Raw genomic sequence first — 72089 nt, 5'->3', positions numbered from 1 at the left:
ATTACCTTCATCCCTTCCTGATTCGTTCCGACGCACATATTGAACCTATAGATCATCAAAGGTCTCCTCTCATTCCTTGTGTTCTTGTTCAGGAAATTGCGTTCTTTCAAAAAATACTGTATTAATACAACATCACATTAATAAAGAAGCCAATCGATTGGCCCAGCATTGAATTCAGTCTGTGAGTGGTAGTCCATTTGGATTGCTTTCTTAGCTAGCTCAATAATTGTGCAGTAATAGAATACTGACTGTAGGGGAGGCTACAGTAGATACAAATTGTGATTTTTCTGCTTTTATCTTACTCTAGGAGGACTATAACCAGCTGAGACCGTTCTCATACCCAAACACTGATGTGTTCTTGATCTGCTTCTCTGTGGTAAATCCTGCGTCTTACCACAATGTGCAAGAGGAGTGGGTGCCTGAACTGAAAGCATGTATGCCACATGTGCCTTATGTACTGATCGGGACTCAGGTAGGTTTCCTTTTTTGCATTTTGACAGAAGTGGAGGCCGTCCCTGAACCTAGAACCGCAGCTCTGTCAATTCAGAGTTAAAGGTCGACAACCCGGCCTTCCAATAGTTCTGTTTTTTATCAACTGAAATAATGAAGTTAAATCTTTTCTGGACAATCTGTGTCTCAGTGTTCACATTCATCACTTGGGCAGGAGATTTGGGACTCTTTGCTCTCGACAAGAGTACTATAGATTATGGTCTGGCACAAGACTCAAGTCCCTGGATTGAGTGCTAGCTGCTTTTGTGGATGCATATATGTGATTCTGCCTTTGGTTATTCAAAATCATTTGGCATGCACGTGGCCGGCACCTGGACCTGTTGGGGACCTACTTAGTCCCCAACCCACTACCCGCTGCCTCCTCTCGACCAGCTCTGGCCTCCTGCATGTCGCTCGTGCCCTCCGTTCCACCATCGGTGGCTACACTTTCAGCCACTACGCCCGGAAACTCTGGAACACTCTTCTTCTATCCCATCGCCTTGTCCCTTTGTTTCCCCATCTTCAGATTGTACCTGAAGACCATCCTCTTCGACCATACTTGTGGTCAGGGTTGTTGTGTTCCACCACTGTCAAGTGCTCTGGGACACTGCCCTGAATGAGGGGCACTATATAAATGCAAGTTGTTGTTCTTGTTGTTCTATAAACCCGTTAGTATATTATTGTTGACCAATATGCAAGCTAAAGTCCCAACCAATACTTTGGTTACCACCACTACAGCATTTCAAAATGGATTTGGAAAGTATAATAGCATCCCACCCCATGTGTTTTCAGATTGACCTAAGAGATGATCCCAAAACACTGGCGCGATTAATTCATATGAAGGAGAAACCTATCACATATGAGCAAGGAGTCAAGTTGGCAAAGGAGGTAATGTTTCTTCAGAGGTTTCAGTGTTAAACACATGTCTAAAGGGTTGCGAAATACTTACTCACTCGAGCACTTGCTTTATCTGGGACTGTCTTTATTTGAAATGTGTATTAATAATAGAGCCAGCTGGCAAACAGACAATATAGATAGAGAGTGGGGACTGTGGGAAACTTTTAGAGTTTCAGTCTATAAAAGATAGACTGGTGATGATATTGAACTAGTATTTTCATTATGCAGGTAAAGGATGGGACAAGGACACGGGTGCTGATTTTTTATAGACTAAAAAGAGTCCTGATCTGGATTTCCCAACTTGCACAGCATTTTCAATTAACCTTACAGTTGGCACACATTATTAACACACTGATCATCTGATAAATTTAGTTTGCAACCTGTCCTTGTAGAAAAACACATGACTACAATATGCATTATTGTCCTTCTGTGCAACTAGCTAATTCCGAATGTGTACTAAACCAGTGGATTTCTTCAGTTGAACTACATTCTAATTTTTTTGTGCTGGACTTTAAGCCAGGGGACTTGGAGGCTGTAATATATTGCAATATGTGCTAGAACCAATATGGGAGAACTCCCCATTATAACGCATTTCATTATAATAAGGGTTTGTTTAATATCGGGTGTGGACTCTGGTGTTTCCTTACCAAAATAAAATCCAAAATGCAAGCAGAAAGCCAGCTTGCTTCAAACCACCAGCGAGCTTCTTGTGTGCTATAAAGATGGCCATCAGGTCACCCCCAAGGTCACTTCCTGTACCTTGATCTTGTATATGCATCGTATTTTCATTTAACCGCTAGACGTTATTGCGTACGCGAGCACATAAAAGTCCCCCCCGCAAAAAAAGGAGCAATGTACACTTATTGATTGAAAGCAGAGACCAAGTTAAACATTTCAGAGAAACGGCCCAAATTTTTTTATGCTATTTTTTGAATTATTTTTTTTCTCTCTCCTCTTCCCGTCAGATTGGAGCGCAGTGTTATTTGGAATGCTCGGCGCTCACACAAAAAGGCTTAAAAGCCGTGTTCGACGAAGCAATCTTGACCGTTTTCAACCCCAAGAAGCGGAAAAGAGGCTGTCCCAAGTGTCGTGTGTGCTGTGCAATTATATGAGGCCAATCGAGAGGACAAAGGAGGACTGTTGCAAAAAAAAGATGAATTCCGATTGACTTACGAGAGAGAGAGAGAGAGAGAAGCTGACTGTGAAATTTTAAGCTGCTTCTTACTGGACATTTTTGGCAAGGAAAAATTGTTCCGTCAATTTAATGAAGAGACGGCGAATGGGTCCACAATAAGGAGTCAGCTGCAGCAGTGGACTTAACTTTAAACTATCCAACCTCACGAAAAGAAAGTCATCATAGTTTACTGCTAACTACTACTCTTTGTGTTTCAAATTGCCTCACCTGCATCTTTTGCCATGCCTTGCTGAAAAGCACTGAGCCAATGTTAAGGTGGTCTTATCATTACTGGCACCGGTGTGGTTAGAGGACGTCAGAGGAGGTGGAGAGGAACAGGTAAAGGTGCCAGACAGAACAGGCTTGAAGCACTGCAGTGGAGCTTTTCGTTCAGCTTTTTCGTGGCCTTATATACAGCTAAATACGAGCATCAATATTACCAGTTTGAAAAGCTCAGTGGCATCCGTTCGAGCAGTGCTTCCCTTCCTATGGTTAGATGTCTGACTACTCATTTCATGTGAGAATTGTCGTCGTGTAAGTCAATTTCAGTGCGAGCAGTTCTTTCAGAAGCACAGTTGTAGCCACCGCACAGTAAAACTGTTCCAAAGAGCAACGTGGAAGAAAAACACACCAGCACTACATTTCTGTTTGAAGGTCAGGCTTCGAAACAGGATGGTGAATGTCCTTGCTTTCATACCTCCGTAGCAAGCTAACAACCAGCTTTCATGCTCTGTGTAGCTGAGAAGCAATGAAAGTTAATGCCCGTTGATAGCTTGCATATCACTTGTGAACCATTCAGCTTATAGGCAAGTGTTAAGCAGCCTGAGGTGACGGGCAGCTTTTTATGTAGATATTAATTTTTTAAAGCAACTAATATAAGCTCCTTATATTTGACATAAGCAGGAAAATAACAAGTCTTAGGGACTTTTATTTTTTTAAATCATAAATCACTGTACATGACTATAGCCTGACCTGCACAGAAGGTGGATTCAGGGGCAAATACTGGACCCATAGTCTGTAAAATCACTACACCAAAGTTTATGTAGAATCACATAGAATTATACAGCACAGAAGGAGGCCATTCGGCCCTTTGTGTTTGTGCCAGCTCTTTGAAAAGAGCTATCCATTTCAATCCCACTCCACCCCTCTCTCCCCATAGCCCTGCAAACTTGTCCTCCCCAAATAATTATCTACTTCTCTCTTACATGTTGTAATCAAATTGGCTTCCACCACCCTTTCAGGCAATGCATTTCAGAAGTATCAAAAGTAACGAGGTATCCCTCTATGCAGGGCATAATCTTTGTATATGAATGCAAACCACCTTCGCCTAGCTTTTGGGTTAAATACAGTGAATGTGACTGACATTGGTATAATATACATGGCGCAGGAATACTGGAACAATGTGGAAGGAATATTTTCAGTCTAATGCGACTACTTGAATCGCAACACTATTTCAGTTGGCCGAGGTCATTTGCTGCTGCGATTCCAAAGCAAAACCTCGCCACATTGCAGTTGTATTGTTAAATCTTAAATAAAATGATGCATGGCTAGTTAGTATGATCCCAAGTTTTAAATTGCCAAAGCACTTGGGACTCAAAGCGCTTGCAAGTGAAATGCAACATCAGTCACAATAAGAGTTGAGATTGCACTGTGGGCTGGGAAAGTAATGCTATATTTCATACAGTAATGCAGGGGTTGTGGAGCCAATAAGCTTTAATATTATCAAGTCCTTTGAAATATTTACAGTGCCCCTCAAAGTTATACCACGCCTTATTGCAATTGGATGTGGATCCATATTCTTGGAACGCTTGCACAGAGATTGCCAGAAAGATTCCCAAGGGAATCGAAACCCAGATTTTAATACTTTTCAAAGCCGTTCCTATGAGCACCAGCTCAGACCGTGTGTTTGTAAAAGATGCTTCGTCTAGAATATCGGTTTTCTTCTTTAATAGGAAGAATGGCGACTACTGGTTTGGAGCATGTTTTTGTAAATGGAAACCACTCCACAGCACCCTCGCCAGGTATTTGCATCAAAGAAAAGTATACGAAGTAACCGAGAACCTGTGCTTAATAGCAGTCACTAATGCTGCCCACCCTTTACAGTGCTGTTGTGCTGGCTGTGTGCACTCTTGTGATATGAATACCTCCACACTGGCTCTGATTACTAGTGAACGTGAAATGTTTCTGCCCTTCACTCACTGGGTTATATGAGCTTCCAGTCATTGGGGTCAATACACAGTGCAGCAGCGAAGTCTCAGAGTGACTACGTTCATGGACTGAAACTTCAGTTGGCATTGATCTGTCTCGTCTCTGGTGAAGTTGGCCGCCAATGGGATGTGTCCCCCCCCCAATCCCATTATAATCGTGCCAAAGGCTACACACGTTAATTCCGATTGGAATTTCAGCCTGACATTTCTTCTGCTGTTTGTGGCTGCTGTAGAATATTCTCTGCAATAGAAACGTGCCATTGATCACAGCATCGGGTCCTAAGGCAGTCACTGAGGAAACTCATATTGTGATTCTGCAATATAAATGCATCCGTAAGATAACTAGCTCTATGTCACTTTGTTAACCTTTACTAACCAGCTCTTAGTTGTAAACTTCCAGATGTGTATCTTCACTTACACGTAGCCACCGTTGACTAGTTGGTGAGGGGAACGTTGAGCAGAAGCTTTCCCCAATGCACAATATATTCCGAAGCTACCTCGCATCTTGCCAGTTCCCATTAAACCATTGAAATGAGCGATGAGAACAAAAATGTTAAGCTGACTAGATTGCTTTCCCTTCCGTACCTCAAAACAAACAACAAACAAACAAAAACCCTAAAAGAATCAGAATGAGTTATTTTCCGTTCTATTCTCGTTGAAGTGTATCACTGCAAGTAGGATTGTAAGATAACATCCCCACATACCAAACAAAATCAGCTGTGCTTAACATTTGTTTTGTAAAATCATCCCCCCCCCCCCACCCCACTCAGCTTATTGTTCTTCAGGTCCCATACTAAACCTACCTCTTCGACAGCGCCTATGATCACATCCCCTCTCCCGCCCCCCACCCACCACCCACCCAACCACCACCAGATCTGCATCCAATCCCGTCATTGCAAAGCAGTTTGAGACAGTCTCCCTCATAAATGGCGCTATATAAATGGTAGTTATTCTGATAGATCAAGTTGACTTAAAAAATGTGACAGAATCTTATGCAAATTCAAGCCACCATAATGATGAACACACTAATGCCAAGAGATACAAGCACAAACCTGGAGTGGTGGGGGCGTTGGAGATGACAAAGCTACTGACTGTGTCTTTACTGAATAGAATGTCTGTGCTGGGTAAGATAAATTCAAAGACAGAGGGACAGTGGGAGGAGGATGAGGAAAGGAGAGGAATTATGATAAGAATAACATTCCTTACATTTGCTATTGCATCCTCACACAGGGAGGATGGCTCAAAGCTCGCGCTTCACAGGAATTACTGTAAAGTGTAGCGACTCTGTATTTTGTAGTTGAACAAATTAATAGTGCTGGGTGGAGGAGTGGGGAACTAAAGGTGAGAAGGATAAAGAATATGCAGTTTTCAAAAGTATAAACTTTAAGCTGAAAATGGCAAAAGTGAGTGGCACAAAATGCCCTGCAGAGGGTGGAGTGGAAGGATGCAGAGGTGTGAGATGACCGACTGAGGGTGGAGAGTGATGTTTGTTACGGCAGCCTATACAACACCCTAGAAAACTAAAAATCAACTTGCAGAATCTCAGCAAGTTAACGTTTCACCGAAGGTGGAGCTCAAACCCGAATGAGTTCAACCGCTGGTCTGCAACACAGGAGGAAAAAAAATCAAGTAGATTCTGGGAAAGCACAGAGACGAGTGAGTATCGACAACAAAAAAGGCCAAACACAAGCGAACCAAAAAGCACACTTATAGATCCGCCAAAACATTTGGAGAACTCAGCTCCTCGAGACTCGGTAAAGCACGAAGTTTGAAGAGTTTGGAAATGTGGGACAGTAGCGGTCTAAATGCACATTTTAAGCCCGAGCATGTACCATTTTTACTGACCACAATACTGCACTGTAGTGTTGCCTTCCAGTGTTCTACCAGCTTCAAGGAGAAACTGAAACAGGAAGCATATGGTTTCGATTATAACTGGTTGAAACTTACACTTTTATGCATCTGGGATCCTGATCCAACCACCGTATTGTATTTTCTTACCAGATTTAACCACTTGAATATTTCTTATTTTATTTGCCTTAGGTTAGCAATTATTTTTTTTGCAGAGACAATCCAGTAAGTTTATGTAAAGCCATTTTATTTGTTACTATATTTCACTATTAGTATTAATATAGTTTGGGTGAAACACGGTTGTTGGGAGTATAATTCCAGTTTTTATTTTGTGAGCAGAAATAGGGTCTTGACCCAGGAAATGAAAGTCAGGGGTTATTTTTATTACGTATGGAAACCGTTGGCTTAAATGTATATTTTCCTTTTTGAATATCTTCCCGGCTTCTCTAGATTTCTGTTGCGAGACTGAGACCGGTAGTGTAGGAACTAACTTGCAATTTCTCTTGAATGCAATCTAGAACTGACTGCTTTACAGAATTCATATACTGTATAATAGTACTGCATTCTAACTGACATTTTGGCTGGGAAGGGGGCTGGGGGTGGGGGTGGGAGGGTACAGATTAAATATCCATATAGACCAGCAATGAAAAGTTTATTTTAATAAATACTTAACAAGACACTTTAACTTATCGACTTAACAAAGTAAAATATGCATTGCAATTATTTCTCAGGAACCAGTGGGGTGGTTATGCTTTAAATAATTGGTTGGTGGATAGAATGTGAGGGGGTGAAATGCAAAGACATTAAATTCAATGATCCTAAAACACAAACTTGCGTGGTAAGAACTGTGAAAAACGTTAATATTTTTTTCATGGCAATACATCGGCAGTAGGTAAAGTTCATTCTAGTATCTTACACCATTGAAGAAAGCTTACAAGTGTTATGCTCTGCGCTTTTCTTAGTATGTATACCCTGCGTAATCTTTATTCTTTCTTTGATATACCATATTAAAAAAAAGACTGAGCAGTTGGTCTGTGCACTAACAATTGCTTTGAATGCTCAGCAACAGCTTTCGATTGCTATGGAATTTTTAACAAGCCTTGCTATGCAAAATAGATCAGGAGATCAAATGCGAATGATATTTTGGACAGCATGTTTTGAAGCAGCTCTATTCTACTGTAATATTTTTATTTTAATACGAAATGGCACGCTCTACGTCGCTGTCAATTTTTGAGGGACCCTATGAGTTTGTTTTGACTTTTTAAGAAAACTGAGATCTGTTAAAGGTCTTGGAAGTAAGACTAGAGATTAAAGTTTTAAAACACAATTAGAAAGATGTTCTGCTTCGGGGAGACCAGCACTCAGTTCAGTTCTGATAATTTGACAAGAGATGATTGATTTACTGATTTGTTTAATTTGAATTCTATAAATACTACCATGTATTATGTCCATTGAAGGAGGAATAACTCCTTCGAATTTGATTCCGATTAATACAATGGAGGTGGTCACCTCTTATTAAAACTCCAGTTTTAGTTGGAAATGAGGGATACTCTGGCATTTTTCATCTCCAACAGACCCAAAGTGACTGCCTACGTTTTAATGAATGTGGCACCTGATTTGTGAACTACTTCCTTTGAGTATAGAATGGGCAGGTTGTTCTTTGTAATGAATACCTTTCAAAACTGACACCGTATCGCTTTCCGTTTAGTTCAGTTCAGTTCCGTTTAGTTCAGCATTCTTCACTGCCAAAGAGGTAGTAAGTAGTGTGTGGGGATATAATGAACATTGATCTGTTGACTGAGAAAGTTATAGTGTGGAGAAACAGACAGAGGAATGAGAGTGATTGAATCTGGACTACAGTACAGATTAGTATTGAGAATTGCCCTGGACCTTTTTCTCAAGGAATAGAAAGAGAGAGTTGGATGGATTGGCTGACTTACTCCAGCCATTGTTTCTCAACTTGCACATTTGGTTTCTCCACCCGGAGTTTAGATTGCTTGGTCGGGGAAATACTACCCTATATTGCCTTGCAGAATTCTCTGTGCAGTACTATTCTGTCCGCCTGTCCTGTGCCTGGGTATGGGGGCGCTTTTGAGTTAAGTGAACGGGGGATAATTCAGGTCTCGAGTACGTTTGCCGCGCATTTTACGAGCAGGAAGAGCAATAATGATTAGCATTCAACGGGCAGGATAATCCTCGAGCACGTTCGAAGACCGGTTCGGGAAGGAGGGAAACCGTTCTGAATTGAGGCATTGCAAAAGCACACTCCAGGGTTACGTGGTATAATGTAAATGCACTCGGGATTCAACTGACATGGAAGCATGCACAGAAATGTTACCATAGAGGAGTCTATCTGAAGTGAACCATGTCGAGTTTTTTTTCCCTAAATTCCTTCGCCAAATGCAAGAATATTTCAATTCAGGGTATATCAACCTATTGCTTAAAACCAATAGAGATGCTGACAATCTATTATGTATGTCACTAGATATATGCTATCTAAAAGAGCTCACCATAAGCTAAATGTTTTTTTTTTGAATTTTCAGTGTCCCCTTTTTCATTTTGTCCACTAAGGTCGTTTGCCAATATTTCGCTTTAAACACATCGAGCGTTGATTTAATTTTCGCTCCGTGAAGAACTTATTACATCTTCCCACAAGATATAGTCGTATTATTTCAAGTTATTAGTTTAAAATATTGTCTTCATTATAAGTGCTTCCGTTTCAATCGGGGGAAGTGGGTGTAACGTGTATGTGTGTAAAGCAATCTCTGTAACCCTTCCAAACAACTACCCCAAAATAGTACCAAAATGGACAGGATAAAATAAGCGAATGTTAATCGCGATTCTTCATAACTTATTTTGTTAATTAAAAAACAAAAGTCCTGATGGTGAGAGAATCTCCTATCTGCAAAGCACAATAGACAGATGCACCAAATGGACACACAAATATGGTGCCCGCTAGATTTATTATTCAGTGAAGAAATGAATGAGTCCAGTCTGTTGTCCTGAGGCCAGTATAGGCATTGTACAGGAATGTACACACTTGGTTCATCTGTTTTGATCTCTTTTTACAGATATCATTGGAATAGCAAAACATTGAAAATGTTCCTCGTTTATTAGTTTTGTGTCTGAAATGTATAATTTAGCTCAGGTGGACTTTGTAGATATAAAGTACACCTTCATGTTGCTACCTTACACAAGGAAACAAACCGTGCCATATTGGTGATTAAACGATAGAATATTATTTACAAAGCCAGTTGATTGGAACAAATGCACAAGTATTAATATCCTCCCGACATGAAAAGCGCTATACAAATGTAATTTTGTTGTTCTTGTTATCAGATAAGCGCCGATATTTCAAGTTTTTATTTTCCCCACAGTTTCCTTTCTTCCGTTTTTGTGAAATTCAATTTGTTTCTCATCAAAAGGCATTGAAGCGAGGCTAATGCGATTTTTATATTTTACCAAATTGACGGTTGATTTGAAATGTAAAGAAACTTGCGGTAAATGTGCACTAAAATGGAAGTAAATTGGTCAAACAAGAATCACTAAATAAATCTTATCTTGACATCTATTCTTGCGGTATAGATTGTTGAATTGTGGTTTTGAGAGCACACCAGACTGTTAATGTAATATTAATTGCGTGCCTTCAGTGTATGTAAAAGCAATGAAGAAGCATAGATGAATAAATTCTCATGCACATCTTTCAAGCTAATAAATGGGAATGTACCACTTGCCTGACATCTGATCAAATGGTTCAACTACTGTACTGTATAAGTCTGAGATGTAAATCATGTGGTTTTTTTTAATATCTATGCAGTTTTTCGGTCACATTGTTCGATTTTATTTTTTAGAAAAAAAAGAAAAGAAAATTCCATCCAGTAAATTGTTTTTCACAGAAGCCGTTAACAGTGAAACAATATAGTAGGAACTGACTGCGCCATTTTACTAGGTGGAATTTTGTGCTCGGACAATTCACTGGTGTGACTTTTTGCTTAGTGTGCAAGTACATTATCTCTTTTAGTGCCTTAGTATTATATCCATATATTTGGTGTTCGCAGGTGTTAAAGGTTCAGAAGCAATAACTTGAAACCGGTAGAAATGCAAAATTTCACATAATTTAATATTTTAAAAAATATCAAACACTACTTGTAATTAGCATTAGATACTTTTTAATTCCAGATTTGCATTTAATTTCTATGACTTCCGGACTTCAGTAATTTTTTGCTGTATTATTACAATTGCTTTGTACTTTCAGTTTTTTTTTTTGTTTAATTCCCTTTATTGTGCATAGTTTATTTTGATGAAAGTAAAGGTTTATTGGAAATGTTTGGCTGGCTTTCGTTTCATTTTTTTTCGATGATCTCCAACTTGCTTACCGTTATGCTTTGGATAAGCTGCAGTTTTATTATTTGGGTCCCTCTCTGCAGTGGTTGGTCTAAGCTGAATTTTCACCCATCTTGCACATAACTAATTGCAAATCATTTATTGAAAACTCCATTGTTTACATACAGTACTGTTAGGCATATATTATATGTTTCTTCCTTTACAGTAGAATTTACAATTTAAGGTGCTTTTAGAAAGCCTGCCAAGGGAACAGCGAAACATCCGAACCTAAATTAATGGCAGAATTTTAAAATTGTGAACAACCTGTGTATAGCTTTTGAGACCCATTTCCTACTGAAAGAGACTTGATTCCGAAATCAACATTGTCTCTGCCAGAGTAAATCCCTTCATCGGTTTGCCACTATTCTAATTCAATTCTAGTTTATGAACTAGTTGTACGGGGATGTGTGTGTTTAATCAACCCGCACTTGGGTGCTATTTCCACTGTTCCACCATGTGTGCACCAGGCCTCAACACACAGCACAGCAAGTCAGTGTCACAAAGCTCACAGCAGGTTGTTGCAGTGATAAATCTCCAGCCAACAGAAAGTTTTAAAAAAAACAACTCATACAAAGGTGTTAATAAGGTGAACCATAGGAATCAATGGGGTATGGAATAGATTTTTGAGTGGCTTAGTCCAGCTTAAAGTCTGAGCTTTTCAGTTATGTTTAGACCCAAGGACACTAGGTATTTTGGTAATGAGCAGGACTAGAGCACAAACTTGATCAAATGGGATTTTCAGGCAATTATAAAGCTACGCAGGCAGCTGTAACTCTTGCTGTCTTGACGGTCTTAACTGGAGGAAATTTGTCCGTCCATGGTGGAGAAAGTGTTAATGAGGAACAAGCTGTTCTTCCAAGCGAGTATCGACCTCAGCTCCTGAAGTGGAACCGGATGATAAAGCTGAGATTGTCTGAGCAAACTTATCTGATGGATGTTGCTATAGCGTTTAGAAAGTTGTGCTGCTAGACTATTATGGGTTTCTTCAGTTGAATGCATGTGGTTAAGAAACAGCTCATCCCTACAGATCCATTACCAACAGTGAATATGTACAGTTTTGATAAATGGGTTCCCGGTGCACACAAACAGTATTTCTCAGTATATTGCATTTTAGTCCTGTCTCGCCAGAGGTCATTTGAATTGATTTCTTATAGAGTACTTACTGCGCAGTGAATGGGGACAGAGTTCTAGTTATCACTTTTTTTTAAGTTTCTGTTAACCACATCTTTTAGACTGAGAGATGCATTTTCTGTGTCCAACTTGCTTGATGTTATTTGCAAGTATGTAAATTTGTGGGTATGTGCACATATTACTAGATGTTACTACATAGTGCATAGTCCTCTCTAACGAGGGTCCACTTTTGCCTCTTATGAGCTAGACAAGGCCATGTTAAGAGAATGTATGAGGATCGATGGCAGAATGAGCCTACTTCAGGGAGCTGAAGAATGACAAGCTTAAGAGACTCCCTGATAAAGATACCCTAAAGCAGAACCCAACCTGACGTTCCATCGATCTTGATGGATGGGACACTCTGGGAACTCGCTGAACTTTTGAAATTGTGCTTAGATCTTCTATTTCAATTCAGGATTGGAAGATACTTATGCAACACAAAGCACCATCAGTTCAGCCTGGCCAAGTGACCGCAGAGGTGACGTATGGAGAAGAATTATGCCATTTATGGAGCTGGAAGTGGAAACGTGATCAGTAAGATAAAAGGCTACCAGGATTCCCAGTCATACTCAGAGATGCCTAATGACGCCAATCAATCATGACAAAAATATATGCAGGATTTCCCTCTCCCTTTCTCTCTCACTTGTTTTTCATCTGAACAAATTCCTTTAATGGCCCAGTGCCTACCAGACATTCCCAGATCAGTAAGTTGTGAAGCTCACTGAGTATAAGTCAACATATTTCTATTAACCCTTCAAAAACTGCCACCATTTATCAGTCAATAATAATAATCCTTGCATTTGATACACCGCCTTATCATGTCTCTGAGACATCTCAAAGCGTTTCATAGAATATACTTTAAAGTGAATTGACTGTATACTTTGTGGGCGAAACACAGCAACCAATTGTGCACAGCAGTGTCCTACAAACAGTCGTGGACTGAGTAACCAAATTATTATTTATTTGCTTATTTTTTGAAGGGATTATTACCCCCGGAAAAGTGATGCACCAATTGACTAGCAATTAGATCTCTACTTACTACTAGGTGAATCAAAGTGTGTGGAGTAAGGAAACATGTTTAACGTTTCGCCCTGCCCAGGAATCGAACTCAGGTCTTCTCGCTTAAGGTAACTGCTCTAATGCACTACACTCCACATGGTTGGGCAGTCAATCGTTCTTGCTCAATCCTGTCTTACCTGAAATGTTTTTGTTGCATTTGAAAAAAANTGCAATGAAAAAGCCAGGAGGAAATTGTGCAGCAAATATAAATTTACACAGTTAATCTGGAAACCGATTCTTTTGTATGCAGTTTATTTCTGAGCAGAAAAGAGTGGAAAAGCAATGCTGTTAGCAATACAATAATAACAAGACATCGAGTTTGATTTGGACATCAAAAGTGCTGAACGCCTCCTACTTAATTAAATGCTCATACAACTCAAATCGTTCACAATCCAAGTCTTACAAGAAAAAATGCGTTCCATCTGCAATGAGGGAAGATTAATCATGTGTGCTAAATAAATCTGAAATAATAAAATACTACCATTTTTTTAAAAAAAGCCTTTGCAAGATTCTCTCTTTCTCCCCACTGTACAGAGCAATTTAAGTCCTCCGCAACCCCCCGACATGAAGGGTGCTTTGTAAATGCAAGATGTTGTCGTTATCAGAAGGTTGCAGGTTGGATTCCCAGTCGAGGGTGAATTAATGTTCTGTCACTACAATTGAGCTTCGAGGTGGGGGAGAGAGTAGGGAAATCAGTCAGGGTTCCAATTCCACTATCCAGTGGAAAGTGCATGTGTGTCGCTGCTAAAATGATACTTACAATTGTGTTGCTTCACATCTACTCAGGGAATACATTATAATAGCAAGCGATGCAGAAAAGGCTTATTGGTCTAAGAAGGCTATTTATCTCATTCTCCCCCAGTATGAGGCTTGGTGAATCCAATAGCTAATTGAGAGAACATAATACCACAGTTTCTTACAAGTTGCAATAATCTTAGAAAAACGTAAGTACAAAAATATCCCGCAGTCGAATTTGTCTCGGCTGAAGATGACAGTTTCTTTGTTAGGGAATTACTACATGTGCAATGCATTTAGTACCTCAACTGCAGAAATGAACAAGTATCGTCTCACCTGCTTTGCGAATGTAGGCTTAAAACGTTTCCGGTGTTATATGTCAATTTATACCAACAGCAGAAAATACCTCCCCACCACCGCCCCCCCCCACCCCTCCAAATTTTCAATCATTGGTATCATTGAGAAAATAGTATGTCTATTTTATTCCCATCTCCATTCGATTCATCAGATACTGCGAATGGTTGGTTCGTTGGCTGTGACGCTGAGGATGTCACAGAGTCTCACACTCAGTGGATGCAGTAGAGCAGCCACTGCAGTCACATCTCAATGCCACGGGGTAGGTGTAGTAGGGATCTACGTTGGGGCGACAGTTGGGCAGCTTCACTGTGGCTAGCCTGGTTTCATTGTAAGTACACACTCGGTGGTGGGCATCCACGTACGGAGGGTCAAGCACTGGCTTCTGCAGGCAAACAAAACACAGAACAATATTTACACGTGAAACCCCCACCAAACACGGAAAGGCATGTGCAGTCTGCACGGATTATTCAGAAATGTAAAGCAACCCAAAAGCTGATTTATGCTTTACAATTGTTTTCTCTCCCCGTGGCTCTTGGGGCAATGTATTTTTTAGATGCCCGAAACAATACAGTGAGGCTTTTCCTGGACGCAGTGACTCCCAGATCCAAATTCCGCCATAGCTTTCTCTGTAAGAACATTTGGTCTTGAAATTTAACATGTGGGAAATTCTTAAATTTCTTCTTAATTTGGAAACCGGGTGCGGAAAGCCATCTTACAAACATGACTCTTAACCCAACCTGCAGGTTGGACCCTGTTGGTATTCGATCCTAGATTACCCTCCAGTTCATCGAGACGTGTTTTAGCATTAACACTGGAAAGAAACTGAGGCAATCAGGTTCCCGTTCTCACCTCCCAGGTCTCACACCTTCCCCAGCAGGCATCAGTACTGATACGCAACCCTTTGCAACCAGGTTTCTTCGCCAGGAATGTGAACTCTCTGACGGCACAGCCGATGAATGTCCTCAGGCTGATGTTGGATGCAGGAAGGACACTGACGTACATCGTCAAGAACTGGAGAATGAGGCTTCCCCATATAACATGGTGCAATGTGAACCTGAAGGAAGTGTAAATGGTTTTTATTAAAGATATTATTATAATAATATGAAGAAACCTTGCATTTGATACAGTACCTCATCATATCAACAAACAGTCAATTTGCACACAGCAAGGCCCCTGTGATGAAGTGAATGACCACTTCTATCTGGGAGGATTGTTGGACAGGAGAGCGGGAGAAATTCCATTCTCTCTTCAAATGGTAGCACAAGACTTTTAATATCCACAGGCAGACCGGACCTCGGTTTATGCATCTTCCAAAGGACAAAATTTTAGACAATGCAGCACATGCTCAGCTAACAGTGTATTAGAGCATCAGCTCAGAACATAAGCTCAAAGTCCCAGCATGAAACTCGACGGAGCTGCTGAAAGATGAACCAGTTATAGGCACTGCAGAGCTAAGGGTCAATGAAATACGGGGTCATATACCTCACAAGAGGCCCACAAGAGTGGTTGTAGCTCCTTTCACTCACATGATAATGCAGCCAAGATGTCTTATGACACTTATCAAGGCATACAAGTTTTGTTTCTAAAAACAGAAGAAATAGGGTTGAGGGAAAATTGAGAACAAAATGAATGAAAAAGGAACACGGGACTTTAATTATTACTGTAAATACACAGCAGGCCAGTCACTTTCTCCCTCTGGTTAATGTTAATTTTTATGTTATAAAAAACGCCGGTTCTCCAAGACATACGCAACCACAGGCTCCAAACTCAATAATGTAATAATCATAATAATAATAATCCTTACATTTGATATAGCACCTTAGCACGTAATTGGGATGTCTCAAAGAGCTTCACAGAATATACTGTAAAGTGTAGTGACTGTGCATTTTGTGGGCAAAACACAGCAGCCAATTGGGCACAGCAGCGTCCCACAAACACTTTTATGGGGTTATGACCCCCAGGAAGCGATCCATCAATCGACTAACAACCGCATTCCTTACTTACTGCTAGGTAAGCAGAATAAATAAAGTATTCATTCAGAAAACGGCCCCTTGGAAACTTCTTGACTCAGATTTGGAGATTTGGCTTGCTCTCGATAACACCAGCTCCTGACTTATAATGAGTTATTTTTGTTACAAAAGAAAAAGAAAACAATTAATCCCGAGCTTCTATTCTTATGCTGTTTATCCTGTAACCTGCCACACCCATCACCTGTTACAAAGGAGGTAACCGGAGGGTGATAAAGCTCTGAGCGCTCACTCTGCCTCCTCTCTCAGCTCGTTGGAAACAGAGGAGGTCAAAGTGCTTTGATTGAGATGAACCTTTTTTTTAAAAAAAGATTTCTTCCCTTTTCCCCCTCCCTGTTGTTTCCCTGCATTAGTAACTCTTTAACAGGACACATAGGGAAGCACACTGTCAATAATCTGCTCCAAAACCAGCCAGTAAACGTGCAAATGTGACAAAATGCACAATGTGGAGTCCCTGTAGCTCAGTTGCTAGAGCACTCGCCTCACAAGTGAGTAGACCTGGTTTGATTCCCGGCAGGGGCGAAATGTTGGGCAAGTTTCCTTACTCCACACATCTCTGTTTACCTACCAGTAGGTAGGAACCTGGTTGTCGATTGGTGGATGGCTTTTCCAGGCATAATAATCCTTAAATATAAAAAAAAATCCACGACTGTCCGCGCAATTGGCTGCCGCATTTCACCCACAAAATACACAGTTGATTCACTTCATAGTGTATCCTGTGAAGCGCTTTGAGACGTCATAAGGCGCTATGTCAAATGCAAGGATTTTGCTTTGTGCACTTTCAGCGTCAACGTTTTTCAGAGGCAATTATATTTTTCCTGAAATTCTTCTGTTCCTTGAGCCAGTAGGAATTGCACAAATATGTCACTGTAACTGCGATAGGAAGCAGTGATGGATAATAACACTTACCCACCAAGCACTGCCCCACCTATTTAAGCTCTTGCTCACAAGCCGTCACTTGTCCACACATCCAAATTTAGATCATTCTTTTAACTGAGGATTTGCCTGCGGTTGTTAATTCGCCCCCAAGGGAGAACGCCCTTCTAAAAATAGTTTTATTTTTAGAGAGCGCACTCATTTTATCTCGGAACGATTATCCTAGGTGTCAGCTTAGCTCCGTTAGTGGAATATTGCCTCTAGGTTAAAAAGCAGTGGGTTCAGGGCTCATATTGGAACTGGGATTGCAGTAGAGTGTAAGTTGCTGTCTTTTGAGACGAGATGTTAAACTCAGATGGATTCAAAACGTGAAAGGAGTTTCTCCCAGGCTCCTGATCGACAATCCTCAAGATTTAATTGCTCATTTTTTAGGTCATGTCTGTTTGTTTCAAATGCCTGCTGTGTTTACCTTCCAGAACATCATCCGAGTTGACAGATTCACTGTGAAGCATTTCGAGAACTTTGATGTGATAAGGCATTATACAAACATAGGTTCTCAAGGAGATGGAGAGCTGACTTAGACCTATTGGGATTCAAAGATCAAACTGAATCCAAAGTTTGGTGGTGAATTAACTGAACGACTTGGGATATTATCATTGTATTTGATACAAATCTTAACAGGTACCAATCGTTTTCACTCACCTTTAACTGCAATCCCTGTGAACAAATCCTATTTATTTAAAATTATTGCTGCTAAGAAATTCGGCCAAAACGTTTAACAAAATGCGTAAACTATTGATCGATTTGATGTGCGACTTTACGTTTTTTNCTCGTAAAGAAAGATACTTATTATAATATATTTCCCAATCTAGAATTGATTGAGAAACGGTTTCTAATAGTTCCGATTGCAATGGACGGTAGAGAAACCATATTTAAAGCAAAACATAACAGTAAAAGAGAACATGGGATATGTGGTGGGTGATGTGATAATTAGCACCAGTGATAATAACCAACACATCACACACTCCCTTTTTCATCTCATGAATAAAAGTTTAAAAATGTCATTGTATAATCAAAGTGTCTAACAAAAAATACTGTGACATCAAACCCAATGATTAATGGGATGTCTCTGAGTTAATTTGGGCATTGTGTTGTCCCTGTGATAACTGTTACTAATTTGAGATTCAATAGCTAAATGCTTTCTGGTTTTGTCTTGCACAAATCCTAAATGTCCTTAGAAGGGAGAAGCATTCTGACACTCACCTGTGACTGCACATCTTGCGATTCATGCCTGCTCCTCTTTTTCTTCTGAAGAGTTGAATTCTTCAACTGATTTATTGGCCCTCACAAAATACAGAGTAAACGCCTCACCTCTGACAGCTTTGACAGTGACTCGAATGAGTCCTAAACGTCCTAGGTTTATTTGAAAGAAAATAAAGGACTGTGAGAATTTTTAATCTACTGGCAGATCAACATCACTGATGCTCTGTCCCTAGCTGCTGCTTTCAATGCTCTTCCCGTTTGAGAATATATGGAGGAAGGAACTGTCCATCAGTGTCAAAGTCCCACAGATCCGCCCTCAATCTGTCAAACGTCAAACTGCTCAGTGGATACCTGACCTGAAATTTTACAGCCAAACACAAAATGGAAAAGGTGAGGGCACAAGTGAAAATTGTTAACTCTTTCAATAAATGACTCCTTCCTTTGTACGTAGGATAGGGGCGTGAAATGGCAAGCGTTTCATGAAAACCAACAACATCCAGGCTGGGTTGCATCGATTAATTCAATCCAATAACGTGGTTTATAAATGGAATTTATTTCCCCGTGTGGGTTTTTTAAAATTACACTTTCCAGCAATACAATTTATCAACAGTAATCTTTCCCCCACAAATTGGTCCTGAGTACAGTAACCTTACTCAAAAGGAAGAGTACTAGAGAAACTCAAAATGCACAAGAGTTCAAAGCCTAACATAGTACTTCATTTCAGATCAAGGCTGGCTATCACAAAAGTTTGGTTAGTTTCTAGCATATGTAAATTCCCAGTGTGAAATTACTACAAGATCTAATCGTTTTACCAGGTAAAGCTTAGAGCTACAACGAGACGAGTGCCAGACTGAATTAATTGATTTACAACACCATCAATTAGACTACAAATATTTTGAGTGGAGATTAAATTTGGCTGTGAGGCGCAAAGTTTGCTGCCAACATGAAAGACAAACCAATTTCTGCCCTCAGCTTTGAGTAAAACCGGTCATTCCTTTACGGTGAGGGATGGCAACTTCATATTGACCGTTTGGTGGTGGATTGTAGTCAGCTTTGTGCTGTTGTACATCTGCGATCACTGTGAAATGACATGTTCTCATTTCAGTAAGGATGCTCAAAGCTTGCAGACCAGCAGTCGAAGCTGAATTCACATGGATTTTCTTTATTATATTTAATTGTCGTAATCTGCCTTTTGCCGTAAACTATCAGGACATGTAATAATAATAGCCCTTGCTTTTGATATGGCGCCTTATCACGTCTTTGAGACGTCTCAAAGTGCCTCGAGTCTGTGCCTGCCTCGTTAAACACATATGTGAACAGAGAAAACTCTGTACCCTCCACTTCCCCAATTCATTTAACAAGAGCTGTTCATTCCCCAATGGCTGGGTTGAAGATTCATTAGCTCTGTCAGCTCTTAAGGTCAGTTCTCAAGGCTGACAAGGGAAACAATGGTGGCAGGAGCAGTGATGTTATCCAGTAGAGAAACTGTGCATTGCTTTTCTCCTCCATTTCCTTTTGATTTCACACAGAAAAGTACAGAAACTAAAAGGGTTTTTTGCGATTCCAGCATATTGTCAATCTATTGATTATTGATGAATGCTATTCTGTTCCCCGACTTCACCCCTCACCTTATTTGATGCATTTGTCCTCCCGATGTGAAAGGAGCTATCTAAGCAATGGACATCTGTAAATTTCTATCTAAATATAAATTTGTATTGAATTGAATTGGAGATTCTGCAAACGTTTGCATTTCTTTTCTGTTTGCTGTTATTCTTTCTTTTGATTTTACGCTTTTCACCAATCGATAGGTAAATAAAATGAAAATGAATTGACAAAGAATGTATTATCAATGATCATACTTTTGAAATGTGTTACAGATGTTTGTAACGTTGATTGAAATGAGCCGAATAGTGTTCAGCACACAGTCTATTAAATGGAAATCATTGCAATCGAATGGCTCCTCAACATTTCTTTGCTGCTTCAGTTGGCTTTATACACATCTCTGCTGCCCTTTTATGGCTACGCAAGAGCACGCCACAAAAATCCCTCCCCAAAAAATGTGGTCAGTCAATCCATGACTGTTGTGGGACACTGCCGTGCGCAATTGGCTGTTGCGTTTCGCCCACAAAATACACAGTCACTACACTTTACAGTAAACCCTGTGAAGCACTTTGAGAAGGCGCTACATCAAATGCAAGAATTATTATGATTTTGTAAACTCTGCAGAACATCCTGAAAAAAACACTTTAAAATGTTAATTTGAAAAAAACATTTAAAAATATTTTTAAAAAGCAGCTCGTGAGCACATCCTTGACTGTCTGGCACTTTGGGACATCCTCCCGACATGAAAGGCGCTATACAAATGTAATTTGTTGTTGTTGTTACATTTGCTCCAAGTACCTTGTAACTTGGTTCAAATCCAAGTTCAAGCTCAAAAACCAGTGGACCCAGGATCTGAAGAACTGGCAGCGAATAAATAAAATGTGATGAGCGGGACAGATACTGAACACAGGATAACACTCTCCGAAGATTACAACAGAGAGAGCGTATAGATAGTGTCTGGGTGGTCTCAACTGGGGAATTAACTATTGAGAGTGGAAGAGGTTACTATCTGAACATCAGTGAGAATACAGGCAAATTTACTGATCAGGGCATTCAATTCAGTCAATTTAGGACTCATTCAAGTAACAACATCAAATTACATTTGTAAAGCGCCTTTCACATCAGGAGGACATCCCAGGGCGCTGGCGCTAACATAACACTGATCAATCCTTTGAACAATGTGTTCCTTCTCTTCTTCCTCTTGAGCTCTTTGAAGGTTCAGTTGTCATTTTTTATTAAGCCAAAGATCAGCGCTCTTAAAAAGAAAGGAAGACAGTACAGAACACATTTTACTGTTGGCCCACATAGCAGAAACAGTAAAATTTAATGACCCAGATAATAAAATACATGTCAGACTCCCAAAGCGCTGTGGGTTTTGCTATGATTATTTATTGGAAACAGAGATGTGTCAGTGGTGAAGTGATCACTGGAATGTAAGTCCTGTAGTTGAAGTGTACAGTAAGAAACTCCCAGTTGTATAGATCAGGGACTGTAAGTAGATCGGGAGCTGCTTTCATCCAACTGTTTCAAAGCAAATAGCCAAATGTGTGGGACTAGATTTACTGAAGATATTTAGTGCTCAAGACGTGTTGTTGTGTTGAGGTTCCATACCTTATATGACTCTGACACAATGAGCTGAAGGTTTCAATTACTCATTAATTTTTTTTACAGTATAAATAGTGAGAATGCAGTATTACAAGGCTTACATGAGTTATAATAACACTCCTGGCATTTAACACCTTTAATATCAAAACATCTCACATTTTTTTACATGTAATTATAACAATAATCCTTGCATTTGATATAGCAACTCAACACGTCTCTGAGACGTCTCACAGAATATACTGTAAAGTGAATTGACTGTATGTTTTGAGGGTGAAATGCAGCAGCCAATTGCACACAGCAGCAACACAAACAGTCATGGATTGAGTGACCAAATTATTATTTTATTTTTATTTTTTGAAGGGATTATTACCCCCAGAAAAGCAATCTGCCGATCGACTTACTACTTCATTACAGGCCGTGTGGAGTAAGGAAATTTGCCCAACGTTTTGCCCTGGAATTGAACCCAGGTCCCTCGCGCTTGCAAGGCGAGTGCTCTAACCACTAAGCTACACAACTCCAATCGCTTCTCAAAGCTCTTTGCAGGCAAATGTGGCAGCGATTCTGTGCACAAATAGCCATGAAATGAATTAACAATTCATTTGGAGGATTATTTAACAAATCTCTAGAAGGTACTCCCATCTCTGTACAAATAAATGTTTTTTTTTAAAATATTAAGTAATGTTAACAGTTAATGGACCTGATGGTGAACTAGATGGACCTTGCTCTTCTTTCGCCAGCAAATTCTTACGTTCTTATTTAAGCTGCACTCTCGTTCGTCTGCCTGGCTCAGTTGGTAACACTCTTGTCTCTGAGTCAGAAGATTGTGGGTTCATAGTCCCACATTGGCATTATTCAGAGAGTTTCGTCCAGTATTTCGCCCACAACTATACAGTCAATTCACTTTACAGCATATCCTGTGAAGCGCTTTGAGACATCCAGAAGATGTGAAAAGTACTGTATCAAATGCAAGGATTATTATTATTATTATGGCCAACAATAAACTACTCAATCCCTCACAGCTGTTTGTGGACAGTGTGCAGATTGTTTGCTGCGATTGCTTACAAAACACACAGTCACTACACTTCATTGAAAAATCCTGTGAAGCGCTTTGCGATTTATCCGATGTGAAAAGCGCTATATTAAATGCAAGGATTATTATTATTTATTAAACCACGTTGTGCTCAAATAAATCCATCTGTTTTTGTGGGTACTTAGAATCCTGACTGGCCCATATGAACAGGGACATTTCTTGTCACTGCGTTCTCCTATTTCTAATAGAATTCCCAAAGGTGGAACTGTTTGCCCAACAGCGTTCCACTGGGACATCCCCTGTAAAAGGCCCGGGACGTGAACCTTTGCCTCTGGTCTCTATTGTCTTAATTACAATAGCCGCTGTGTATCAAGCCCTCGTGGAGCAAGTCATGCCCAGGAAAGCTGGCTCCAGTTTGTCATCTAAAGATAATGTGCTCACTCCACACACATTCACTCAAACATCATACACTAACTTTCACAGCTCGCATAATAATAACAATAATAATCATAATAATACCAGTATTCATCATCGTAATCATACATCTCGCATTTTATGCCCTCATCGAAACAGCTCAAAGAGCTCAGGCACAAGATTTCACTGTAAAGTGTAGTGGCTGTGTATTTGCAGGTGGGTTAGGCAGATATATTCTTCCTGGAAACCATCATGTTCCAAAGGATCATTTTATTTGTGAGATGCACTCAAGCACTTGTCAGAAAATTCGTAACGTGCCACTGGGTTCTTTTCTTGTTAAATTTGTTACACACCAAATTTTCCGATGCCGTACTATAAATAGCATAACTCATTAAGTGAAGACCTGAATTTAAGAATTTTTCCAAATTCCGCATGTTGTGAAATGCGAAGAAAATGAGTGCAAGTTTAGACCCAGGAGGAATTTCTCCCTCTGCGTTCTTCAGCAGTGTCTGAATGTGCATTTATTTGGCTGCCCACAAAATATACAGTCAGTGCACTTTACAGTATCTTCGTGTGAAGCGCTTTGAGACGTCTCAAAGACGTGATAAGGCGCTGTATCAAATGCAAGGATTATTATTATTATTATTTATTTCCAATAAATGTTGATCTTCAAGCCACTATATAGAAATTGTACTGATAAACACAAGTCAATCAAGTCATCGTCAATCTCCATCATTATGGTTTCAAATCCAAACCCTGATTGTTATTTGAATTTATTCGTTATAAGACTGAATCCCGGGTGAAACACTGTGTGGCAGCAGAGTGCTCTTTTATGCAGAGACAACGAGAGCTGACATGACCTTACCTGCCCCTGCGGAAATATACACCTCCTAACAACTGTGAGGGATGGCATCTTGGGGTGAGCATCAAAGTTATTTACAGAATCCACATTAACTCAGTTCATTATTATTATTATTATTATGACCAATTCATAGTTTAGAGAGCCTTGACATCGCTGGTATGTTCCACTGATAGGCAACAAACAGACAATGCCTGACACAGTCAACACTTCAAATCTGGATTTCTACGTCAGGGAGATCAGAGAGTGGATTGGGTTCGCAGAGATACATATGGCACAGAAATAGGCCATTTAATATTATATAATAATAATCCCTGCATTTGGTCAATTTTATTACGTCTTCCAGACGTCTCAAAGCGCTTCACAGAATAGATTGTAAAAGTGAATTGACTGTATATTTTGTGGGCAAACGCGGCAGCCAATTGCACACAGCACATTATTATTATTACTGTCATTTGGCCCAACTAGTTCGAACACAGGCACTCCACACAAGCCCCCCACACCGCCACCTATTCCCCTCTACTGTACCCCTCTAATCCCTTCTCCCTCGTGTATACATGAAGTTTTCTCTTAAATATATTGTTGCTATTTGCTTCAACTATAACTTTCAGTCAGTTCCATCTTCTCACTACTATTTATTAGTATTATTATTATTGTAGTTCAGTGGTTAGAGCACTCGCCTCGTAAGCGAGAGACCTGGACTTGATTCCCTGTAGGGCGAAACCTTGGGCAATTTTCCTTACTCCACACACTTGATAATAATCCCTCAAGAAAAACTAAATAAATAATTTGGTCACTCAATCCACGACTGTTTGTGGGACGCTGTGTGTGCGCAATTGGCTGCCACATTTCGCCCACAAAAGTACAGTCAATTCACTTTACAGTATATTCTGTGAAGCGCTTTGAAACGTCTCAAAGACGAGAGAAGGCGCTATATCAAATGCAAGGATTATTATTAATGGGTCCTGCTGGCTAGACCTGGCCCTAAAAGATTTTGTAAACTCTGCAGAACATCCCGAAAAAACACTTTGAAATGTTACTTTGAAAAAACATTTAAAAATGGGAAGACAATTATCCTTGAAGGATGAAATCCAATGAACCAAAGGGTTTTATTCCTCCAAACCAATCTTGTGATCTTGCGATAAGTGATGCTCTTCGACAAGTTTGACAGTGTGAATGTGCTGAGTCTCCACACGCACTGTGGTGCACTTTGTGATCACTTGACTGTCCTGACGTGAGAGGTGCTATACAAATGTCATTTCTTGTTGTTGAAGAAGAACCATCCGGGATAAGTCCTTTACCAGAACGTATCTGTGCCTGATAAAGCGTGCTCTGCCACCATGATGTTTCAGTAGGAACCGGGCTCAAAATTGGGAAAAGGTCAAATGAACTGAGACTCACTGACATATTATTAACATATCCTTTGGGTTGGTATGACTTTTTTGCCATCTTTCTTATATTTAAACCTAAAACCGACTTGGAATTATCCCGTGTGTTGCCCACGATTCCTTTCCGAATGATGGATGACTACTTGACAAAAACAACATCCTCTGCAATTTGAGCTGCCTTTAGCTAATGGAAACTTGATAAAAGTGGATGCCTTCATGACAGTACGATCAGCTATAAGATAACCCCATAATCCCTCTCCTTCAGGCTCTCGCACTGCTGATGGAACTTCATAATTAGGCTGCATTATTCCAAGGGAAAATTCATCTAATGAGAAGAGATTTCTGTATTGTTAGTGGTCAGATCTGCGAAAATCATGAACATTCTTTTGTTCTGCGTCACCTGTGTTTATGAGGTTATATTTTCCGATTACCTAGGTGATGGGGGAAAATTGAATCTGCGTCACCACAAACCAGGATTGAGCGTGCTTCAGGAGTTTTGAGTCATTGCAAACTGTTGTACAGATTATCCTTTGTACAGAATAATTATACGATAGCTTGCGCTCAAACTCAACGCTTACAACCTTGTTGTGCCACAGCAATAATCAAAAGAAATGGACGTGGATTTTGTGCAATCTTTACTCTTGACATTTTAAGAGCATCCAACTCATCTCTGTAAACCCTGCCATTAGCTGTTTAAAGTGAAATGGCCTGAAACTCTGCTGTATTCACAACCTAATCTACGGAGATCACCAAAAAGATGGAGAATAGGTTTAGAATGCTTTCCTTTCATCTCAAGGGTCTGGATTTGGATCTCACATAATAATGGGATGAAAGTCAGTCTAGTTCTCAATGGACTCAACTGCTTAGTTTTTCATTCATTCACCTTGAACAGTCTCAATGAGACAAGCTAAGTGTCGTAAAGAATGTGAATAATAATAATTAATAATGTTACACTGATACCGCACAGAATGTCTTTTCCTTTGGTTTTGATCAAAAACTAATGGGGGTTTGGAACTATATGCTGTAACTGTAGAAATACTTGACATTAGCACTTGATAAAATGATATTTCCCCCTTTCACCTTGTACCTATCTCACACTTGGATGAATGAAAGATATATAAAACAGAAATATGAATCGTTCATAATTTACTGAAATATTTAATATGCCGCTTCAAATATTAAAGTCAAAGCCAATGCATAGAGAGTGCAGACTTGATACAATACTACAGAACACATACTTTACTTGTCTCGGTATTATAGAAATATCTACCCTTTAAAGTGCATCTTTGCAAAATGGGTAATATCATGTCTGAGAGGGGAGCGAACGAGAGAGGAAATTGGTATCAAGTGGTTTTAGAAACAGATTTCAGGGAAGATATCTTTACTCAGTTATACATCTTTGCAATAATCTATTAAGCAAGTTAATGGAGAAATAATAATAATAATAATCCTTGCATTTGATATAGCGCTTTTTGACGTCTTCTAGACATCCCAAAGCACTTCACAGAATATACTGTAAAGTGAATTGACTGTATATTTGTGGGCAAACGCGGCAGCCAATTGCGCACAGCAATGTCCCACAACAGTCGTGGATTGAAAATGACCAATTTATTATTGTTTTGGTTTTGGAGGGATTATTATTAGGCTCTGTGTGGAGTAAGGAAACTTGCCCAAAGTTTGGCCCTGACCTGCCGGGAATTGAACTCAGGTCTGTCGCTTGCAAAGCGAGTGCTCTAACCACTGAGCTACAGGACTCCACGAAAGACAATTAAGATGCTCTAATGAGGAGAGTTAACATACCAGAGAGATAAGCTTCAGGTAACTGGAGAGGCGAGAAGGTACATCAGTCAGGGCACTAACCATCTATTTCCATCACAATACAATGCACATCACTTTGGATAGAAGCATTAAGAACTTCCATTGTGGTTGAATGCCACTGACGTTCATAAAGCATTTGAATTTTGCTTGTGCGACTTTTGAAGTTACCAGAACTACTCCATTGAATTATTATGACCCTGTAACTCACTGTCAGCCAATGTAACATCTTTTATCCTGATGTATCATTTCATGTTGAAAAGATATTGAAGTTCTCATAAGGGAGAGATGTCGACAGTGCCCTGAACTCTTAATAAATATGTTTTAAAGGGCAGTAGTTAAATATAACCCCTTTCGCATTTTACTTTTGCAGAGAAGAAAATCTAATATGATTCCTAACAATTTCAAAGGCCAACTCTAGATCCTATGATTTGTTTGTTCTTTGACTGTAAACCTTCTACATGGAGACAGCTGTAGAATATAGAACAAGTAAAATTATTGAAATGAGTCTCATCCCATCTCAAAGTAACACAAATCTTATAAAAGTAAACTTTCCATCAATCTTGTTAGTAGCAAAACTGTGCTTTTTAAAAGATTTTACCTTGGGATTTACCCTGGACATCAGTTAGAAGAGATTTTTTTCCTCCTCCCTCATCAAATTGGATTAAATGACATCAAGGTCTTCATTCAATCTTTCCATGGAAAACTGTGTGATATAGGGGTTAATTAATAGCTTATGTTTTTCCAAGTAATAAATCCAAACGGTAAACTCCCTTTCAAATCCATGTTATTACCTGTATCTACCAAATCCTATTAATGCCATGGATAGTTTCCACTGAAGTAGCAATCTTTTTTGATGTCAGAGTAGCTGACGTTGTTTGTTGTATTGTTTATGTATAATGGAACTCAAAAGTGGTTGTTAAGGGGCTGAACGTTTAAAATGATTTAATATGAATGGCAAGGATATGAACATGATGAAGTCTTATGTAAAACTTTGATTGCACAATACCAGTGTACTATTATAAATGGTTGAAGGACAGCTATCAGGTAGCATATGGTTAGTTTTATTAGAGATGATTGGATGTAGTGACTTACCACGTGGTCGAGATGTCTCAAAGTGCTTCACAGGAATTTGTATTACTAAGGAATGTAGTGACTGTGTATTATGCAGGCAAACTCAGTAGCCAATTTGCACCCATGGTCATTTCATCTGGCTCCAAGTTCATCAGTAAACTTGTGTTGTGTTCCTATGAAATATTCAACTTGTTGCACTGACCAAGCAATCGGTAGAGAGACATTGGAGATGACTATACAATGTCATTCCATATTGACCTTTGTGATACCTTCTTGCCAGCACATTGCTTAGTTTTGGTGGAAGTGGTCAACTACAGATATCCCTTGCACTGCCACCACCAGCCGTGTGAAATGTCACGAGACAAACTTTGTTGATGTGCGGCGGTCTGTCTTGCTGATCTTTTGACTCTGAGATGGGAAAGTGTGCAAAAGCAAGAGATTCTGCCTCGCAGCAATCTGAAAACCGCAATGCATAAATGCCAGTGAGCTGGGATTACAATCCAATAAGAATCCAATCCTTTTTTTTTTGCTAGTGCTACCACGTCATAAAATGTATATAGTGGATTCGAAAACGTACTACTTTGCACAGAACTATTAATTCCTTCTCTCAATTTGCTGGATATTTTGGAGGAGACAAACATTTGACCTAAGAAACAAATCAGTTCCTCGCTTTACAGATCACACATTTAAAAGGTCTTACATTGCTTTTTCCACGAGTACATACAGATGGTCTTGTGCCCCACCCTGATCCTAAGAACATCCTATTGACTTATCTTGAAATAGGAACATTCGGTTCAGGATTTTAGCTCGGAAACGCTACTTAAAGATACCCTTTAATGCTTTGAGAATCTGAGTATTGTGAAATTAAGAGTCACGCTAAAGAATCAAGGACAGTAATAGGATTTTATAAAATTAAATAGATTTTTTCTTGCAACTTAATGGTGGGTTGGTCAACTACACAGCTTGTTCAGTGTTATCATCTCTGTTTATTGATGCATATCGGGTTAAGTATAAAAATATGAATAACGTGTTGTGTAGCCACAAAATATTCTGTGTGAAGGAAAATTGAGTGAAATGTAGAGAATTAAACAATACAGTATGAAGTCATGAATAAACCCAAAGGATAGGTCAACTGGTTGAAGGAAAAAAAACACAGACAAGCCTATCCTCAGTTACTCATGACATTATAAGCCCAGGAAGTCAATCATGTTCCATCAAACCTTCCCTCCACGTTTGAAGGATCTGAATACATTTTTATGTTTAATAGTGCTTTCACTACTGGGTGGGAGTGGTTCATTGAGGTTTAGGATGATTTTAACTGTGTCAGAATCTCTTCAGTCCAATCCGCAAGTTTCTTTTGCAGACAATCAAAACTTGGCATTATCAGGATTGAAAACCTTATGAATTATTTAAAAAATTCAAAATTTAATAATAACTGTTATCATCCTTAAATCTGATTTATTTTTCCAGGAAATAATGCTTCAAATGACAGGTTCTTAAGGATAACTACACTTCACTGTAACAGTCAAAACACAGATTAGCTTTCTTTTAGGAAATAACATTATGGGATATAGTACAGAGGTATAGTTTGGGACATGTGTGCGTGCGACCGCCAGGAAGGTGGAAGGCAAACTTGAATGACCTTGGTCTTTTTTATTCTAGCATTTCTTATATTATGTTAAAACACATCGCAAGTACAAACCTTTCAAGGTGAAGTAATCAGTACTTACATTTGATATAGCACCTTTCTCAGAGGGCATCTCAAAACATTTCACAGGAAATACTGGAAAGTGGAGTGACTGTGTATTTTGTAGCCAAAGAATGGCAGCCAATTGCACAGTGATGCCCCACAAACAGCCATGAAGTGAATGATCAATTTTATTACGATTGGTGGCCAGGACACTGGGAGAAACTCGTTTCTTTTCAAATGGAGCTATGGGACCTTTAACTTTCAAGTGACCTGGCAGACAGGACCCCAATTTAATGGCTCATCCAAAGCACGGCATCTCCATCAATGTAGCACATTCCCAGCACTGCATTGGAGCGTCTGCCTAAATAATATGAGTTCACAGTCTTGGGATACAGTCTATACAGTACTTTGGGACATAATATATCAAGCGATTGCCAGGAGGGTGGAAGGCAAACTAAATGGTCTTCTTTCACCAGCAAATTCTTATGTTCTTATGTTTTTAATTTCCCAACATGGGGCTTGAATCCACAGCCTTCTAATTCATTGTGCTACCAAGAGCCAGGCTGACAAGAATCATGTTGTGAGTGCGTTTCACCTTCAGAGTGTGAACCCAACCCAACCAGATGCAGCAAAAACAGAAGTCGCCGGGAACACTCAGCAGGTCAATGGAGAAAGGAAGATGAGTCAAAGTTTCGGGTCCACGGCCCTTCATCAAAATGGATCTAACTAGATGCAAGTCTGCTCTCCGGAAAACGTGACCAGAAATGGGTTTGGAGTATTTTATCTTCAATTTCAATTTGCGAGTGCAAGTCCAGGAGAGAAAATCTTCAGTATTTCAGCACTAAATTAGCATTTTCCCATTTCACGTGCACTGGTTTGTAACGATGATTATTTTGACATTTGCAATACATTTGCTAGATGCCATCTTATCTTGGGTGAGTGAGCTCTAATTTGTTGACACATAATTCTTCATCTTATTCAGGTTAACCTCATGATGAGTGCTTATGAAAATGTTTCAATGCTCACAGACATCTAGGTACTTAGCTGTGATGTAGCGTTCAATATTCTAAATAGGTTTCTCATTATAAATGTCCATCACATGTTATTACACCTCACAGTCTCTGAAGAATCTTTGCTATCTTTCTGAGAAACTATTTTTTGGAAGCTTGAAGTTAATCCTGATATTTCAAATCCTTCTACGATCTGTTTGATATCTGAAAGCTGTTGGGTGAAACAACGATATCCCCTCCTTTTTCCCCTTTCAAGATCGTCCTCTTCAACCACATCTTTGGGCATCTTCCCTTTACCAGCAAACCCGACCCCCCTTGGCCCTCCGCCCCTCTCGATGCCCTTCCACCACCATCCCCCCATGTGAAAGGCACTGTATATAAATGCCATGTTGGGATCATGTTGGCCTTGTCTTTTTGAAGACAAAAAGACATTGCCACACCAACTGCAGGGACACACCATGCTGAATTGTGGTAGGAGATGCCTTTGTGTTTGCAATTCATCACACTGATACCTCATTCCAGCAATGCCATCAGGGTGAGGTACCACTTAGAAGCCAAGTCCTTACTGTCAAGTATGGAAAGGCTTTGATGACTCACGTGCAACAGACAATAATGCCGCTGTTTACCCTTTAATGTTCCTCTAGGTGTGTATTATTGTTTAACATAAAGAACATTGTAATTCGCAGAAATAACTAAAATATGTGTGCATGTTTGAGTTGGGTTTGAAGAGCAGTGGCTCCATTATTTTTAGGTTTTTTTTTAAAGCCCAATACGTAATGTATTACGTTTCAGAACGTAGTGGCTAAAATGTGGTATTACCACCTCACATAATAATCCTTGCATTTGATATAGCGCCTTATCATGTCTTCAAGACGTCTCAAAGCGCTTCACAGGATATACTGTCAAGCTAGTTGCGCACAGCGGTGTCCCAGTCGTGGATTGAGTGACTATTATTTATTATTTTTTTTACACTGCTAATGGATAAAAATTCAGGCTCCACTTCAGGATAAATTTAGATTCAATGCTTCTTATAAGGAATAAGAACCACAGCTGGAAAAATCCCTGCTGGAGACTGACATTAAAAATCGATTCAGTTTGCTGAGAGCAGGATTTCGCCACAGATCTTTGCTGCCCTCGCCTGGTCTGCCGCAAAAACACAAATGGGTTTCCAGCCCTGTATCAGGACTTTCAGCTCTCAGCCTCGCCAAGTAGTGGCCGATCTTTATGGTCAGCCAACAAAATAAATGTTCTTGATTTATTTGATTTACACAGCAGGCATTTGAACCAGGGAGGTCCAACAAACAGGCATGATTTAAATTAACAATTAATCTCGATTGTTATAATAATCCTTGCATTTGATGTAGCACTTTATCGCATCATTGAGACGTCTCAAAGCGCTTCACAGAAACATACTGTAAAGTGGATTCATTGACTGTATATTTTGTAGCCAATCAACAATTGTGGATGGAGTGACTAAATTATTATTATTATTTTGGGGGGATTATTACCCCCAGAAAGTGATCCGCCAATCGACTAACCATCATGTTCCTACTTAGAGGTAAACAGAGGTATGTGGAGTAAGTAAATTTTTACCTAGCAGTAAACTGGTTTTGCCCCCCCCCCGGGATCAAACACAGGTCCTCTCGCTCGTTAACTACTACGCTGCAGGACGCTGCCCACATATTTCTGTATAAACGGTAGACCCAAAACTCTTAACGCCTACATACTCACCCATACGAAACTCCGTACACCCATCACACCAGTTCCAGCCAGACTCCACTGGCTGCCTATCGCCGAACGGATCAATTCTCACACCCATCTGTCCAGCGCCTTGGGACGTCCTCCCGACGTGAAAGGCGCTCTATAAATGGAATCTTGTTGTTGTTGTCTCCAAATCACTGCATGCCCTGGCATCGCCCCATCTTTCTGGCCCCAACTCACTACCTGCTGCCTCCTCTCGAGTGGCTCCAGTCTCCTGAATGTCGCTCATGCCCTCTATTCCACCATCGGCGGCCGTGCTTTTAGCCACTACGTCCCGAAACCATTCTTCCTCTACCCCTCTGCCTTGCCCCTTCCTGCCCCATTTTCAGGTCACACCTGAAGCCCTTCCTCTTCGACCGTGCTTACGGTCACCTCCCCCCATTGTACTCCACCGCTGTCAAGTGCTCTGGGACACTGCGTGAGGGGCATTATATAAAAGCAAGTTGTTGGTGCTGTCGTATAATGGCGCAGTGCCAAGTGCCCTTCCCATACAAAGGAGAATACCATGTGTGTAAGATTGTCTTTATAATGTAATGATAAAGAAAATAACACAAGAAATTCATTGGTAAGATCTGTATTTTAAAAGTCCTCGGTCAATACATGAGCTTCTGATTACAGCCTATTTACAGTAAGTGGTCAAAAAGTGGACCTAAGGGCGTTCACACAGTAATCTGTCATGAAATACAGTAAATCCTGTGTTGGTATCCAAACCATGTATACTACCACTGTGCACAGTAAGCAACAGTCAGGGCTGCTTAAACAAGGGGGTTATTAACTGTTTACTGACTAGAGTGCACCATCACATTCACCGTTTAGCACTTTGAAGTTACAGTGGAGCCCACTTAAAACAGTCTCAACTTGCGTCTCACTGAACCCATCTTGTAGAAGTTGTATTACATTTCTTTCAAACCTCACTCATCCTTGAAAGACAATTTCGGTTTCCTAAGATGGACTTTTGTTTTAACACATCACACAAAGTTTAAATATCCATACGCAGCATACCCACATCAGTTTTTAGGCTACTTCAGCACGTTCAAGCCTACAGTTCCGAGTACAGTATCCATTGGAGTCGCCAGTTCTGGTTGACTGCAAATATCTTGTATTTGACCCAACGGTAATAACTCAACAGCATACTATTGATGGAACACAAAATCTTGAAGAGGCAGTATCTTGTTTGGCCCACATAGCCCATTTTTTCCAAAGTTGAAAGAAATGAAATCTAGTCTCCTCTTGCTGTAGAGTGCCCTACTCGGACTGCTTCTTGCTCGGGTTTACCTTCTAACCTGGTCATCTAATGGGCAAAAATGGAGAACAATCTGTGCAACTTATTGGTAATTTGTTTTGAAGAGAAATGTAAAGTTGTTTTTTTTAAAAAAAAGTTGAGAAAGGTGGAAGGTGATGTGTGTGTATGATCTGCAACAACATTTGGAGAAAGAAAACTACAATTTTTTTTTAAAATAAGGTTTTATACCATACACAATGCCCACACCTGGTGGGATGAAAAGCTGTTGCATCAACAGAGTGGTGTAACACATGGAGCAATATAACACTGGTCGTGTAACATTCCAACTGGATCAATACAGTGCATACGACACCATAAGACATTATGGCTCAATTCCCTACTGTTCATTTCCTTTAAGAAACATGTTGAGATGTTGTGTATGGTGTTGATGACCTCACATTAAATTATTCATCTACACAATACCAATGTTACTGCTGGTCTTAGTCACATTGACTATACCCCAACAAGCAAACTCACACACAATGAATAACGCACTCACTAGGTTCTATGCACAAAGTGGGGAAGGGCGTTTGTCTCTCTACGGGAACCTTTTGTTAAATTAAAGCTAGTTGCACAATTTTTTTGGGGTGTGTGTGGTATAAATGGGATATACAACAGGTCAAAATGAGGATATGTACCTTACATTGTTAACGAACCAAGACCTTAATAACCAAACTGGTTACTTATTGGTTACATCTTGCTTACTGAGTCCTGTATCACACCAATACCAATTGTGTATCTGTGATGGATGTTCGAACGCACAGTTCAGCTTGTGTATCTGTGCATCTCCAGTACGCTACTCAGTACAAACGTTCTTATGCATTGCACCTCGATGGAACCAGATAGATACACGTGGACACTTCAACCTTTACACAACCAGTGTGCTGTGTGTCGAGGCATGTTACCACCACAATAGGCTTAATTAAAACGGGTTTAAAACCACCAAATTAAAAAATAAAACCAAAACGTCCACAAACTCGGTAAGAAATGTGCAGAAACGTCTCCTTTTAAACTATAAATTAAGATGCAGCAAAGTCACAGGGACAAGCGGGGAACACAATCTTCTGTCTAAAAATATATTTGCTTGTAGTCTGCCAGCAACAAGTAGGGAACCTCAGATCCAGGTACTGTGATTGCAGCAATCTTCTTGGGAATATTTCTGCGCCACCCACAGGGATGTTAAAAATTTTTCTTTTTTTTTTGAAAAAAAGTTAAAACAATGACTACATTTATAGAAGAGCTCTCAGACATCCATCTACTGTACATGTTTTGTACTGAAGCCCTTCCTTTTTTCATACCATTTAAACGTGAAGAGAAAAGTTATATACAGTACTGTTACAGAACCGACTGGCGTTGATAATGAAACAGATGTGAAATCTACTGTAAAGTAAGTAGCACAATACAGAAAACTGTTGCTCCACCTCTTACTACATGAATGTATACCATGGGGTTTTTAGCACCATTGTTATCTTTGTTAAGTTGGGATAATCCTGTCATTTTCCAGACCTTTCTTTATTTCAAGATCCTCCAACTTTTTCCAAAGTTCTTCCCGCTCTTTTTCCTTTTTCTTCTCCCTGGAAAGAGGATGAAATTAAAAAAAATGAAAAAAACTTGAGTCCCAGGACATAACGAGCTATTATCAATACTTTGAATTTTCCTCCTTAATTGGCAACAAAACCAGCAACAAAACCCACAGCCAAACAGTCTGCTGTTTATAGATGTGTTGTGCAAGAAGCATACTTAATTTGAAAGTGTGAATTAAAGTTTTTCATTTATAACTTTCAACCTCATTAATCACTAAATTCTTACCTTTGGCGATCTGACTTGTAGGTGGCTGTCAGATCATCAAATAAGGTGCTGTTCATTTCCATAAAAGCCTTTAAAACATTGTAGACTAATGCTACAATAGCCCTGCAACATATAGAAACAGTGGTCAAAAATCTTACTGTTAGTAACTATAGATTGAAATTAAGAAAATGTTGCAAACTTTCCATAAATAGCGTAAATATTTGTAGTGTTAAAAATACTTGACACAGCATTTCTGCATAATCCTTTCTTCCTGAAGAGGGCATTGTTTCCAAAGCATAAAACTTCAAACTGTAAACACTTCAGAAAGAGATTCTTTACTTAATAGGAATTTTGTTCTTTAAATCCTATATATCCTCTGCGTATGGAAGGATTCAGATCATCACTGGTACAAAACACTGAGGCAACAACTTTCATTTAAGACCTTATTCACATTTGGAAAACACATTTTAATGTGGCTCCCAAATTAAACCATATACGCACCTCTTCAGTTGTTCCCTATCTTATTCTATGTGTTCTCTGCACAAATGTACAGAACGGTACCCTAGAAGTTATCTTAGTTCCTCAATTCTCAACATACTCCACATGCTGCTGGGAAGCTGATCAAATAGTACTAGGAAAAAGTGCAGGAACTTTCTTTTGCACTCTTTACATCAATGCTCTTTGTGATTTAACTCGGTATGTCGCTGCACATAAGCTGTAAACTATCTGAAGGGTTGTCACACCATGTCTTTTGGGAAGGCTTCAGTCATGCAATGGTAAAGCCATGAAAACATTTAATACGATATTAAAGCTGATTTCTGTAAAATATTGCCTAGCACATCTCATCTGTTGACAGAAACAGATAACAGCCATGACCGTGAGCTGCACTATAAACTATGTGTGTGTGTTTATATATATATATATATAATACACACATAATACACACGCACACATACATGATATACACACATATATATAATACACACATATATGTATATAATATACACACGTATATATTATATATCATGAAGAAGTCAGGGTACCATTTGGAATAAGTCTCCCGATCACCTGAAAAAAAGTTTTAAAGGCGAGTTTCTTCCAAATACAAAGCATTTTAACTTGAGATATTATGAAAGTACATACGGATTCCAGTGTTCTTTAGAGATCCTATAAAGGCTGGCAAACATGATGGGCAGGATTACACTAGAATTCTCTTCTATGAGACTCATAATGTATTCATTGTTCCAGTAATATAACGCTCTTTCAGCCACCTTAAGAGATGAAAAGAAACGACAAAGTATTGTATATTGAGTAATAAAAATGCATACAAGTGGGTCCTGGTAATTCTGAGCCTGATTTTCATCAGGACTGTAAGTAGATTTTAAAATTACAAGCCACACCTCCAACCCCTGCCCAGAAGCTCTTCCACAAATGGGGGTGGGGTGAGAGAAGGGATGAAAATAGCACATAGTGGAAACCAGTCCCACACAACAATGTCCCACAAACAGCCGTGGAGTGAGTGACCAATTTTGAGGGGGAGAAAAATCGAGCCAACATCTTCCCGAACAGATAGATGGGACCTAGGTTTAAAATCTCATCCAAAAGACAGCACCACCGACAATACGGTACCCCCCCCCCCCACCCACCAGCACTGCATTGGAGTGCCAGCTTTAGACTACGTGATTCCAAGATCCAACGTGGGGCCTGAAACTACAACCTTCTGACTCAGAGGCGAGAGTGCTACCACTCAGCCAGGCTGACACACTCATACATAATACTAATGGAAGTAAATGTTCAGGTTAATGCAACCATATTTGACCCACTATTAAAGTAGCTTCTAACCTGGAAATGGGGGCTGGAGACGCATTTGGAAATTTGCTTGAAGAGCTGCTCCTGAATTTTTACAAACTGTGATGGCTCAATCACATCCAAAATTTCTTCTATCTCCCCAAGAAACATGACCTGTGAAGAAAGTTATTTAATATAAAAAAGCAGCATAAGGCACAATCCAAATAGTCATTTCAACTTTTTTTTTATTTTAAACGGCTCAGAAAAACTACTGTTGCCCAAAAACTTTCAAAATTGTATTGTCTACCTACACAATTCGCTTCTGGCCCAGAATATTTGCCTGTCTCTAGAGACTCTTGGAATCAAATGTGTTCAAGGTGATGATTCCCTGTCAATCAGGTCTGACACCCAAGCATTTAATAAGTATTTTTCTTAAATATTATTCTCATAAAAAGATTTAAAAATGTAAAAAGGTGTTTTGATCTCTAATAAGAGATGAATTGTTTCCTACCTGTGCTTAAATTTAAAGTAAATAAATTCAAAATTCAAGTAGTTAGAACATGGAATGTTTTTCCACAAGTAGCTAAGAGGTTGAGCCAATAACATTAAAAAAAGGTTAAACATTTGAAGTGGAACGATATTAAAAGGTATGGGGAGGAAGCAGAGAGCTGCCACCAGCAAAGACACAATGGAACAAATGGCCTTCTTCAGGGCTGTATTGTCTAATAATTCCAAATTTGATGCCCAAATTGAATGACTGAATAAGTATTCCATGAAAGCCAATCATCGTTGCGATATTCACGCAAAGGGGCAGAATCACTTTTAGTTTTTAATATTTGAGATAACAAATTTAATGCTCAATACTTCATTGTTTAGAATACCTATTGGGATTAACAACTACATGTTTCCCATATTCAGTATTCAGGCAAATGGATTGCTTACCTCCTTTTGACTGCAAGTTTTTGGCCAGAACTTTAGTAAACCCCTAATGACCTGCAAAAGAATACATAGAAAACTTGTAAGAATATCCACCTTGTACAAACTGAAAAAAAACCTTGAAATGTTCAGTGCAAGCCTACCGGTTCAGTTAGCGTTGGATCCTTCTCTAGAAACTGTACAATGCAATATGCCAACTGTTGAAGAAAGTGAAGACTTGTTAAAAACTATTACTTTTTGAGATTGAAGCACTTCAACAATGTAGCATAAACAGCTATGAACACACTGATTCTAGTTGATGACAGCTGCCTAATTTGAGATGTTCACAAAATAAAAACATTACCATCGCCTAACAAAGAACATATGAAAACAGAGAATGAATAAATGACATTTAGTCCGTCAAACACAGTCCCTTCCTTAAAGCATGTAATTCTCCCAGAACGCAGTGGTAATTAAGCTAAATTCTAAATTCTCTCTCATATCCCAAAGGGCTTCCCAGTAATCTATACAATCACAAACAAAATCAAATACACACAAATTATATGGCAATATTTGACCTTTGTTAGTAATTGCTTTAAGCCGACTTATAGCTCTCTTTTCTAGGAAGTAAATGATTTACTTTGACTAACCCAACTCCCCTGCCCACATATCTGGATGTGAACATTTCATTTTAAAATACCGTACGCCTCCAAATTGTTTATGAATAGCGTGAACATCAGTGGATCAAGAATAGACCTCCTGGGGAACTTCACTAGTCACCACTGACACAAAAAAATAGATTTATCATCACCTTCTGTTTCTTATTGCACAGCCAATTTTCAATCCAACTACAGCAGCTCATTCTCCATGAATTTCATGAGTTTTAACTTCCTTTAAAGTCTTGTAGGCTGAGCAGTATCAAACTTCCGTACATTCAAGTTAATTATAGTCATGGAATAGCCCACGCTAGTTTAGCTCCCTTCTCAAGAGATAAATTCACGAGGATTCTGACCTATCTTTGTCCTACTTAAATTGGCACAAATATGTTTTGCTAGTATTTCCTTCACCACACATATTAGATTAGCTTGTCTATAATTTAAAAGCTTAGTTTACCAAATACAGTGAGTGGAGTCTTGATTATCCAAAAGACCTCAGTTACAATAAAATCAAACGCATTTGTACTGAAAATCTCTTCCTGCTGCTGCGACCACATTGTCGGTCCCCTGCAGAGGAACCAGCTTCAACAAGTCGAGGGCCTGACATCATGGCTAACCTGAGACGTGCCAGGGCCAAGAATGAAACTGGTCACAATGGTTTCCTCGAAGAGTTAGAGCCATGCAGTCATGGGTAAAAGATGAGATGCCCTCTGGGTCAATGAGATTTGCATTATATAGTATGAGTTTTTTTTCGATTGCCTTTTAAATAATTTAAGCGGCGTAAATTTTCTTCAATAAATTACTCCCAATGCTGGCAATGATTTTCTAGCACACCGGTAAGCCAGTGATGACAGATTGCATGCTTATTCCATCTCCATCTGCTTTATTGGGTGACAAAAGCAATCAAAACTTACTCATCCCAATTCCTTCCAAATTAACCCAGCACAAAATGATTCTGGTGTATTATCATTTGATTATCTGGGGAAAATCTGGAATTACCAAAGTTCCACTGTAACATGTTTACTACTCTGCAGTCCTCTGATACACCTAACAATGATAGCAATGTTTAACATAGCTGTGACATTTCTTTAACAAACAAACATAAATCTTAAAAGGATTACAATATTCATCACCTTGGAAACACAGCCCTGACACAGCAATGGAAGATGCTACATATAAATTACGAGGGCAGGTATGAACAATGGACACTTCAGTAAACCCGGATTAATAACCTGCGAAACTGTGCCATATTAACTGCAGATGTATTATAATCCTAATGCTGGAATTTTTAAAAATGTTCAATACATTAGTCAGAAGGAAAAAAGTATCAATGTCATTTGGCAAGTAAGTTTCTTCAAACTGTATGTAATATTCTAAATACATGGGTTTAGCAAGGAGTTAAATAGGGCTACACTAATTCTGCTGATTAAATTCTCCGAGATGCATTTTAGCACAATCTAATCTTTTGGATATTGCTTGGCTGCTTTCAGTGATTGCACCTAAATATCTTCCTTTTCTCCATTCAACATTGTTGAACTCTTATTCATTGTGCACTTAACATTCATAATGTTAAAAAAAAAATGTGCTTTTCATGTTAAACATTCTTAATATTACCCTCAGAATGTTTCAAGTACTTGCTGCCATTTGTAACAACGGCTCTGCATTATAAATGATAAACATATGCATGACAAATGGGTAAAAATTAGAACACTGATAATGTTCACAGAGAAAATGAATCCCCAAGATAGATATATATATATACCTGTTAAAGAATCATCAATTATCTCAGTAAATTGCTTTGTATCTAAGGAATTTGCTGGCAAATTGTTATGAAGAATATGATTATATCTAAGCCACACACACACTAAAGTGTTTTCAAGGTCAATTAATCTGAGCAGAGCTAAACATAAATCAGACTGTTGTAATTCAGCAAAGATAACGGATTGACAATTACACAATACTGTACTAAGGCAATTCAAGCAGAAAATTACTCCCAAGTAAATGAAAATAATAAAATCAATACTTTGAAGAATTGATAGTTCCTAAACCAGGACTCCATTTTAGACTCTATGCAAAACGTCATACATCAAAGTCTTTTCTTTTCAATATACAACTTTTAACAGACATTCTGTAATTGAATTAATTCCGTCATTGGGAGGTCAATTCAATTCCAATGCAAGTCATTTGAGGAGGAAATTTAACCAACCTGATACCACTTGGTGCTGTACTTAAACAAAAGCTTAAGCCCTAGCTTAAGAAACACTGTAATATCCTATTCACATATGGATATCAAATGAATAAGTAATTTTTTTAAATAAATTTATAAAACAAAAATCTCTAAACCATTCTTACCTGTGCATGGAACAGGGCCAAACCCCTTACAGTATGTAAAGGTATCAGCACCTTGATCAGAAACTGCTTATGTTCTGCCTTCAGGGGCAATGCAAAGCCATTTATTATACTGTCAACAGATAGAGAAGGAAAAGTTATGCACTATTTTGCATCTTTGTACATTGACCTTTATTAACACAGGACCAGTCTCCTAGGACTCAATAAATACAAAAGGCCCATGTTAAATTTCCAGTCCATTTTAGATCGCTGTTGAGTTAGTAGCATACCAGCTAAATCAGTGACGTACAAACGGCACCTACTATATTTAAGAACATAAGAATTAGGAGCAGGAGTAGGCCATTCGGCTCATCATGCCTGTGCTCCGCCATTCAATAAGATCATGGCTGATCTTCTCACCTAACTCTGATTACCTGCCCTATCCCCATATCCCTAATCCCTCTATTTTTCAAGAATCTATCAGTCTCAGCCTTGAAAATGTTCAAGATATTTGTGGTTATCAATTGAAAATATCGGAAATGAGAAAAGTAATTTCTTCAGTAAAGTTTACAACCTAGGGATTATACTAAAGTTGTTATAAATATAAACTAGGTACTTCACACATTGAATGCTGGAATTCCAAAAGCAGCAATATGAGGTCTGAGCACTCTGAGCACTCTGCATTTCTATGAGGGTTTTACTATTAGTTTTGCTTAACAATGCTTTACTGCCCCACAATACCGGGTGCAATGATTTAAGTGTGTCATTCCCCCCTTTGGGGAACTGGAAGAGAGTGGGCAGATGAAGACGGGGGGGTGGGGGGGACTGCATGTGAGTTTGCTAAATCAACATCAGACAAATTCCTGGCTACAGATTACCCGTCTGTGTTCATAGATAGTGCAGGAATTGGGGAGATCGAGAAGAGGCAGAGGACAAAATCTCGGTTTAAAATAAATACAGTTCAAGTGGTTAAGAGAAACTACTCGCAGTCTGATCTCTCCTCAGTAAGCCCCCAAAAAACTGTACCTAAAAGCAAGCCAACACCTTCACAATAGGGGACAAAATTGAGGAATTAAGACAAAGGTTTAACACTTGGCAACTTACCTTCCTAATATTTCCAGAAGTTCTGCTACACCATTGAAATGTTCCGTTTCATAAACAAATCTGCAGTAGACACAACCAATCAAAAATTAATCAAGCTAAATGGAACTAAATGAAGCAGAATTTTTTGGTTGCCGTATATCTGCAAATGATTCAAATCACAGGAGTTAATCAAATATAGCTCATTTAATTCACAAATATTATTAGTAAGTTAACTCACCACATATGTATAAAACATACAGAAAATGTAGTGCTAACATTTCCGAATTTACATGAGCGCGCAGGCACTGGCCTGCTCCATGTCCCCCACCCTGTCCGCCCCGCCATTGACGGTCGAGCCTTTAGCTTTTCTGCTCCAACCCTCTGATACTCCATCCTGGAATCCCTTTTTCTCGCCCCCTCCATTACCTCCAAGACCTTCCTCTTTGACCGTGCCACACTCTCATCCACCATACCCTCCACCCCCAGATCAACTGCAAATCCTTAATTACCCAGGGCCTTGGAACATCCTTCCGACGTGAAAGGTGCTATGCAAATGTAATTTATTGTTGTTGAAAAGGTACAGAAAAAAGTAATATGACATCCCACGTGCGAAGAGAAAAAACTGCAGAAAAACAAGATAGAACCTCATTCACACATGCAGGCACGTAAAGCTATATACTAAGATTTTGCCAGTTTAGAATCCTATTGCTAATAGTTATTATAAGCTTACCGTAGAAAAATATTGTTAATTTGCTTCCGGATAAATGCTCTAAGTCCAAGAAATTTTCCGTAAATTCTGTGCAAGACAGTCTTTAGGTAGTCTCTTTCCCGGGGGTCTTCACTGTCAAACAGATCCAAAAGCTAAAGAAAAATACCAATAAAAATCATCATCAACAACAAAATTACATTCGTATAGCGCCCTTCACGTTAGGACGTCCCAAGGCGCTAGATGATCAGTGTTTCGGACCCGAGCTGGGTGTCCAGATTGGGGAGCTTGGAAGGCAGGGGGGAAGGGGGGGGTGGGTGATCGAAAGCACAATGGAAATGGAAGGTCTCGAGATGGATCTTGAAGGAGGCAAGGGAAGGGGGAAGCGGAGGGACTGCGGGATGGAGTTCCAGACGGTAGGGGCAGAGTGGCAGAGGGTGGGGGTCTGCCAATCGTGGGGCAGGCAAGGCGGGGGACATGAAACAGGCCGAATCTCCATCAGAATCAGCTTATTATTATTATTATTATATAAACCCCATGGATATCAGTGCTTTGAATACATTCATTTAAAAAAAGACTTCAAGTTGTAAAGAACATCTTATGACATTTTTTGATGAGAAAGGCACAAACAATACAGACAAAGTTCACCAATAGTGTTTTAAATGATCAACAAACAATTGCATTCAAACTACGTATAACATCTCAGGATACATATAAACAGATTACACAATTTAGCTAGATGACACCTGTTCATTCATTGCTTTTCTTTACATGAAGTGGATAATGCTTACCTGCAATATAAATTTCTGATCTATATATTTTTTGGCAATGCTGGGTTGGAATTCTTGACTCTCCAAAAACCGAATGAAAAATTCATAGATAAGCTGTTAGAGAAGAAAATAAACATAAAGGTTGGTAATGTGACAAATGGCCGCCACGTTTCACCTACAAAATACGCGGTCAATCCACTTTACAGTATATCCTGTGAAGCGCTTTGAGACATCTCAACGATTTGATAAGGCCCTATATCAAATGCAAAGATTTATTATTATGCCTGCATATGCTGCTGCTTTGCTTGCAAGCATCAACCGGAACAAAAGAGCATCCATAAAGAGCAATTTTAAAATGTTGTAAAAGGGAAGAACCTGCCGAGGAGCTACCACAGAATATTCATTAAAAGATCAAACCAGAATGATTTACAAATGAAAAATATAGAAAGAGTCCAAACTACAGGAAATCAATCTATTAAAGTATTTTCCTCTGCTGCTTTGCCTATGAAGTGCCAGCACTCACCTGCAAATGAGGCCAGGATGCTTCAAGGGTTGGTTCATCTTCTTCTGGATCAAATTCTGAAGTGTCAGATGGAGGAAGAGTCCTGAATATATTGGTAGAAACCTAATAACAAGAAAGATTTGTAATTAGATTGGAAATTAATTCTCGGCCCAAATATTTTTTTAAAAATATATTTCAGAAATGTATTTTTCTTGTGAACCATTGATTTTACATTCCATGGGTCAAAATATTTTACGATTGCAACTTTGGTAAACATATTCAGTAAACCTCACACAAGTTGTATCACTTGGGACCATTCATTGAAAATGACTTATGCAAAGTATGAGTTATGTGAAACTTATAAAAAATAGGAAATTCAACAGGACTTGGGCAGATGTTTTACGGTACTATTTAATACAGTACCAATACTACTTCTACGCATCTGAACAAGAGAAAAAAAACACAAAGGAAGAAAGATAAATAGAAGTTTACCATTTGAACTACTTCAGGGTAAGCCCGTTCTGACAAGAATCCTCGGCTGACCGCAACATAATCCACCAGTTCATTAAGAGTTGACCGCTTGTACTCCTTCTGTTTCAGATCTATTAACGTATCCATGAAATCAAATACGACACAACACTGTTGTAGTTTCTTCAAGAAGAGCTCAGGCTGTTCAGCTACAGAAACGTCTAAGAGAGGGAGAGAGAGGGAAAGAAAAAAGAAAAGCTAGTTAGGTCAGGTCTGAACAAAAGCCACTTGATCAAGTCCAGGGAAGAAATATACATTCTTAAGTTGCAATTCAAACATAAATTCCCCGCATGGCTAGTAAAAAATGAAGCGAAATGAAAATATATTTTTGTGAAACTTATTCATCTGCAATTTCAAAGATGATTCAGTTCGGAAGGTGGGGAAAACCACTTGCAAGACAGCCCAGTGTCAATATCTCAACACTTGATTATCTACCACGTAATACAAATCTACCATTTACCTCCAGTATGTACAACCAACAAAATCAGATCATAGACCCCAATCCAGTTTACTCTCCCTCCCTGCACACATTAAGGACAATAAAGAGTTCAGGTCATCACACCTAAACATCACCTTTTATACCACCTTCTGTAGGTAAAAAAAAGTCTTTAATTAAAACATTTTAATGGGGAGCGTTGGCCACATAAAATGCACCAAGTGCAGTAATTAGTCATGAACGATTGTGTATAAAGGAGCAATGCCACCCCCACAAATGTGTTCTGAAGCCTATTTCCCTTGGTTTATAAACTTGTGATGCGCTCAGCTTCATCCTTTCCTTATAACAGTGACCATTTCCTTCCTCCTCCTCTTTACTCACGAGTATCAGTCAGTGCAAATGGCTACCACAAGATCTGCCAATTCAGACTTGTTTAAATGGAAAGGAAATATTCGTTATCCAGTTCGCCAGTCAGAACCTACAAAACTATTGCACCAAAAATATACAGAAAATGTTGATCAATTGGTATTTAAATACAGTTAATTAGTGCATAAGGTAGGGTTTCATTTAAACCCCGATAATTTAACATAACTTGCCTTGTTTGCATTTCAGATTTTCAGCATGTGCCATTTCTCTTTGACCTCTCTTACACCACTCCCAAAGCTTTCAGTCATTTATCATAACTTTGTCCTTTGCTCATTCAACGGTATTCTCTTATTTTCATTCAGTTTCCATTCAACCCAGCTTACTTTGCCTCTTCAAGGTTTCACTGCACTCTCATTAATTCCATTTATTTTTAATTCTTACTTGTGCCTTACTTTCAGGTCCATTTCATCACTCTTTTTCCTTTGTGTTAAATACACATCCCCCAGGGTGAATCAGTAGTTTTTAAAAAAAAGCTTTATGTGGGCGCGTACTTCAAACTCCACCACAGCTTATGATATTGACATTGTTATTAACAGTCTCTAAAATAGACTTTCCATAATCATGTTTTCCTAACACAAAGTGAAACCCACAGCAGCATTATGAAGATTTCAAATAACTTTTGCTCCGTGAAGATCTAACCACTACTTAAAAACGCCACATTGAAACACGTTTTAAATAAACGGCTAAGAAAACAACTTGCACCCCTTGGTTTTTAGGTAGCGGTTGGCAGGGAAACAGCCCACAGAACACATTTGTAGGGGTGGCCCTGCTCCATAATACACAATATTTTATGAATAATTACTGTAATTATTGCATTTTATGTAGCCAATTCAGCTAATAGAGAAGCGTCAATTCTCACGTCAGTTCTAATCCTGTGGGTTCACACCCAACGTGGGGACTTCGAGCTCACAGTTCTCGCTGACACTCCAATGCACCACTGACTGCATTGTCACCGTTTGAAATTTTAAGCGGAGATCCCCTCTCTTCCTGTTCTGGTGGATGTGAAACATCCTATTGCACTGATAGAAAAGACAAAATAGTTTGTCCTGGTCCCGTTGTCCTTGCAACAATCCCCAGATACGATTTGTCATTCTCTCCATTGCTGTGCGCAAATATTCTGCCATGTTAGCTACAAATACACAGTCACTTCACTTTTGATAAAAAATTCTGTAAAGCATATCAAATTTTATCAAATGCATGGATTATCAAGGCTTAATACATTATCTCCATAAACAAACAGGAGAGGAAATAAAAGATTTTATCCCATTGTGTGCTTGCGATACTCAATGAACTTCCATAGATATCTGAGCAATTTTTAAACCCATTCCTTTCATAGCATCACATTAATTTACATGCAATACATCTGGAGTAGCATAAGATCAGGCCCAGCTATAATATGCCACAGGCAAATACCCTGCTGATATAATGGTCTAGACTCAAATTAGGCCAACCAATTAGGTGACAAAGAAGCATTTGCGCAACACCATACTGGACCGAAATATCAGGAGAGGAAGATTTTAATGTAAAGACGATTCTGTAAATACCTCGATTCCACAATATTGCATAGGTTAATCTGATGGTTAGCAAGTATTTATGCAACTACATTTTATTAACCCAGTAAAACTCAGCAAAGCGAGAAAACACTGCAAATATTAAATTGATGTTAATGAATCAATTGTCTTTGATTTCATATTACACAGAGATCGTCAAAGTAACAGCTGCCATCAGTAGCATCAAGAACCCACGCTTCATTAAGTACACAACGGGCATAGTAACAGCTGATAACTACAACTGTCCAGTTTATCCAGAGGCAGTTCCTCCTAGACATAATTCAGTTGATCTGTGTAGCTTTGCCTTATTTGTACATCTCGACGTATTTACATAAGGTATGCATGTCCAAGTTCAAGAGACACAATCAAGGCAAGAAATTGCAGCAAAGCATCACAACACAAGATAAACATTTTCCTATGTAATTTCATTTAATTTTCACGTTTAGAGATGCACTGATATATATATATTTTTTTTTCTAGGCCTAAACAGTGCAAGTACTCAGAATTTGCCCAAATTACAATAAAGTAATGGATCTGTACACATGATATAATTACTTCTGGACAGTATCCACAAAACAGCATTTTACATGTTGAGCATCAACGCTTATTTGATCTGATCTTTTTTTTCTTGTATAATGTTTAGTTTCAATTCACTTTGTTTATGTCATAAATTCCATGCCAAGTAATTGCTTGCAATTGTACGGAGTACATTCAAGAAAATAAATTTGGAAATATTTTTGTAATTATTAAGTTATTTGTGCAAACCAGAATAAAAATGTACCCAAATGTGCTCAACTATGAACATGTCTGTCATTAGCACAAAGTGCTGCCGCTGGCCACTTAGCAGCTCATACCCAACTTGTAATTAAACAGTTTACCCTAAAATCAACTACTGGTGGTAAGGGAAGGTTAAAGGTAAAAAAAAATTCCACCTCCTTTGCCCTCTCCCAATGAATTTACAAAGCCTGCATTTCCTTCATGCCCGGTGAGACGAGAAACATAAAATAATGTTCTCAACAGGTTATGTTGGTAGCTTGCTGATTATTCAAACAATAAAATGGGAATATATTCTGAAACAGAACCCTGAACTATTTGATGTCGATTATTCCCAAGTAATTTTACACTTGCTGGATCATTTTACTCGTTCCACAGAGCTTCAACACATGGTGGGGTTTTTTAAAAAAAATTATAACTGGCTTTGCTCTGTTAAATAAAAGGAACACATTCTGCACTCATTCCAGGCTCACACAGCAGCCCGATTGCACAAGACAGATATCACAGTGTGATACAGAATGTTGTATTGAACGAACTGCAGCTATCAACTACTAAAAAAAAATTACATATTAGCAAATGAATTTCAGCACTCCCCCCAGTGATTCAATGTGCAAAGGCAAGAAGTGCAACTAAAAGCCTCAAGAGAGCAGCTGATCCTAAACTCTAGTTTAACCTGTAAATTAACAGTGTGAAGATTTTTGAAAAAATCTTGAATCCAATCCTAATTTGGAGTTTTTTTTAAAAGAAAACATAGAAAATAAACAGCTTCAAAGTCAATACTGAACACATTACAGCAGAGTGAAAATTTGCTCACAACAGTTACAATGTGGACCCCATTCACTGCACGCACTTCGACAGGCCCACTTGCTTCCTATATTCGCTGGCTGACTTTTCGTGCTAAACTGGTTGACTTCCAGGTTGTAAACACAAGTGTAACTGGTCGAACAATCAACATTAAATAAAATGCATTAAATGTGGAGGATATCTGTGGACTGTACTAAAATGCATCTGGTCACCTACTTGCACTTTTGAATTCAAAAGAGGTCATTGCTTCAAGCATCAATGACCACTGTAATCACAGCTGATCTCTCACAACTGGAAGCAGACTGATTATATTGAAGAGTGTCAGTCACAAGACAGGTATCCTGGAAAAAAATGGCATGTAATGGAGCTTGGTGACAAAAGTGGAGTGTTTATTTGGGAACGAATCCAGTCTTGGCAGAATGACGTTTGTGGATCTATATTAGTGGCCAATAGCAAAGATGTACACGATGTTATCCAGGAAATGGAAGCGTGTGAAATGGAAACAAAAAAAAACTATTGTACCATGTGCAAAGAGAAAGATTCAGCAGTTGTATTTTTGAAAAACCTGCTCCGTGCCCACACATGACTCACCAGTTTTATTTTGTCATTTCTGTGATGAGCACATTGAGCAGCAATTGCGCCATTCAGACTTTACGTTATAATCAGAGGCAGCAAGCATCCTCCGGTAGGTTAGTGCTATATAGAAATCTGACTCAATAGCACTGCAAGAGATTTAGGTCATAAACCAAATCCGAACACCATGCACCGTTCATAGAAAAGACTACGCCCTCATGTGAACCCCAGCATCAAGAAATAACAAATGGAGGATCTTTCATCCTTTACTGAACATAGACATTATATGCTCTAAAAATAAAATGCTGCAGTGCTGACCATTTTTCTTACTCTCTTGCTCCAGTTCTGATGATACTTCTTGCTCACTTCCCAACATACGCACCTCTTTTCATTATCTTTTCCCATCAATAAACAGATTTTGACTCGGCAAAATAAAATGGATGCCATGACTAAATTTACTTGTAGAAAACGGTGATGTCATAAAACTCTGTATAGCCTCACTGTCTTCTTTTACTAAGTGTTCAATTGTTGCTTAAACATATTTGCGTGACAGGAGTTATAACTGCATTTCAATGTTTATTTTTCTGCAATAAACATTTAATAATGGAGTTAAGCTGAATTTTCGTGCTCTACTCAATGAGTTTGCATAACAGCTTTCTATTTGCTGTGCTGCGATACTGTAATACATACCAATATCACTTTCAAGTCTACCTAAGTGTCAGAACACTTTAATGCACACACTGGAAAGCACTTTGATCCCGCATGAAGGGTGCTACACCAAATGCAAGGATTATTGTTATCTTAGTGCTCTTTTGCTGAAAGACCTGGTGTCAATGTGGGCAGTTTAACAGATCAGTTAAATCCCGTGTAGTGTACATTTACTGCAAGCTGTCAAATCAACAGTAAAAAACATAGGGGTGTGGATTAACTAATGCATCTCAAAGTCATAGTGGTTTCATCCTGCTTGTTTTAAAAAAGGTCCAGCATTATTGGAGAAGTTAAGTTGTAATAGCTACACTGTAAACTCCAGCTCTTATGTGACAATCACTCAGCAGAGACAAAAAATTAGATTGCATAAGATTCATACAATTTTGCACACAGCATACAATCTTGCAAGCAGCAACAGATGGTATGGTTGACTTTTACTTGCACCTGTTTGACCAACCAGAGTTTCCAGCAATGCTAGACTTCAGCAATGACATAATAATTTACTGAAGTTATGAGTATGTTTAGTGCAAGGAACAGATATGAGATCAATTAAGTTTTTTTTGCCTGCCCAACATCAAAAAAAAGTTTAAAGTCCTTAATGAAGCTGTTAAAAACCTGAATGTTTAATTATCTCAGCTGGTAAAAACAATCAATCATAAGGAGCATCAGGGCTAGAGGCAAGGGAAATGGTGGTACTGGATATATACAATTCCAGGAGAGAATGAATTACACTAGGAACTAGTACAATCAATTTTGTTCACACAGTGAAGACGCAGGCAGACAGGAATGCCATGCAAGGCATTATACTTGGAGCTTTTGAGTAACATAGAAAAATTCAGAGAAACCACGATTGCAGTAGAATCAATAAAAGACAATGACAATTGTGCAAAGGAGTGAAGATAAAAGATCAATTGAAAGCTAAAGATTTGAGAAGGATGATCTCTCCGATGAGAAGCTTTTCTCATCTGTGAACTCAAGACCATTAAGATTTTAGACACTAGTCCTATAACCCACATAAATGTTTGATGCCAGGCTTGCTTGTAGCAGCCTCTTTTGTACATATCTAATTGTTTCAGACTTGTTTAGTCTACATATCCTGCAAAACAATACTGGAGAAAATATGCACATGTGGACAGGTATGCAGATGGTAGCAGACACATGTAATGTTTTACTGATCTAAAACCCAAATTCGAGAAAAAAAAACTTCCTATCTAGCACTCTTCTTCCCAGTAGACAATTTTACAGTGAAACATGTTATTGCAGTACCCAATTCAACCCACTGTGTGGTGATGGCATGAAACATAACAGCATACAACGCAACTCCATTACAACGCACTTGGCTATAACATGGATTTGCTTATAATACAATTGTTTTTTGGACCTCAGCTAGCATTTTCTCACCCTGAAAATCGAAGTTATGGCATACAGTCGAGGGGGAGGAGTCCAACTTAACAGGTTAGTAGAGGTCAGCCATTTTATTATGCCTCTATAATCCAGGGCATGAGACATTAGACCCAGAGGACCACATAAAGGGGGTACCCTGTATACAGTACAACACTATGCACTTAGTGTCTGCATATCATTGGAACTACACAATACATTTCAGCACAGGTATTTGTTGCAGCACCACATAATAACATTTTACATTTAACAAGGCTGTGAATTGCTGTTTTTAATTAAAGTGAAATTCTATTTTCGCTTCCTTGATACCAACGGACGGTCAAACACCACAAAGCTGCATTTAATCACTGGTCAATGCTTGAGAGATGAGATGCTGCTGATCATCTAGGAAAAGGTCATATTGTGTTTCTCATAGCCCCTTAGAGGTAATATCAAAGACAAGAGTCAAGTGCCAATAATCGGCTATACAGTTAACCTAAACATTTGTCGTTAAGGTGAACACTAGATCACTGATAATCCTTTATCTATTCTTATTTAAGATTGAGCCCAGCTAGATTCTGTCATCTCATGTAATCAAATGACTGCACACTAACAGATTTTATTTTTCTATACTTAACCTTAATGGATAAAGTGGTTTGATTTACCACGTTGTTTCATGTCTATTCAGTTCTTGCATCTGCTTTGAAGAATAAAGAGTTAGATTCTCAGGTACTGAGCACCATCAGCTCGAAACACTTCGGAAATAAGAACCATCAGTTACTGTTGCGCAAGCTACAACTAGTGTCGAGACCACTCAGGAAAGTAGAATTGAACTTTAACGGACAAGTAAGCTTCCTTAAATTAAAGGGACAAAACTGCAGTTGTTGTCAAATTTTTCTTTTTTTAACATCAGTCTTATTATTCTTATAAGAACGCAAGATAAAGCATTAACACTTGGTCGAACACTCCAGTGAATTACAATAGAATTTGCAGCAATTTCTAATATGGAAATTACAAAATAAAACTATCTAGCAATATTGGACAATAGGTCAAACAGAAATTAGATACCTCCTCAATAACCTACTAATGGTAAAAGCAGCATGCATCCATTAAGAATAATAAAGGTTTTCTTTCAAATTCTATTTAGATTATTTTTGAAATCTTTCATATTTGTACAGCAGATATTGTAGAAAGAAATCCTGAAGTGAAAGCTGAGGAACACGCATTCTATTCTTGTCTACATATTTCACAGATCACCGAGTGTCTGTAGCTTCAAGCAAATGTTATTGCCTCAAGGATATGCATTAGCATTCCTTCACCGAGGAGTGTAGATGTTCACCAAAAGGGTTACCTATAGAACTGTTAAGTGTTTAAATTTAGGAAACCAAAGATCTCCATAGAAAGCTAGTAAATGTACAGTTAACTGAGGAGATCACTTGTTCCAGGCAATTTTCCAAGTCTCAGAAATGTAGTCTGGGTAATTGTAGTCCTGGATTCACAGTGTAATAAATCCAAGCCTTAAATCTAATATTTACATATTTGTAAACTTTATATCTCTGATCTTTGTCTCCACTTTACATTTGCAAATGTCAACACACTCTTGTACTGTTATATCCTCCAAAACATGTTTTCACTAATCTCACAAATGGTAAGCACTCTGCCAAATGGACACCTGGCATTCTGTTCAGATAGCAATCCTTGACCTGACACCATTCACTCTGCTCTTCCATTATATTTACTGGACACTCCCATTATAAAATCCCGATAGTTTAGCCAGATTAATAAAACTAGAAGAGAAGCCTGTAAAACGGTTTGTATGTTGAATGTTTTACTACTGAGCTGAGAGAAAGATAACAGAAAATAAACAGAATGTAGGGAGGGAAGGGAGGATCAAAAGAAATGTAGAACAATGTTAAAAAGACAGTCGGTAATAATTACTTATTTTCTAACAAAAAAAATTGAAAACTCTTAGCATTCTAAAACACAATCATCAAACTCCAGCACTCAATGCTCCGGAGTATCTTCATCTGGGTGTAAACTGGACTACTACAGCTTAAAAAGTATTCATTGAGAGAGAGCTAAATCCAGCACAACAACATTACCTTAATCAGATTGTACTAGAGATTGAACTGAGATAATAAGGAAGAGGCTTTGTAAATTTGCTTATCTTGCACCTAGATCATTATTTAAGAGCCAGGTAGTTTCAGAGATGGCATATTTAGATTAGAAGTATATTTAAATATTATTGTTGCTTTTAGGTACGACTGAATAAATTCAGTTTGACTTTGTTAATAAGCTTAGGCTAGGCTTGATTAATTAACCCAGCCATGGATTCAACCCTTCATCAGCCTAAACTATTCCGGTTGTTAAAACCATATGTGTATATTAAGTTGTGCACGTATTGCTGCTCAGATTTTAAACTACAAGCTGTGACGTTACTTTTGCTTGAGCAAGTTTTTACTGATTGCACTCGAGAACAAAAAGATTCCTGAAAGGAGTGAAAGTCTCCAGATACAACAAGATAAACAGTTATTGGTGTATTTCAAAGACTCTGTATAGATTAGATATTATCACCATTCTTGGTACTGTTTATGTCCCCATTAAGAAGGAATGTTGTATCAGGATTCTTATACACAATCAGAATATCTTGGAAACTATGGGTATGTCATAATCTTTGATTGGGGAGCACCTCCTTTACCATGGGAATTTTGAAAAAGTCATAACCATTCATTTTAAAATTCAGTAGCATTTAAAAATGTAACTGAAAAAACCTTTAGGCTGCATACCTAGTTTGACATCACATACGACATCACTTGCAAAAGAAATGAAGAGGGACACTGCCCATCAGCCTTCCACATGACAGTGGGTAGAACAACAAATGGATTATTAAGAGAGTGCAAAACGTTATTCACTTCTGAAAAGCTAGGCTTAATTTTTGCCTTCTATCAAAGCCACTGCAATAGATTAATATGGCTTACTGCAGTCGCAATAGTTTTAAAATGCTGCGTTTTACATATTATTTATTACACACCGCAGATACCCATACTGTTTTAGCAGAACAGCATTTCAGTGAAAGGAGCGCTTCATTAGAAAAATAAGGGACTATTTCTGTAACTTACGTAGGAATGCAGTTTCCCATCTTTCTCTTAACAAGATACTAGTACAACAATAGTAATCCATGCATTTGATATAGCGCCTTATGTCTTCAAGACATCTGAAAGCGCTTCACAGAACACACTGTAAAGTATATTATTGTACAGCTTCTATAGGGCGTTTTATTTAAAGGAAGAAAGCAATCCCAGTGCAGAGCTTTTTTTTTAAAAAAAAACAAAATTGGGGCGCACATCTCGGATCAGCAACCAGGACAAGGAGCCTAATCCACACCCCGTGGAGCTCCCAGCTGACTGATTCTATGACCACACCAACGGACAAACCTTATCTGCCTTGGAAATTCATAGGCTTTCATGAACAGCTTGCCTCAGGAATGGAATGTTGCAAGTTTCTATAGATTAAAGAAAGTTTCTTATATAATGTGCAACAGATATTTTTCAATCCAAGTACTTTCTTGCACCCCACTCCCCATTCCAAATAATTAAGGATTGTTATCCCCAATAAAGTCTTATTTGTGGATGACTGTATAGATTAAAACAAGACATAAAACTTTTCAGAACTTTTTTTTTTAACGATACGTCAACCAATGTGGTTGAAGGTCGATGTGCAATAGTGATGAAAAATAGATCTCACAATGGACGACTTAGCCCACGTGATTTTCCTAGGCATGATTCAAAGGGAACCAACTCCCAGTAGTGCGTGGATGATGTGAGAAAGGAATATATCAAAAGTTTTAAAAACCCTTCTCTTCAGTAACACGCAACACATTGGAATAGGCAAAAACAAACAAATGGTCCAACCTCTATTTTTGGAAAAATGTACTCATATTTATAAATATGAAGACTCTCACAAGTAATTGGTTAAATTTAGACGATCATAGTTTTTAGAATAGAACTATTTTTACACGGTTTACGAAAAAAACATAAATTTTGTGTCAGTCAATTAATTAATCAGGGTAGACAGTTGCACAAGTAAAGGATTTGCTTTTTAAGCAGTCAATATTTTACAGTGTGTGAAGTCACAACATTGTGGATATTTCTACATATGATAATTTACTCTGCTGTGATTACTCAGCCAAGTTAGGACACACTGACCGAACTTAACAACTGAACACACAGCGTCAGTCAGGGACGTTTCTCTATGGGAGCGTCCAGGAACTGGGAGTCAACTCCACCAGGTCCGTCGATGAAACAGAAGATCGAATAGGCAGGAAAACTCACCTCTGGATCTGTAAGTTTTATTCCGATTTAAACTTTTGAGTCAATCTAATGTAACCATGACTCAGAAATCATCACCTTGCCACACATTGCAGTTGCCTGGTAATGTAGACACTAAACAAGGTGATGCAACAATCGCGGGGGTCACATGCTGGTGAGATACTTCAGAAAGTTGTACCCCAGAGGCAGCCCAGTTATCCACACTTGGAGTTGTCCTGCTGTGCGGATTACTGCAAACACTCAGCTCGGCTTAGAAATTCGGAAAAACTCTCTCCGGGACACTTCAGGGTTGTGAATGACAAACTTAGGACTGTACACCCAATACTTGTGTGCGCATGTATGGCCAATATTGGCGTGCGCATGGATGAATACGATTGAAGGCAACTCGATTAGGTTTGAAACACAGAGTTATACCCACCCAATACATAACTTGTAAACCATGGCAAAATGTGGGAATAGGGAATAGAGAAAAGCAAGCAGTTCATTTATTTGATAACTTCTCACATTCAATAAAAGAATAAAACCCCAAATTCCAATAGACATTACGTTCATCTGTGTTGAGTTGTATGCGGTGTACGACAGAACATGGAACACAACAGAATTCTTGGAGAGCAATAATGCCCCAACAGTGATTTGGTTTAAAAAGACAGCAAATTTTCTTTAATGAGCTACAATTGACAGCACAGAAACTGGACCGAGATGACTTCCAAGTTTCTAAAGGCCTGACCAACAGTTAAAGAAAACCTGCACAGAATGGGCATACTGAGCATGAGCAACATTTTATAAACACGTGTTCAAGCTCTGCATTTTAGTAGCCCTGTGCTCAAGTTCCCATGCAGTAGTTATTCGTTTTGCATTTAGTTGTTTTTCAGAAAGCTACCACCAACATATTGGTGCCAGCAAAAAATAAATTCAGCTCCACTAAATATTATTTATATTATATCCAACAAATTAGCAACCATGACAACATGTTAACCTAAAAGCACAACTTAAATCCATTCCATTGTAGCCCAAACAAACCAATTGGAATATCAACAGGTCATAATTTTAATCAATAGAAGTGGAAGCATAGCATTAATTCAGAACTAAAATCACTGTATTATTATTCTCCAAACTATAAATTCATGTTCTTGTCCAAAACATATTTAACAGTATCTATTATCTTGAGTCCTCTAAGTGGCCATAAACATTTACTAAGAATAGGCATACAATAATCACTAGATTTCAATGTTATTTGAAATTTATGAGTTGTTTTAAATGTCTTCATAAGTTACGTGGTACAATAAATATTTCAAACGGCTCAGTTTAAGAAAAAAAATTACATTAGCAATTTTAGCTCTTCACTCTCAAAAGCTACTTCACAAATAGCTAACATTTACAAAGCTAACACTGGGCTAAATAAGATGTCAGTTGGCATTCCAGCTACCAGTGGAGGTTTCGGCTTGATTGCTACCCATGCTGCCTTGTTGGAAGACAAAACAATGAAAAAAAACCTCAGTGGGACTCCAACCTCTGTGAATAGACTATAGTTTATTTCAATTAATCTAGTAGCTGGTGAAATAATGTTGTTTAACAATCAACCAAATAAACTCTTATGTTCATTCAGCTGCATCGTTTCAGCTGATTTTGCAAAGATTTAAAATTGACCCAAAACTGAAAAACTAGATAACAATACCAAACTGTTACATTGTCCCTTAGATAATTACCCCCCAAAATGTGCATTTATCACTGAATGTGTATGTATCACTTGCTATTCTCGATTTACTAATATGGAGTCCTGTAGCTTAGTGAGAGCACTTGCCTCGCAAGTGAGAGGACCTGGGTCTGATTCCCAGGCAGGGCGAAACGTTAAATAATAATAATCACTGCATTTGATATAGCGCTTTTCACGTCTTCTAGAGGTCGCAAAGCGCTTCACAGAATATACTATAAAGTGAATTGACTGTATATTTGTGGGTAAAACGCGGCAGCCAATTGCGCACAACAGTGTCCCACAAACAGTCATGGATTGAAGTGACCAATTTATCACTGTTTTTTTTTCTTGAGGGATTATCATCATGCGTGTGGAGTAAGGAAACTTGCCCATGGATACAAAGAGTAAACAAGTTTCTTTACTCCACATGCCTCTGTTTACCTAATAGTAAGTAGGAACCTGGTTGTTAGTCGATTGGCAAATTGCTTTTCTGGGGGTATTAATCCCTTAAAAAGAAGAAATAATAATTTGGTGACTCAATCCACGATTATATGTGGGACATTGATGTGCACAATTGGCTGCCATGTATCGTTATCAAAATATACAGTCAATATGAAGGGAGCCAAGCAAGAAGGCCTCTGTCTTGTCATCATTCAACTGCAGAAAATTGGCTTATCCTACAGGACAGCAATGGTACTGGAAGTCAAGGGTGGAAGCACAGATAGAATTGGTATCATCTACATATATGTGGAAGTTAACCCCATGCCTGTGGGTGTTATCACCCATGTAAATATTAAAGAGGAGAGGACCAAGGACAGAGCCCTGGGGAATGACACACAAGACAGTGTGAGGGCTGGAGGAGAAGCCGTTGACGGATACAAAGTGGTACTCAGATGATAATGTATTATGTCATAGCATTAATAAATCAAATGGACAGTCGAAATAGAAATCCAGGCAAAATTATTTGCTTAGTAAATAATTTTAAGGTGCCATGGATTCTAAAGTACACCTTGATTCTGGATGTACTTTTTAATGAAAAATACTTTATACTTGAGTGGCAATATGATACTCTCATCTTATTAGTAATTAAGATTGATTGCAACCAAGGACCTAGTCAATTAGCTAAATGCCAATCTTGCTCTTTTTATTCTTTGGCTGACAACCAAGAAAAACGTAAGTGAAAAACAGTAATGCAAATGAGACAGCGCACAACAAAAGGTAATTTCAGCCTGTGCTTTTATCACATTAACACAAAGTGCTTGTTGCTGGAAGTTCAGGCAGCCATATTTTTCGATACAAGAGGACTGGTCCAAAGGATTCTTTTCTATGCAAGGCAGAAAAGCTTTTATCTTTTACCAATTCCAGAGAAGTTACTGTTCCTGACTTTAAAACAACTTTACGTGCAAGTGGCTTAAGTAGCACCTGAAGTCATCCTGCAACACAACTGGGGCACTTTAAACAACAAGAAAAGTGGCTGCAGTATTACAGCTATGCTACAGGAAGCAGTTGTGCAATAGGAACTTAGAACAAGATTGATGCAAGCCACTGCTGCACATTACAGAAATACAGTATGTAGTCTTTCAGCTGAGCCCCAAAAGGTGGACTTTTACGAAATAGCAATAGGGAATTTTTTTGCAACAATATTCACATAACTCATTTTGGCTCTGATAAAACATAAGTAATAGGTTTAGCACACGAGTGAAATGTGTTGTCAAATCAATTAAGAAAACCAACATGGATTTATATAGCGCACTCCACGCCGGATGGAGTCTCAAGAGAGCTTCACAGTAACGGATCCCGGGGCCGAGCCAGGGGTAGGGGGAGGAAGGTGACCAAAGGCGCGGTTGAAAAGAAAGGGCTTCAGCTGAGATCTGAAAATAGGAAGAGAGGGGGCGAGGCGAAGGGAGTGAGGAAGGGAGTTCCGGAGCTTCGGGGCATAGTGGCTGAAAGCACGGCTGCCAATTGGGGGACAAGGAGGAGGCCAGACCGGGAGGAACGAAGGCAATGGGCACTGCTGTGAGAAGAGAGGAGGTCAGAGAGGTCGGGGGGTGCAGAGGAGTGGAGGGATTTGAAGACAAGGGTGAGGATCTTGAAGTCGATCCTCTCTGGGACAGGCAGCCAGTGCAGTCTGGCAAGGACTGGGGTTATCGGGGACTGGAGTTTGGTGCGGGTAAGAATGTGGGCGGCAGAGTTTTGGATGACCTGGATTTTGTGAATGGTAGTGGAGGGGAGACTGGCGAGGAGGGCATTTGAATAGTCCAGCCGAGAGGTGACAAAGGCATGGACCAGGGTTTCAGCAGCTTTTGGAGTGAGGTATTGGCAGAGACGGGCGATTCGTCGGAGGTGGAGGAAAGCGGTGCTGGTGAGGGACCGGATGTGGGGGAGGAAGGATAATTGGGGGTCAAACCTGACACCTAGGTTGCGTACAGGTTCGGAGAGTTTTAGAGGGAGGTCGGGGAGATGGAGGAGGAAAGAACCATGTGATTTTAGATATTGACGAGAGCCAAAGAGTATGGCTTCCGTCTTGTCAACATTCAGCTGAAGGAAATTCGCACTCATCCAGCTCCTGATGTCTGACAGGCAGGCTGACAGAACATCAGGGGACAACTGTACTACAAAACACATTTCTAGTGTATAGGTTTAAGCATGTGTAATTTAATACAAGCCTTTCCCTAATGGGTATTATTATAATAATAATCCTTGCATTTGATATAGTACTTTTCATGTCTTCGACGTCTCAAAGCACTTCACAGAATATGCTGTAAAGTGAATTGACCGTATATTTATATATATAACAGTATATTACTGTTGCATATTACCTAAATTGTATTTTTTTGTGTATTAAGATGGTGCATTAGTTATAAACAATTATAAACAATTTTATACCACGTATGAACAGCTACAGCTGTGATAAAATGTAGCTTCTCATCAAAATATGAATGGTTATTCAGTTAACAGGTGAGTCTGGGTGAAAATATACATTTTCAATTTCTGAAATGAAATTCATTTACCCAGTACAGTACTTGTAAGTGAAGTTCATGTTTTTTAGAAATATACACTGTCTACGAATCTCAAAATATGGCTAGAAAAATAATGTAGTAATCATATTTTAGCAAATACAAAAACAATAGTTTAATGCATTTGAGGAAACAGAATTGTTAATATAAAGGGGGAAGCTAACAAAAGAAATGTAAAGCAATCTATAACGACCACTATTTTATTTTTTATTATTCTACCTACATGTTGGAAATAGGATCAAAATTGATGTCAAGTTTTGTTCTCCATTTAAAAGGCCACTGAACCATAAGGAGAGGTTTGCTTGCAGTATTACCTTGGGAAGCAATTAAATCGTTGCATTTGTCCTAAAATTGAGTTGACCTCAGCATCATACCACTTAGCATTTCCCACACTCTGAAACCCAGTGACGTGGCTCAATGACATTCCAAGATACTTCAGCACAGCAAAGTGGGCTGTCTAAAGACTTCATGAAAATACAAAAAGGAAAGGAAACCAAGTTTCAATAATTTAGTAAGAAAAGTGAAGGAAGATTTTAGCCTTGATGATTCTAGTTTCTGTGCAAAGTACCAATTAAAGAACTTTTTTTCTTAGCCCAATTATTTTAATATAATGCCATTTATTGGAGCATTTTGGCCTCAACACAACCCTAGAATAGGCTTCCAAAAACAGACAAATCTGATTAAATGACAGCACATTACATCTCCTATAGGTTACTCAAAAGAGTAGATAATTTTCCAAACCTTCACACTAAAGATTTTTTTGTGCCAAAACATATCTTAAATGACAAGTAAGCTTCCTGTTAGTAATCTTCCTGTTGGGCACAAACTCACCTTCCTATCTTTTCCGCTGACATCCACATTCTCCAGAAACACATCTAGGTTTCTCTTGAATGCATTCTTACTACAGTTTTTAGTTCAGTATTTCCTTGAGATCCTGGTGAGATTCATTATCCTTTGAGTGAAAGAGTTCCATCTTATCTTTTGGAACCCTATTTCAGTGGATTCACTTCTGGATCAATCCCTTTCATAATTTTAAAAAAATATCCTGTTAGCTCTCAAAGTTTCCTGACTAAGCTGCTTCATGTTTCACTGGGAAACATCATAATCTAGAAAGACATAGTTATGAGGGAAAAAAAACAATCCCACACACCAACACACTGTACAGTAAGTATTTCACACTTAAAATAACTCATTTGAAATCTTATTGGCTTGTGCATGAATTAAAATACTGCACATTATGAAGAGTCACAAAAAAACTGTCCCTCACATAATTATGATTCACTCTCAATATAATTTATAAATTACCAGGTCACCTCTTTGTAAGATCCAGCCATATTCCCAACAGTCCTTGAATATATTGTGAGCTGTAGGAGATAAGAAATGCCTTACATGTCTTAATAGAACATGCATTTGTTAAAATTTGTATAAATATCATGATGAAGATCTAATGTACCAGAATTTTTTAACCCTACATCATTAGCAGCCTAAGCAGTCTCTTACACCATTAAAATTGTAGACTAATTACAAATTAAATGCGTACTTGGCATTTTATACAGTGATATTATACCGAATAATATTCAGTTTATTATGATTACCTATTTCACCATCACTAATACAATAAGCAAAACACCAAAATTACACTTCTATATTTGTTTATGTGTACCACAAACTACCTACCAAAATGTGTTCACAGTAATGAATTGCGACCACAGTGGACCATCTTCACAATACTAATTATGTTTTAAACAGCCCTACTTTATATTATACAAGTTTAGTTTTATCCACAGTTGCATTTTTGCATTATTATTGAAGACCATTCAAATGTATTTAACACGCAACACCATAATGCTCCATATCACAACTGCTAATCTGTTAATTGATAATCCATCTATTTAGATAGTCAAGTGTAAATATCATAATCTTAGAATCTAAACACCAAGCAGTCCTAAATATAATCCCAAATTGCACGTAAAACAAGTGCATTTTCAATATTGAACAGTTATTTAGTACTGGAAATAATCTCTTAAATAAAATTATAAACTACAAAAATGATAGAAATAACAGGAGGGCAGTTTGTTTTTCAAATAGTTCCAATTTTGTAACTAGATATGCCACAAACAAAATAAATCTATTTATCTGGGAAACAAATGTTACAAATACAAATGTATTGTCCTAAAACAACTAATGTTTATAGTCTGCATTTTTCAATATTAAACAACAATTACAGGTGCACTTGCACATGGTACTTAAGATATATTTACTGAGTACAGTATGCTTAAGTGTCAGCTGTATTGATTCATATAATACCAATTCTTACTCTACATTTCCGATCAAAGCAGTTATCTCGATTGTTAATTGCACTACAAACATGCTCGCATATTCCTCAGCAGACAGCAAAATGAAGGGAAAAGTCTCTGTAAGGGGATTCACAGAGTTGAGTCTCTTCCTAATCAGAAATCTCTGTCGAATCCATGTCAGCTAACTAGCTTTTCATCTCTTCTGTACAATACAGGTAAGAATTTGGTACCTGCTTTCTCATGAACCAGCAATAGAAATTTATGTGCAAGAAATTTTACTCCAGGTTTAGAATATCAAAGAGGCACCCCTATGTGTAAATTGCTTTGATATATTAATATGGTGTCAGGTTATCATCGGTTATGCCTAGTATTGAGGATGAATGATCATCAGAACTTTAAGTCACAAGATCACAAGAGCAGCAGAAAAGATGAAGGTCCTTCAGCCCATTTGATCTGACACTTCCAGAATATCTACTCTACCTCGTCCCATCGCAGCATCAAAATGTTTCTTAAATGGGTCTAGTGTTTTGGCCTCTACCACTCTTCCTGATAACCAATTCTAGCTGTTGATTACCCTCAGCATTTGAAGCATCCTATTGCCCGTTCTAAAATTACCCTTCACAATCCTGAACCGGTCGCTCTTCTCCTGCTGCCTTGGTATGCATTGCTCTGCATTTATTTTCTCTTTCTTCACCAACATGAACACAATGAGTCAAATGGCCTTGCCTCTTACTAATGTCACAGATATCTATAGCTGTATCTCATTTAGTACAGTATCAAGTACATGTCCTTGCATCCACTGATTATAGTTTAGCCCACAGACAAAATAGATCTTGTACTGGTTACAGCATCTGACTGAGGCGAGTGAGTTACAGAAACATAGTCACTGCTGTCCCGATGGAAAAAGGGAATGGGGTATGCATGCTCCATGCTGAATGAGGCTGCTTCTCACATAGAAAATATTCCTGAAAACCTTAAATTGTGTACCACAAATGTTGGCAATTTTCCATTCAGATCCACCAAGTTCCTGATCTCAGCCGGGTTGGCCGCGAAGGACGAGGGTTCAAAGGACATAGACCGTCAATCCTTGCATCGGTTACCTTTACCAACATGTCCACTCCCTCCACTTCTCCCACTCTGCTCCTTCCACCATTGGCAAAAATATTCATAAGGAATGCACCAGACGCAAACAAATTATGTCAACACATTTTTGGACAATAATAGTCATTATGAAATATAATGGCACATAGGCCACAATCAAAACAAGTCAACTTGCTTCTTGGAGAACAATTTGAAATTATTTTATCTGCTATTATTTCCTATGCACTTGGGAAAAGCAATTTTACTGCAGCAAACGGTTTCTCCAAATGTACCAGGAGATTTACCAGGATGGTACCAGGAATGAGGGACTTCAGTTATCACGGAGAGGCTAGAAAAGCTAGGATTATTCTCCTTGGAGCAGAGAAGATTAAGAGGAGACTTGATAGAAGTTTTCAAAATTATGAGGGGATTCAATAGGGTGAACAAGGAGAAACTATTCCCACTGGCGCGTGGGTCGGTAACCCGAGGACACGGATTTTGTTCGGATTGCATTGCTTGAAAAGGTGTTGGAAGCCGATTCCATAACAACTTTTCAGAGAGAAGTAGATTATTATTTGAGGAGGACAAGTTTGCAAGGCTATGGGGAGAAAGCGATTGGGAGAAAGGGATTGAATTGGATAGCTCTTTTCAAAGAGCTGGCACCGATACGATGGGCTAAATGGCCTCCTGTGCTGTATAATTCTATGATTCTATGAAATTCACATTCTACAGACTGTTGCAGAATAGAACTCCTTACTAAAATATACTTACATGAATGAATGATTTATTGACTTGCACAAGATGAACATTGTTGCTATAACGCCACAAAACAAATTTTGATCTATAGGATATTTCAATCATCATCGAGTCTGATGAGCAAATTTGAAGTTGTTTTTAAGATGAAGCTGAAGTCAAACAAATTGTTGAACAAAAGCAAAAACTACCATTGAGACTCAACTTCTAGATTTTCCAGTCAGTCTTCTAACATTGGGGATTAGGTGCTGCTAACTAGAAAACTGTACAAGTTTAGCAAGAATGAACTGACAAAGTAGTCTAACCTTTTTATTATTTTTTATTTTTTTTGCTGTCCTTTTTTATTCCTTCCTAATTCTGTTTGGGCATGGTTAGTGATGAGTATCTTTCAACTTCCCTCTTGGTAAATTCTGGTCCCAAGCATGGAGCACATGTGCTCCCTGTTTTTTTTAATTTCCTATATATAGTGCAATACAGTTCAGTGTTGAAGGGTATATACCCAATCAAGCTCTTAGCTGTTTACAGTTCTGCTTGAAGTTAATTTGCTTAATTACCTTTCACCATTTTCTGAACCCTAACTGATTAAAGACACTAAGAAATTATATAACTTAAAACCAACCTTCGCTATTTCAATAGTGCACTACTTGCAGATTTTCAAAAGCTACAGAAAGTTCCACATAAATATGTTAGGCAAGTTGATGTTATTACCAAATGAATTCAAAAAAATGAATGAATTCAAAAAGCTCTGGAATTTACTTTCCATAAAGTTTATGTTTACCAGTACATTTACAAAAGATGGCTTTAATTATGGCCAGCAATTGAATCAACTACTTCACTTCATCTAATACACAGTAACAACCAAAAAAATCCCACTAGACTAGAGATGTCACAGTACATCAAGATAATTCCAATGTGCTGAATCCATGCTCACAGTACCAGAAAATTATATACCCCCATACAATATAGGTCCAATGTAGAAAGACTATATAATAATAATCCTTGCATTTGATATTGGCTTTTTCACGTCTTCTAGAATAGACTGTAAAGTGAATTGACTGTATATTTGTGGGCAAAAGGCGGCAGCCAATTGCACACAGCAATGTCCCACAAACAGTCATGGATTGAAGTGACCAAGTTTATTTGAAGGATTATTATCAGGCGTGTGGAGTAAGGAAACTTGCCCAAGGTTTCGCCCTGCCGGGAATCGAACCCAGGTCTCTCGCTTGCGAGGTGCATATGATGCAAGGTTGAACAGAAATATTAAATTATGCATTTCCTCCTTAAGAGTTAGGATCTTATACTCATCATTGGATCCCTAAATCTGGGCCTAGCAGGTTATAAGAAACTTAAAACATTTCTGCACAGAAGGGAGCTATTTGGCTCATCACATCTAATCAAGAAGCTCCCAACTTTTTCACATCTCTAGTTTTGCAATTGTATGTTCTTCTGTCTAAAGCCTATATCCTTTCAAGTTTGGAATATTGAATCATTAAACATATCTGCCATTCCTACCTACTCACAATAAGAGAAAACGCTCATCTAATAAGTGATCTTCTTCCCTTACCTCCAGCCTCTCCCTCTCATAACTTTTGTCGTCTTTATTAATTCAATTCTAAGTTTGTTACTCCTCTGGTCAATCTTGTTGTTACCACCCAAGCATATTATCTTAATATGTTGTTCCTACTCTCTGGATCCTCACTATGTTGGCATCAAAACCCACTACACCGTCTCCTCTTAACCTTCTCTGCTCCAAAGAAGATAATCCCAACTTCTCTAGCCTCTCCTGAGAACTGAAGTCTCTCATTCCTGGTAAATCTCCTTTGCACCCTCTCCAATGCCTTGGCATCCTTCCTAAAGTGTGGTGCCCAGAACTGAACACAGTACTCGAGCTGAGGCCTAACCAGTGTTTTGTAAAGGTTTATCATAACTTTCTGACTTTTGTATTTTATGCCCCTATTTGTAAACTAATATCTTGGGAAAGAATGAGATTGAACACTATCTCATTCTTTCCCAAGAACTCAGCTGAGACAGTGTGATTGCTAAAATTAACCCAAGCCACCCTTGGGAGAGATGCACACACACACACACTCTACACGCAAAAAGACTAGTCTACTCCTTTGTAAACAGATACTCCCTCATAGTGAGGGTGTGTAATTTTTTCTGGATTACAGAAAAAATGTTTGATGGAGAATCTACCTGCTATTAAAAAAATAACTTTTAAACAGGTTAAGTATTTCAAAAACATTTTACTCTCAAAGATGGATCTCAAGAGCAGGATTCAATAATAAACCATCGGTGTCCATCCTAACTGAGACTATACAGACTTGATCATTGGTGAAACTCCATCATTCGACAACGTGGTAGAGATAATCTTCAATTTCTTTTACTGGTTGAAGCAAATGTTTACAGCTAGTTATCCATATAATAAGAGCCATGCAGGTTTTGGCAAGATGCATTTAAGCAACTTGAGTTTCAGTCATATGTTACGCAAACGCTGTCAGTTCCACTTATTTAAAATATCTGGTCACACTGGGGCTCATATAGTGGCATCCAGTTTGCCAAGAAAGGCAATGACTGTAATAGGAATACAACGTTTTCACAACACAATACGCACAATGGAAAGAAAATTACAAGAACTTTATTTTTAAAAGGTGCAAATTATATTGAAACTAACTGCAGGAGGAAAACAAAACACTGAAAGGTGCATTTTAACATTGTGGTAAATATTCTCTAATAATGCAGAACTCACAATTATTGCGATAACAAAGAATTAATAGTATCTATTATGAAGGGGCACAGAATATAAAGGCAATGTACTGCCCCATGGCATGCACATTTGGAATAGCATTCTACAACAGACCAAGGGAAGGAATTTGCTTATACATCCAACACCAATATTTCTTCAAAGACCACGTCACTTTTTTTAAAAAAAGTTACAATTTATTACGACAATAAAATGCTAGCGAATTTATAGGAGCAAACCATTTTTAAAGTTCAAATGATAAAGATTTAAGCTTGAAGATGCAGAAGTTATTGGAATTCCTGTATTCTACCTCACTGCTGTTAAAAGTGTTAATGCGGCTAACACTGAAATTCTGTCAGTGACCCAGTTACGCTCAACACTAGATGAAAGCTAAATGTTTAGAATTCAAGAGAGGGTGGAAGAAAAGGGGAAAAGATGCTGTCCTAATCTCTCCACTTTGAGTCCATTTCCCAGTACCAAACCTTAAAACATCAACAGTAATTGTGGAATCAGAGTTCACATTGCATACTTCTGGTTATATTGATAAGAGGGTGAAAGTGGTCTCCAAGGAGAAAATTCTGTATTTCCTGTAATTGTGTTACCTCAACAAATTTATTCTGAAGTTTCTTCCAATATTCCTTCAGTTTTAAAAATCCAAATCGCCTGCACGTGTATTCAGCATTTAGAAAAGGTAAACTATCAAGTTGTTCCCTTGATTAAAAATAACTTGTAATATTATAATTCAACAGTAATTCAGAAACAAAGATCAGTTCTAGATTGATTATCAAATCTAAGAATCAAACTCATCCTTTCCATCCAGCACCTCGGGACGTCCTCCCGACGTGAAAGGCGTTTTAGAAATGTAATTTTGTTGTTGTTGATCAACATTGTCTACAAGACAGTAAGTACTTGAGGCAATTCAATGTAATGACACTAGAAATAAGCAAGTTATTTTTCTTTCCTTCTGATATTCATGTCCATTCTAGCATTCAATAAGCAATCATAGCTAACAGCCAAATAGTGCAATATGCTGTAGAGCCCATTTACAAAAAAAAGCCTCAATTACAAATGGATTCAGCTACAGTTCAGTACTTGAATGACAAGGGTAATCGAATAATCAAAAATCTTAAATTTGCACAGTAATTTAAAAGTACTAGTGGCAATCGTACACTGCATTACAGTATTTATAAACCTTAAATTATAGCAAAAATGACTCTTAATGTCATGTAATGACATGCTCCTTTTCACCTAAAAGAATCCTGCTTGAAGTGACTGCAGATCTTACTCACATGAGTCAATGTCCCCACCCCAACTTTTTTTTAAAATAACCATTTTCAACCATCAGTCCGTTTTGTTCCATCGTTTTAAGTGAACAACGACTAACTGGTCAACAAGCAACCTATAAAGAAGACCTGCCAGGAAACACCATAATACCAACTCACCTACATTCACGTGTGTGGGTGTGCAAGTGTAATAGTCAGAACACACCTTATACAGAAAAAATCCTTTTGCTGTTGAACAAATCCAAACAAGTTTAAATTCTAACAGGTAAATCCGAGGGGGGGGGTTGTGTGTTTCTTTTGAAAAAAATGATAAAACGGGTACCTTAAGAAATCAGCTACAATAGGAAGCACACCTAGGATCATCATTAGTTCAGCAACAGTAACTTGACAAATTAAAGCAAAAAAATTGAATAGCCTATAAATTGTAGCAACAGGAAATCGACTGTGAAGTCATCGCCGGCTTAGCAACCACACAGGGCTATCTAAACATACACTGACCCCCCCCCCCCCACACACACACACACCTCCCACCACCTGGGCAGGACAGGACAGGGCAGGGCAGGGCAGGAGGGCGACACCCTCCCCGTCTTTTAACACATACTCCAGTGGCACAGCACAGCACGTGGCAAGAAGAAAGTTGCTAAGAACCATCATGTATGGTTACCATTAACTTGGGTTTGGCTGAATTCAGCACTTTTCGAATTATAAGGGAAGGGATAGAATGGATGAGGGGAGGAGGGAGGGAGGGAGAGAGAGAGAAAGAAAAGAAACAAACCCACAATCATTGGTCTCTGCAAATAAATGCACACCTCCCTCTGTTATCTAACCACCTCCAAATGCTCACACACACACACACACAAAAAAAGCACATTACTCCAGAGTAATCCTTTGGTGATCATCCCCAGGTTTACTTGAAGAAGTCCTTCCAACACTATACCATCACTTGGACCTGTGTGTGTGTGTTTTTGTTTTTATCAATGAAGATGATGACGATTCCCTTTTACCAACACAAGACATTTTCACACACACACACGTACATACACGTACACATATACACACACACATATACATATACACATACACGTACACATAATACATACACACATACAGACAAAACACATTTTCACACACACACACACGTACATACACACACACATACACGTACACATATACATACACACACACACACACAAACACATTGATACACACACACACACACGCGATCTATTTGGCGGCCTAGAGCCTGAGCAAAAGAAAACATGAATAGCAATGAATTTTTTTTAAAAAATATATAGATATCGACATATATATATATATATATATAGATGTACGAAAGAAAAAAAAACACACCCCAAAATAAAAAGAGAATGAAATATTGAGACCGGATGCCGAAGGAAGGGAAGGGAGGAGGGAGGACAGGAGGGGAGAGGGGGAGAGGGGGAGAGGGGTGGCCTTTTCCCCCCTTTACCTTTGAGCTGAGGCAGAGGGCTCAGGTCGATGGCTTTTCCTTGGGACCTGTACTGCGAGGAGCTCTGCGAGCGCTTCTGTTTGGCCTTCCGCACCGACTTCCTCGAGAACCCATCGACTTTATCCACCGGCGGAGAGGAGGTCGACGAGGACATATTATCCCCGTTCGACAAATACACCACTCAGAGGGGAGGGAGAGGGGGGGCGGAGGCTGAGGCTGAGACTCGCCACCAACACCAAGTCCCTCTGTCTCTCTCCTCTCTTGTTGTCTCTCTCCCTTCCTCCCCCTCTCTCTCTCTCCTCTCTCTTCTGTCTCTCTCTCCTCCTCTCTCTTCGAAGATGCAGAGTCGGCCTCCGGCTTTGAGGTGAAGTCAAGCCAAGAGGAGCTCACAACTACTCACACTCACACACACACACACACAACCGGGCAAGGAATCCAGGCTGAAGGGCCTGCTCCTGGGGAGTGGGGGGGGGGGGGGGAGACAGGAGGGAGGGAGGGAAGAGGGGGATAGATGAATGGGAAAACAAAACAGAGAGAGAGAGAGAGAGAGAGAAATGGGGAGGGAACAAATCCTCGGCCTCTCCTTTAATTCGCCCCCCCACCCCCACCACAGTCTCTCTCCTCCTCTCTGGTCAATGGAGGCTCCTAACTCTCCTTTAGCCTCCTGGGCTGACTCTGTCTGAGAGGGGTGAGATTCCCTCCTCCCTCCCTCCCTCTCTACCCCCCACACCCTCCTCTCCCTCTCCCTCTCTCACACACACACACACACACCACAGGCCTCGGCTGGTGTTGGATGTAGGAGGGGGAGAAGAAGAAGAATAAAAAAGGGGGGTATAAAAGCTCCACTCCCCCTCCCCTCCCCTCCCCACTTTGTACTTTTACTTCTTTCTTTTCCCCCTTCACCACAAAACACACACAACTCCTCGGGGGTCACTTCACGCGTCCATTTAAGAGCAGGAGGAGGAGGAGGAGGAGGAGAAGAGAGAAAAAATGTCCATCAACTCAACTCTCCCCTCTCCCTCTCCTCTCCCCCTCGGCAGCGTGGAGTGAGAGAGAGAGAGGAGAGGAGTGAGGAAAAGGAGGAGATAATTCTCTTCTTTTTTTTGTGGGGGAAGGTTTGAGTCGAGGGGTTATTTTCTCTCCTTTTTTTTTCCTTCTCTCTCTCTCTCTCTCTCTGTGTCTGTCTCTATGAAGAGAAACGAACGCCTTGTGTGTATTCCTCGAGCCGCTGCCCCTCGTCTGCTCTTTTTTTCTCTCTCTCACACTCTCTCTCTCTGCGTCTCTTCTTCTTCTTCTGGTTGTTTTTTTTTCTTTCCCTCCTTTTTCTTTTTTTCTCTCTTCTTCTTCTCCTCTCTCCTCTCCCCCCCCCCTTCTCCCCTATTGTTGTATTCTTCCCTTTTGTGTCAGCGGCGCCCGTGGGCCGCGTCCATTTCCAATATGGGGGGGGGGGGGGAGGAGGGAGGGGGTTGTGGTCAAATCAGTGGCGAGGGAGGGAGATGGCGGGCGATGATGACGCTGATGGAGGGCGGGAGGTCGGGACGTAACGTGTGCGTAAGGCGGGGAGAGCGAGCGACGCAACCTGACGTGACCGCGCTGCGCTCCCGCCTCTTCTCCCCTCGCTTCCCATTGGCCGCGGGAGCCGAGCCCCACCTCCTTCCCCGCGCCTCCGCCCTCTCCGATTGGCCCGCGCCGCCGTC

General features: G+C 39.1%; 3 protein-coding genes across 4 annotated transcripts in view; 1 reads left to right on the top strand and 2 right to left on the bottom strand.

Annotated features, from left to right (window-relative positions):
- The window catches only part of rhoj (ras homolog family member J), a gene marked incomplete at its 5' end in the record, with an annotated part of 4517 nt that extends 862 nt beyond the window's left edge, over nucleotides 1-3655 (top strand). The window contains 3 exon segments of the mRNA XM_007903842.2: nucleotides 308-472; nucleotides 1282-1377; nucleotides 2352-3655. Of these exon segments, the coding sequence (XP_007902033.1) occupies nucleotides 308-472; nucleotides 1282-1377; nucleotides 2352-2498 (408 nt within the window).
- A 10857-nt stretch (nucleotides 3656-14512) lies between these two features.
- gphb5 (glycoprotein hormone subunit beta 5) lies at nucleotides 14513-15321 on the bottom strand. The gene is made up of 2 exons (XM_007903886.1): nucleotides 15169-15321; nucleotides 14513-14701 (listed from the first exon to the last, which is right to left on the bottom strand). The coding sequence occupies exons 1-2, from the start codon at nucleotides 15319-15321 to the stop codon at nucleotides 14513-14515; spliced, it is 342 nt and encodes a 113-aa protein (XP_007902077.1).
- Nucleotides 15322-33291: 17970 nt separating this feature from the next.
- On the bottom strand, nucleotides 33292-70624 carry ppp2r5eb (protein phosphatase 2, regulatory subunit B', epsilon). Of its 2 annotated transcripts, XM_042338026.1 has the most exons (14): nucleotides 70393-70624; nucleotides 45044-45240; nucleotides 44573-44674; nucleotides 44071-44163; nucleotides 43304-43434; nucleotides 42595-42654; nucleotides 41515-41623; nucleotides 38671-38724; nucleotides 38534-38584; nucleotides 37646-37765; nucleotides 36947-37074; nucleotides 35825-35926; nucleotides 35522-35589; nucleotides 33292-34024 (listed from the first exon to the last, which is right to left on the bottom strand). In XM_042338026.1, exons 1-14 carry the CDS (start codon nucleotides 70544-70546, stop codon nucleotides 34005-34007), a joined length of 1389 nt encoding a protein of 462 aa, XP_042193960.1. In that variant the 5' UTR covers nucleotides 70547-70624; the 3' UTR covers nucleotides 33292-34004. The 2 variants fall into 2 exon arrangements, with proteins under 2 accessions (XP_042193960.1, XP_042193959.1); XM_042338025.1 differs by having other exon boundaries at nucleotides 33292-35589.
- Between the last annotated feature and the right edge of the window lie 1465 nt (nucleotides 70625-72089).

The sequence above is a fragment of the Callorhinchus milii genome, unplaced genomic scaffold, assembly GCF_018977255.1.
Source record: "Callorhinchus milii isolate IMCB2004 unplaced genomic scaffold, IMCB_Cmil_1.0 Scaffold9, whole genome shotgun sequence".
In the NCBI taxonomy this organism is placed as follows: domain Eukaryota; kingdom Metazoa; phylum Chordata; class Chondrichthyes; order Chimaeriformes; family Callorhinchidae; genus Callorhinchus; species Callorhinchus milii.
Note: the sequence above shows the minus strand (reverse complement) of the source record. Positions and strands in the feature narration are given on the sequence as shown.

Excerpts from the sequence above, each read along its gene's own strand:
- gphb5 (XM_007903886.1), bottom strand. The coding sequence starts at position 15,321 with ATGTACGTCAGTGTCCTTCCTGCATCCAACATCAGCCTGAGGACATTC. Across the intron at positions 14,702-15,168 it reads GAAGGTGTGAGACCTGGGAG|AAGCCAGTGCTTGACCCTCC; the intron begins GTGAGAACGGGA and ends GTTTGCCTGCAG.
- ppp2r5eb (XM_042338025.1), bottom strand. The coding sequence starts at position 70,546 with ATGTCCTCGTCGACCTCCTCTCCGCCGGTGGATAAAGTCGATGGGTTC. Across the intron at positions 44,675-45,043 it reads ACCCTGAAGTAGTTCAAATG|GTTTCTACCAATATATTCAG; the intron begins GTAAACTTCTAT and ends TCTTGTTATTAG. Across the intron at positions 37,075-37,645 it reads TCTCCAGCCCCCATTTCCAG|GTGGCTGAAAGAGCGTTATA; the intron begins GTTAGAAGCTAC and ends TCATCTCTTAAG.